Raw genomic sequence first — 71,124 nt, 5'->3', positions numbered from 1 at the left:
ATTCAGGATCGGGGTATTAATCAGGTATAAACAGAAGTAGGGTGTATTTTGGTCTTCTTAAATCGACAACAATGATGTATTATGTTTCACTTTAGTTTTTATACAGTTTGTTGGTTATAGAAGCTTAATATTGTTTTTTATTACTAGCTCTTCACAGGATTCCTACATGAGTTCGAAAATTTGAATTTTTGGATTTATATCTTTATGTCCTCCAGGTCTATATAATAGGCGGGGATGGAACCCAAAAGGGGGCATCTGCGATTTTTGAGGTAATTATAATTGAGAAAATGTAGTCTTCAATGTTCTATTACTATGTACCACTATTATTCGAGAGAAATGCTGCAGATAGACAGTAATTTGCTGCACTTTTCCAACGTGGGACGCATTAGGTTGACTTCTCTAGAAAACTTTGCAAATTGTAATGACAGAAATGATAGCCATTTAATTTCATTTAATTCCAGGACTTCTTATCTTCCTTCATGCAGGAAATTAAAAGGCGTGGACTCAAAGTTGCAGTTATTGGAATCCCTAAGACTATTGATAATGACATTGCAGTACATCTCTTGCCTGTATCTGCAAACTTTTTTTTATTTTGTTTTTTTTTCTCTCTTGTATGGTCTGACTGTTTATCAACTCTCACAAGCATGCCATCTTCTCACCATTTCTTTTGAATTAGGTTATCGACAAGTCCTTTGGATTTGATACAGCTGTGGAAGAGGCTCAACGAGCCATTAATGCTGCACATGTTGAGGCTGAAAGTGCTGAGAATGGTGTTGGGGTTGTGAAGCTAATGGGTCGCTATAGTGGTAAGTTTTATTTCTCAATTTAACACCTCCTATGGTTCTAAACTTTTGGTGGAAGATTGAAGTTAGGAGTGGAGGAATTAATTATTCTTGAACTTTGTGTTTCACATAGCACTAATACTCATAGACTCGTCCAAGTTGTTTGCGAATTTCACCTCGAGCAACTTTCAGAAGCTTCAGCATATTTGGGTTGACTGGCTTGCTTCTTAATTGCTTGCATGCTGGGATATCCTTTCGAGTATTAATTTAAACAATATGATAATTAAGGTTGTACCGAAATGTATTGAAACCAACGTGGTAGTTAAGATCGTATCATACAATATTGAGGTGCAAACGGGGTGTGCGTTATATTCGCACGAGACCATTACATGATAGTTTAGAGTCATCACATACTATATGTAGATATTTTAAGGATTTAACTATTTAAGTAAGGGAAGTGATATATCCGCCCCTTTTCGTTACTTGGGACACCCAGCTGCAGTGTATCTATGACTGCAAAGGGGCTGTTGTACTTCGCGTGGGAAGGATTCAACGGATTTGATTGCCAACGTACACTGCATCCAGGTGCCCCAAGTAATGAAAGGGCCAGATATATCACTTCCTTTAAGTAATTGTATTATTGAGACAACATTGTAGTTATGATTCTACTAGTCCGTAATAGAAGACAACATGATAGTTTATGGTCATATCAAATCATATGCAGTGCAAAAACTTCTAAGTAAATTGGAATAGATAACAAGACAATGTAACATGGCATATGCCCTAGCATAGATAACAGGAAGTGTAGACAAAGAAATAATTGAAAAAAAAAATATTATGAATAAAATGTTCGAACATAGATAACATGATTTTGTAGTGGTATATGTAATAGATGAATACTTAAGTGGGGGAAAATAGTTGGATCTGCAGATGATAGGTTGGGACAACTTGGCCAATACAAGGTATTGTATAAGGGGGGTAATGTGTGAGTTTTGCATGGTGTTGTGATGGTTGAATGCCGTTAGTGATTGTTGGATGTTTTGGCTGTTATGAGAGGCGGTGTGGGGGGAGCAAGATTTTGTTGTGTGATTAATTTGGTCTTGGAGTTGGTTGTGAGATGTGTTAACTATGTTTTTCTGTAAAATGTGATTGCTTGAGGTGAGATAAAGTTGTATGTTCTCTTCTGTGAATGTTGGTATTGGCCATGTTAAGGGTTCGAGGAAGGACTCGAAGGATTTTGTGAAGAAGTCATAGGTTGCGATGTTGAAATTGGAGAAGTGAAAATTTGAATTGGTCCAGTTGTTTATGGTTGCGACATACCTTGAATGTTAATTGCATGTCTAATAAAAAATCTATTGAAAAATGCGTTATACTTTGCAAATCAGATAGTATAGGTGTGAGTGAAACTAATATGTTTAGGAGGGTTTCGTTAAAGGAAGACCTCCAATGAGCTAAGAAAGATCGGAATAAATGGAGTAGAGAAATTCTATGAGATGATGGAGTGGTCTGGGTAGGTTGTGCCTAAGAAGATCGAGAAGCAATGGGAGCTGTAATTGTAAATGATGGGGGGAAGGTGAAGGTATTGTAGTTGAATAAGGAGAGGGGAGGAGGTGGGTGGGTTGTAACATTATGAATGAAAATTTTCCTATATGCATACGTGGTCGAGGGTTGGATTTGAATGTGTGTAGGTGCAAGAGGGGTTTAATCTATTAGTAGTTTATTTTTAGTAATTAATTCTTGTATTAAATATTTAAAAGCAAGACAATTAGCTATGAGTTGATTCGTAGGGTTGCAACTCGGATGAGGTAGGCCGGGTTTTCCAGAATCGCACCCTACTCAAGAAACTATTTCGGTTCTGCTCCCATGGAGTTTTTTTATGGGAAAACCTGAGATTCTTTAACCGGACCCTACCCGAGATAGTTTCTTTGGTTGGGTTGGGTCAATGTTTTTATTTTATTTTTCACTTGTACTCATTTTACCTTGATAATATATGATATGAATCATGTTCCATTAAGTGATAGTGCATGCAAGGATTCAACTATAGGTTTCGGGTTTGGAAATGCTTCTCCTATGAAGAGATCTTTGATACAACTAACAATTTTCACTTTGGAGTTCGAAGGAATGGAGGAGGTTGAAGAAGGGAGAAGTGGAAGGGCGTTGATTGTCGGGTGCCTTGGGTAAGAGAGGAGGCTTAGGGTTTTATCTTTTAGTTTAATGAAGAAGTGAATTTTTTATATATTATGAAGCTTGAATCATGTCCGGTTAGGTTTCGAGTTTTTTTTCCTGTAAACCCAACCTCACACAAGATTGGGTCAGGTTTTTCATCCTAGAAACTGATCCAACCCAAGACCCATGATTTCTAAACTTGGTCGAGGTTATTTTTGGGTCAGGTTCATACAGGTTAGTGATAAGATGTTTGATGGAAATTAGCAATATTGATTGTTTGATAGTTTTTATATTTAGGTGCATTAGACTTGATTTTTGGATGTTGGATCATGTTTGGGGATATAAAATTGAAATAGGTTGGTGTAGTAGACATTGAGTGGCCTAAGAAGTTGTTTTTCGGTTGGCAATTTTGGGTTTGTGTAGGTTATTTTGGTCTATGTTTTAAATTGCATGTGCATGACGATGAGTTTTAAGAGGGATAGATGTTGGGTTGAAAAGGAAATGCCTTATTAAACACAAAGACTTATTGAATTGCAATACCATGTTGGATGACTTTATCGAAAGAATTGAGAGAAGGAATAGATATATAAAAGCTCATCTCAGGTATAAGGAATGACTCAGGATGGTTGCTTGGTACTTGGTTTGGTAGTGTTCTTTACCTAACATAGAATTTAATGAAGGTTTCCTCGTGTCTTTGTTTCATGTTTAGGAGGTCATCAATTTTGATTCTAGTATCTATGTTGTATTGCCATTCAAAAAAAAGTATCTATGTTGTATGCAACGTGGACAAAAGAAGTGATAGAACGTCCAGAGAGGTGTACAAACAAGGTGAAAAGTGAGGTCATTAAAATTTGAAAAAGTTGTACGAGTGCGTCTCTATGTTGAATAGTCATACATTTGCTTATAAATAATTTTAAGTGGTGGAGAGGGTTTTTGGTGCCATCATATAAAGTGAATTAAGGGATTATAAAGTTTGGTGGAAATTCCACCGATGTTATAGATTGAGGGCAGGGATGGCAACAAAGGAGATTTTATATGATGAGTGGGCGTGCACGTACACTTGCGGGGCATCCACCGTTGATATTTGATCCAACAGCAGCCCACTTTTTCAACTTTTTAAGAGGCTGCTGTTGGATCAAATATCAAGGGTGGATGCCCTGCAAAAGTGTATGTGCATGCCCACTCATCATTTAAATTCTCGGAACAAAGTTCATGAATTGTTATAAATTGAATGACATTGGTTTTATTTGCAAGTTGTTTTTGACATTTCTTTAATGTGTCATTGTATTAATGAGTGTAATGCAATCTCATGTATCCAAATTTATTAATAATAATGAGAGAATTTGTGTGAGAATGACTGTAAACAAGTGTCTTTCAAGGATTAGGGTATGAACCAGTTAGAAAAGAAAAGAAAGGTATCTGTAATTTGTGATTAAATGGAATGATAATAAAAAATAGAGAATAAGGAGTGTGGGGAGCTCGAGCGTGTCAATTGAAAACAACAGAAAATAATGTAAAATAGTATTCTGTGTGCCAGTAATATAATATTTTGTGTGCCACAAATGTAGTTAATTTAATTGAATATTTTCACAAATATCTAAGCTAATCAAAACTAATGAAGAGATAAAAAAAAGTTTTTAGATTAACATTAAAATTTGAACTAATAAATTAATTGATTAATTAAATAAAAGGGACTGTATGGAATATAATTTATGATTTCTAGGTTAATATGGTATAGAATAAAATAGTGCGCAATGGTGGTAGTTAAATGAAGTGAATGTTTCTAAGACATATGTCTATCAACCAAATTTGATCTAGATATTTATAAATGATTAAAAATGAATATAATCATTTAATAAATAATATATGAAACAATGATCAAAAGAAAAATTCGAACTATATTTTTATAAATGATTAAAAATGAATATAATAATTGAATAACTAATATATGAAACCATGATCAAAAGAAAATATATGGACTGATATCTGCATACCATATTTTGTTAATGATACTACAAACTTGGTTTTACACTTTTTAAATTAGCTTTTAATGGCTATTACAATACTCAAGATGCTAATAACATCAAATCAGAAAAGTGTAAATCAACGTGAGTAGTGTCATTATCAAAATATGGTAGTATGGACTATGGATATCATCTACCTATGTTTTGAATAAATTCTATCAATTTCTAATTTAAACATGAATCTAATGAATAAAAGAACTAAACCATAAAATAATAAGAGAGCAGGTTAGATCTTTTCTAATCCTTGTGATTTGTCAGTCTAATCATTGATGGCTGATTTGTCGCAAATCTGGTGAGCTGGTGTGGGCCGCGGTAGCCCTATGTGAAGGTTGTGTGAATGTCAACGGTGCAACTCGTTGCACTGGTGTGTAAGATCAAGGGACGAAAATGGAAATGATTTAAGAAAATGGAGTCTTGTAGGTAGTTTGTGGTGATACTTGAATTTTGTGTAGAGAGACTATCATGGAGAGAATGCTTATGAAGGGAATACTTTATGAAGCTAGAGAAACTACAATTTTTGTGAGGATTTCTTGAAAAAAATGCTTCCCCTTTGACATTTTTGTAGTCGAGAGAGGAGAAAGTTGATATCTTCTACGTAGTCTTTCTATAGAGAGAGAGAGAGAGAGAGAGAGAGAGAGAGAGCACTATCCCATGAGGTTGTATATGGGATCTCGTCAGAGAGGGAATGGGGATTTGACTTTGAGGGAGAGGGGATCTTTATGGCAGAAAACATCATGTGAGGATCTTGAGAGAGAGAGAGAGAGAGAGAGAGAGAGAGAGAGCCTTTTATGAATATTATTAGGGGAAAAAAGTCTTTTTTTTAAAGTCAAATTTGGCTTATAAATTTTCAGTGTTTACAATATTCTAATAAGATTTACTGGTGCAGGGTTCATTGCGATGTATGCTACTCTTGCCAGCCGAGATGTGGTATGCACCATTGCCCACTTTCCTGGAATATCTTGGTGTATATCATTTTCATTTGAAATATTGTAGTTGAAAAACTTCAGCTAATTGTGAAGTGTTGACTCAATATGCTGATAAATTTATTATGTGATCCTTAGGACTGTTGCTTGATTCCTGAGACACCTTTTTATCTGGAAGGGGAGGGTGGACTTTTTGAATACATCGAAAAACGAATTAAAGAGGATGGGCACATGGTTATTGTTTTGGCTGAAGGGGCAGGACAGGAGCTTATGGCCGAAAGCATACGGTCAATGGACCAGCAAGATGCTTCAGGAAACAAGGCACTTCTTGATGTTGGACTATGGCTGTCTCAGAAGATACAGGTAAATTCTGAATCCAAATTATTTGAATCAATTTCTCAAGGGTCTATTTGTTTATATCTAAGTCGTCGCAAATATCATTCTCGGTAATTTTTCGGCAAGGGAAAATTTCGGAATACATTATTTTTATTTTTTCCGATTTATATCGGAAAAAAACAATAAAAATAAATTTATTTAAAATATAAAATATTTAATTTATGATATATTTTATATTTTTAAATTTATGTTATATTTAACTCAAATCTTTTTAATAAACAGCCACTTTCTGGTTTTGTGTAGGATCATTTCACAGGAAAGCGCAAGATGGTGTTAACTCTCAAATATATTGGTCTGTATTGTATCTATTGGTGTACTTTCTTTCTATTGGAGAATTGAGCTAAAATTAAGTTGACTTATCTGACCTATATTAACTGGTATATTGCAGATCCTACATACATGATTCGTGCTATTCCAAGCAATGCTTCTGACAACGTGTACTGCACGCTCCTTGCTCATAGTGCTATTCATGGTGCAATGGCAGGATTCACAGGCTTCACTGTGGGGCCTGTTAATGGAAGGCATGCTTATATACCCTTCTATGTAAGTTCCATGACCTTAAAAAAAAAATTTCTTTTTCGTATCTTATCTCTAAGGAGCCATAGGTAGGGGTACTGTTTAATAATTGGTACCTCGGATTTCGCCCCCAATCCCAGCTGCGCTTGCCAGCTTACCCACCAACAAATGGAACTGAAAAACACTCTATTCCTGCTGCTAATCTTTCCAAGGTACCACGTGACTCATAGGTTTTTCAACATTATGGATCCCCAGTTTGTTTGCGGTTCTTAAAAAATTGATTAAATATTACAATGAGCTTTGAATTTATGATAGATTCTCAGCACCAACCATGATTTTGTTGACAAATGTAGACCTAATGCCTATGATTTAGCCGACACGGAAATTTTAGCAGACGCGTGTCAGACACATATCAACACTCCTATTGATACTTACTGCTAGGATTATTAGACTTAATGTGGGCACGTCCAGACGTTATTATACCATGTCAACCGAAATACTATTTATTATCGAATATAGTGTTTACCTCTTTTATCATCAACTCTTATTTTACCTCATCTGTAATTAATATTTGTTATTATCGCCTCTCCTAAAAACTAAACAAACACTTCTTACAATATTATATTCATATATCCTGTTGGGTGCAGACTAGGGTTGCCTTGTCGTACACCTCATATCTGTGTACACTCGACTCATGAATCTGTGTCCATGATCATAACCTAATACTGTTTCTAGAAAGAGTGGTTCAGTCATTGTAAATGGTATTCTGTTTATTAAAAAGATTAAGGGTGCTTTCCATCAATTAGTAGAGAGAGAGAGTGAGAGAGATGCACAATTTTAAGGGTGTCTATACTTTATACTAGCCCTCTTTCTCAACATCATTAGCAGTATTCACATGCTGAATTTTACACTTTTGGTGTATAAAGCATCTCTATTCTCGAGCCCAATTTCATCTGAATTTAAATTTCGGCCGAAATTATCAGATTTACACCGAAACTGAAATTGCCACCGAAATTTCATTTTCAGCTTAGGCGGAGACCGAAACCGAAATTTCAAACCTTGCTCGAGCCATGCCCATCTATCCCAAATTCCCAACAGCCCAAACAACATGTTGGCCATAGCGTAGAAATTGCACCAACTGTTAAACAAATATAATTTTCTTGGACTAGAGCCCTACATTTTTGTTTGGGATTTGGGAACATAAATGAATGCAATTTTTTTCTTAGCTGGTAGTGTAAAATTCACTTGCTGTTTTGCTCATATGATGTACTCTTTTTTTCACAATTGGTGTGCAGCGTATAACGGAGACACAGAACAAGGTAGTGATAACGGACAGGATGTGGGCGAGGCTTCTGGCGTCGACTCACCAACCAAGCTTCCTCAACTACAAACAGGCCATGAAAGACATTAAGACCGATGGAGCGCCCACACAGTTATTGAGTGACGAGTATGGCAATGATAGCAAAAAAGAAGAGGTTCAAAAGGTGTAATGATAGATGTTCTTTGTTTATTCCTGCTGTTATTTTCCATTTTTTCAGTAGCTTTCACTTACATCCGATTTTGAAGTATTTTTAATATAAATGAGTGATTATTGCTTGCCTCAGTTACTGTGGTTTATCCTGTCAACAGAAAATTTGAAGAACACCATGAGAAGCCATTCATCAAGAATCAAATTCACATGATCTGGGCCAAATGCGCCTTAGTAGATGTTATAGCCTTCACGTCAGAACATCTAGCTAGTGTTTATTTTATTTTTTTCAAACAAAGCACCCCCTGTAGTATGTCCTATTCTTTAAAAAAACTGATTTTCTAAAAAAAAATTCAATTGATTGAAAGTTAGAAACACAAATTGATGGATTGGGCTTCCGATTTTTTTGTTGGATATACGAGCTTTTTCTGGATTTGTATACACTCTTGGTTAGCTCAAAGATCATACAGAATGCAGATCCAGTTGGTTCTGGTGCTGGAAAGTGAAAAGAATTCGTGGAAATAGACAGTTCTCAGCCTAAGAGTATTTTAGGGATTGTGTTATTCACAGCAGGTTTTCCTTTGGATTCTGGTTTAAGATTTGATTTTCTGCCTCATTAAAAGGAAAATGTATGTAATCCCTTAAATTGGATTACAATCAGTATTTCCACTAGTTGCAAAAATAGGCAGGCTGAAAATGCCTCCGAGACTTTAATGCACCAAAACTCCTAGCTAAAAATGTTAGATGGATGGTCCAAGTGCAGGTCTGATGGGCAAAATCATTTATGGTTGAAGCATATGCTATAACTCAATATGTTATCCTCACCGGATTGGGAAGAATTTACTCTCGAATTCAACATATCCTCTACGTACCTTTCCCATTAATGGTACAGAAGCCAAGTCTAGTGACCACCTTGGATTTCGCTAAATAACTACTTCAAACAGATTGAATCCTGTTTATCAATTAATGGAGTGGTTAAATATAAACTCAACCTACAGTAATGACTAGGGCTGCAACTCGAGCCGGCTTTTACCCGACCCGAAAATAGCCTGGGTTGGGTTCAGGTTTCATGGGTTTCGGGTCGAGCCGGTTCAGCATTCAAAAGCCCGCATGAATCTCGGGTCGGGCCGGGGGGGTCGAGCTGGGTTTGAAGGAGCCCGACCCGACCCGAGTTACATAAGTTATAGTATGTACATTTTTTTCTATTGTTAGTTAAAAGTTAAAAGTGAAAACCCACGCACCCACTGTTATTGTATGTGAGTGTAATTTCTGCTTCTATGAGTTGAGTTGATTGAAGTGTTTGATTCAGCATTGTTTGATTCAAGTGTAATGTGAGTGTAATTTCTGCTTCTATGAGTTGAGTTGCCTTGCCAAACAAGAATTTTCCTTAAAAAATTGCGTCAGCGTGAAAAAACCTGACCCAACCCGAGATTTATCATGGGTAGGGCCGGGTTTGGGAATCGTGAGTTTTCCGGAAAAAAAACCCGACCCGAGATATTTCTCGGGTTGGGTTTGGTTCTCCAAAACCCGACCCGCCCGACCCGAGTTGCAGCCCTAGTAATGACTGACCCCATTACTTCAGGGTGCTTTTGACCAAACTAAACATTACCCAGACTCATGTACCCCATCTATCTAGGTACAGTTACCACTGTTGTAGGATACTGCCATACCCAATTTCTTCTATATTCCCCATTCTAGAGGGTTATGATATTATGATTTTTTCCAGGAAAGTTTGCAAAATGTGATTCGGCAAAAAAGGATGGAATTTTTTTTGGGTTATTAAGGTATTTTCATTAAAAAAATACGTTCAAGAAATTGTCATTTATAAAATGGGAATTGCTAGGGTCCATCGCAAAAGGCATTTCGCGTCTGGTATGCCGCACATCAGACCAGCCACCTCGTGAATGGAGACAAAAGCTGTTTATGATATTATGCTATTTTATCAGGAAAGTTAGCAGAATGTGATTCGGCAAAAAAGGATGGAATTTTTTTGGGTTAATAAGGTATTTTCATTAAAAAAATATACGTTTAAGAAATTGTCATTTATAAAATGGGAATTGCTAGCGTCCATTGCAAAAGGCATTTCGCGTCTGGTCTGCCGCACATCAGACCAGCCACCTCGTGAATGGAGACAAAAGCTGTTGTCTCCATTCATGAGGTGGCTGGTCTGACATGCGACAAACCAGCCGCGAAATGCGATGGACCCCTAGCAAATCCCTTATAAAAAAAATATAGTGGGGTAAAGTTGGAGTACCTTCCTTCCCACCTAGGTATCGCACCTTAACTTTTGTAACATTTTTGTACCTTTCTTTTAAATTGCTTGCACAACATTGATTGGCTTTTCTGGCACCAGTTTTTGAGTTGAGCACCTTTCGTAACATTATTTTTTCTGTCTTACATGATTTCACAATAAAGATATCAACTGTTGTTACACACTTGCAAATTACAGACAGAATGAATGCCATGCAAACATAATACTACCTTGTGCAGGTGAAGAGACAGAGAGATACAAATATCTTCAAGCAAGTGCACAACTTGCATACAAGTTATTATTACCGTAATTTCACAAATACTACATGATTCACTCATTCACAATTGTATACCTCACGATTCTCAACCGTCCATTGGCCGAATAGTACATTTCGCCGCTCACATTTGATCAGTAAATCATACAAGAACAACATGAATCTAACTACTATTGGAAAACACCATCAAGGTGAAATCACCACCCAATGCATTAGTCCTAAAATCAGCCAACACATCGAAACTCTCCTAAATGCTGATATTCAAGTGATCCTCTATTAGGTGGATGATGAACAAACAACAAATTCTGTCCCCAATCATGCCGCTTTATAGATACCTGAGGGGTCTGCGTTCTGAACAATCCACGGATGCTCAAGAACCTTGTGTAGTGGGAGACGTTTTGAAGAATCTTTTACCAGCATCTGTGCAAACAAGAAAATTATTTTCTGACCCTACAGTACTTCATCACGGTCATTTTCAACTCAGTTGATATTACAAACGATGGAGAAAAATAATGTAAGGATGAACCTGACTAATGAGGTCTTTTGCAGAAGATGAAACAATTGGTTTGGGAGGAAACTTTAGATCGACTTTTACTATCCTGCATGGTATGAAACAATCTAAAGTTGGTCAAAAATCAATAAATATTAGATCTTAGGTACAGTGAAAAAATTCTAACATTTATTATTGGCCCTCTTCAAATATATTTTTTTAATAACTAGAGAATTAGGTCTGCAAATTTGATGTATCTGTGACTTTACAGGCATCAAACATATGCTTTGAATTCACTAATATCTCACTGCCCCTGGTTTTCTTCATTTTGAAGAGACTAACAGATATGACACTTCACAAATCACTTAGGACCCGTTTGGATACCTTCCCCCATTTTGTATTTGGATTTGGAATTGAGTTTTGACTACAAATTGAATAGATCCGGCAGCTCATGTAGAGGGAGACGACAGAGAGGGAAGGGGGTACTCTTCCTAGTGGAGGGAAACAACAGAGAGGGAAGGGGGTACTCTTCCTAGTGGAGGGGAGAGGTTGAGGAGCAAAGAGGGTGAAGGAAAGGTGGAGGAGCAAAGAGGGTGAAGGAAACTGTCAGATCTGTGGATTTCCAATTTCTTATTTCCACAGCAAATTTAGAAATCTGATTTTTTCACTGTCAGATCTGTGGATTTCCAATTTCTTATTTCCACAGCAAATTTAGAAATCTGATTTTTTCACTGTCAGCTGCTGAATTAGAAATCCAAGAATTTAATCCGATCCAAATTACAATGCAAAAAGGGATGCAAATGTGAGAAATCCAAATCAAAATCTTCTCGGCATCTAAACGGCCCCCCCCTTAAGGAATTGCTGAGTAGCTGTATTTTGGATTGAAAAGCAGAATAGCCTGGGTTTTTTTTGTAGGAAAAATGAAAGTTGTTGGGTGGGAACTTGACATGAGATATTTTGATGCAGAAGAAACAATTGGTTCAGACAGGAACTTCAGATCAACTTTTCATATCAATGAACAAATCTTAAGTAGTTCAAAAATAACAAATAATCAAGCTTCAGTACACAGAAATACAGTTTTATTAGCCCTGGTCAAATATCAATTGCAGGAATTAGATCTACATATATGAACATAAAGTATCTGTGACTCTACAAATGCTTGCAAATTCACTAAAATTTCAGTGCCCGGGGTTTTCTGCATTTCGAAGAAACAAACGGACAAGGCACCGATAGTTTCTGCATTTCGAAGAAACTAACGGACAAGGCACCTCATCATAAACAAAGAAGGAATTTTCTGAGTAGCTGTATTTTATCAGATTATATATTCTCTAATCACCATTTTTTGAACCTAAAGACACGTATATTTCCTGAAAACTAAGAAACATTATTTCTCCTCCTAGACATTAGCACCAATTTCATTTACAACAACAAAAGCAAATGGGCTTCTGCCTCCAAACAAGCAAGCAGAAGAGCTGAATATTATTCCCCAAATCAAAGCACAAACCCAATATGAAATCCTTGCATACTATTCAGCAGAAGAGCTGAATAGTATTCCCCAAATCAAAGCACAAACCCAATACGAAATCCTTGCATACCTTCTATATGTATCTGAGTGCTCCTTTGCTTCGAATGGCGGCAACCCATAAAGAAACTCATAGCACAACACACCCAAGCTCCATATGTCAACACCAGCATCGTGTTCTACACTCTCCACTGTAAGGCCACAAACATAGAAAGAGCATCCAGGTTTTAAATGGATCAAATCATTATCTTATGCCAAACTGTTAAATGAATTTAACATACCCATCTCTGGTGGAAGGTAATCCAAAGTACCACACATGGTTTTCCTACGGCTGAATGTGTGCACTGACCACCCAAAATCTGCAATTTTCACTTCACCCTGTTGAGAAAAAAATCCAATTACATAAGCAATTGAATTCAATTAACTAATAGAAGAAAAAGATACATGAAATCAGGCATACCTGCATACTGATAAGAAGGTTCTCGGGTTTGATGTCTCGATGTATGACATGTTTGCCATGACAGTATATTAAGGCCCGCGATAAGGAAGCAATGTACTGCATGATCATGCACAGAGAGCCATATTATATTATATATGTGCATGAATGTAAAAAAAGTGTAGACCAAATGTAAATTGTTCCGTGTGGAGAGAACTACAATTGATACAAACTTTATCATTTTCTTATTTTCTGCACTAAAAATTCTTAGAAAATATAGGTGATAGAAGGTCACATGAACAGAATAATGTCATATCAACTTATAATATGGCTCATATATTTTCTGTGTAAAATGTAAAATAGGAAAAATAATGTGCCGCCATAAATACATAAAGTTACCATAATACATAAAGTCGAGAGTACTCACAGTCGCCGCACGCCTTTCACTGAAATATTTGCATTTCTGTAATTCCTTGTAAAGTTCTCCTTTTGCTGCATATTCCAATATTAAGTAAACTCGAGCCTGAAATTTAAAAAAGGACAAAGAGGAAATCTGGGTCACTAAGTTATACTATTGTTTTCTTGCCTTGAGACCCGACTACAAATATCGAAAGACTGAGAGGACGTTTGAACCTGATCATAGAAGTATCCATAGAGCCGTATTATATTTGGATGCCGGAGATGACATTGTATCTCAACTTCTCTACGTATTTGATGTTCTACCTGAGACTGTTTCAGCTGGCTTTTGAAGAGAACTTTTAATGCTATGATTTGGTTGCTCTATTTCAGGGAAAATGGAGAAATTATTGGTCATTAATATGACTAATTCACGTGAAAATTAAATAACTCTTCAATACATGAAGGACACATTTAGACAAACTAATATTGGGAAAAGAGCCCAAGAGACATATTTCTTATAAAGCCCTGGGGTTTACAAGAATAGAGATTTCAATCTATCTCTCTATGCATGAAGGCCTTGGGGCACTTCAAACAATTATTGAATTCTGAGGAGAAATGATTTTTAAAGATTGATTGGGCAATAATTTACAAAATAATTATAGCAGAAATCCCATTTTTATTCCCTAAAGGCTAAACTATATTATTAATTTGCAATTTTTCATTTTTGTAATTTTCAGAACATGATATCAAAAGACTAATTTTTACTATCATATCTCACTTGCAGACCATGATGGTGCATGCATAAAAAATCTCAATGTACAGAGCCATATGTCTATAACTTTACAGAGTGTAAGAAAATTAGTATCAAACTTATCCATTGATTTTCTTTCCATATTGAGATCACTTGTTTTAAAATAAATTGCTGACTCTAACTCTAGGCATATCCAGGCTAAGGTTTAAGTAGAAGTTTCCATTGCAAGTATGGGATAATGCAATCCATGGAAATCTAAATCTATTATGTAGCAGGCTAAGGTTTAAGTAGAAGTTTCCATTGCAAGTATGGGATAATGCAATCCATGGAAATCTAAATCTATTATGTAGGTGTGTGTAGTGACATTAACATTGAGATAAATAACAGACAAATGATCTAACTTGCAGAGTATGATGATTCCCACAAAAATTCATCATGAAAACAGCCTTACAGAACTTAACTTTTTGTTAGTCAAGTAAAGATTCCATATGATATGCCTGGTAAATTCCCTCCTCCTAAAGACTAAATTGGTGAATGTAATTTGTAAGTGAAGCAAAAAACCCCAAATTAAAACCATCTAACAAAAAGTTATTCAAACAAGATATTAATAAACACAAACCATATACAAAAACCATACATATTTCTGCAGCTCAAAACCCTCACATGGAATTTTGATGAAACCAAAACACAAAGCACAAACCCAAATGGGAGAAGATCCAAACCTCTAAAATTGGGAGTAATAGCATGTGAAAACCATAGATCCATCTATCGTCGGATACTCAATTAATAAAACAAACAAACAACATATAAAGAAGGAAAGTCAATGCAATAGAAACCAAATGGCACTACCTTCTTTTCTCTGGCCAAATAAACATGTCCAAATTTTCCTCTACCAAGAGGCTTGCCAATGTCAAAATCATTAAGAGTCCACCTTCTTTCCATCGCCCCCAATGAAGCCTGCAGAAAATAAATAAAAATCAGGAAAACCTATGAAGCATTCAACCTTAACAGCCTTTTAAAACCCACCATACAATAAGAAAATTAAAACCCTAGATTATTTCAAAAGAACCATAAGAACCCTACAAATCCATCATAAAAAAGTCCTATCAAAACTTAATTAAGAAATCCATGACTCAATGAGAAACCCTAGCTAAAACCCTAGATTCTTGCAAAAGAACCATAATGATCCTACAATCCTTCATCAAAAAGTCCTATAAAAGAAACCTACAATTTGAACAATCAGAAACCCATGACTCAATGGGGAAACCCTAGCTTTAATTATTCTGTTATTGATGAACCCTGCAAGAAAATTAAAACCCTAGATTCTTGCAAAAGAACCATAAGAACCCTAAAATCCCTCATAAAAAAGACCTATCAAAGAAACCTATATTTTGAACAATCAGAAACCCATGACTCAATGGGAAACCCTAGCTTTAATCATTCTGTTATTGATGAACCCTGCAAGAAAATCAAAACCCTAGATTCTTGCAAAAGAACCATAAGAACCCTAAAATCCCTCATAAAAAATCCCTATCAAAGAAACCTAAATTTTGAACAATCAGAAACCCATGACTCAATGGGAAACCCTAGCTTTAATCATTCTGTTATTGATGAACCCTGAAAGAAAATCAAAACCCTAGATTCTTGCAAAATAACCATGAGAACCCTAAAATCCCTCATCAAAAAGACCTATCAAAGAAGCCTACATTTTGAACAATCAGAAACCCATGACTTAATGAGAAACCCTAGCTTCAATCATTCTGTTCTTGATGAACCCTGCAAGAAAAGTCTGAAAAGAACCCACAATTCTAACACCCATATGGTAATAGAAGAAACCCTAGATTATTCCAAACATTCAACGATATATATCTAAAAATGGAAAACACAAACAATTCATAGGCAAAAAAAAAGGAAAAAAAAAAACTAAAAATTTCAAACCAAAATTCTATTAAGAAAACCAAGAAATTACCTTTTCTTCTTCTGGATTTCCTGCAGCGATCGCCATGAGAGAGAGAGAGAGAGACACAGAGAGAGAGATGAAAATCTGGTTTAAAGATCTTTTACTAACGGTCGGATTTTGTACGGAGTCCACGTGGTCCAATTAAAAAGCTTGAAGTTGCCACGTAGGATTAGTGAGGAAAATAGTATAGATTTTGAATTCCTTGTGGGAGCGGGGGAACGTGCAAAGTTCGCGGACATGAACATGTGCCGCAGACAGCCGTAGCGCATTTTACGTGCATTCATTTGAGGAAAATATATATTCGACCCCTTTTCTTCCCCAGCCCACCTCCTCTAGAGGGGGGATGATTTTTTCACCCCCTGTAGGATTATGCGCCCCCCTTGTAAAGTGAATTGTGGCAGACTTTAACACTTTTAATGTCAAATCACGTTCAAGGGGATATATTCGAAACTTTGTTTACTTGTGACAGCCCCCGCTAGTGTAAAAACAATCTTTTGATTTATGGGCCACTAGGAATCCAAGGCACCTGCAAATAAATTAAATTAGTAACTTGTGAAAGTATAAAAGATTAAATAACACCTCTCCAACAGCTTAAGCTTGTGGAGTAACTGATTGTTTCACATGGTATCAGAGCGTAAAGTTCTTGAGTTCAAACCTCATTGATGTCAAAAATCCACATGCAATGGTTAATGGTTAACCAAAAAATGGGGCCACATGTGCCACGTGTAGCCCAACCCAAAGCCACTCGTGAGGGGGAGTGTTAAAGTATAAAAGATAAATAACGCCTTCTCCAACCACTTAAGCTTCTGGAGTAACTGGTTGTTTCACACAACTATGCTGTAGTGTGGGTGCTACATTGAATTACAGTGACTTCAAACCCTATTGAGGAATTCCTCCTATCCTAATTATAATGAGAATCATATTTGTTTTCTTATTCTCTCTAAAAGAGAAATAATCATGGGTTAATGGATATCTTAAAGCAAAGTCCGACATAGCAGACTTCCTAGGTAGGTACAAAAAGGCTGATACCCTTTAATCACTGAATTTCTATTCTAACTCAAGTACTCAGCTAACAATAAGCCGTATCTCATATAGAAACACTCATTTCATATATGATGCCGTATCCTATATTACATAATCTTCTAAATCTAATTAATCTAACTAATCTTAATTTAGATTTATTGAGTGGGACACATTCAAGATTGTGGACAATGAGGCGATCGGTTTCAAAACACAAAAACTCGTCGAAGGCAATTAGGTAAACTTTGTATCGGCATGAACAAATAAATGTAAATGACTCTTTTAATTATATTGAAAGCAATTTGAATTGAAATTTGGGTTATCTTTTAATTAATTTTACTTAATATAATAATTTATTGATTATTATATATCAACAATTCTCTGCCCGCTGGAGCAAATTCCTAGCTCGGTCCCTGGTGTAGTGGGTCCCACCTTTGATCGATCCAACTGTTAAGATTGCATGATGAGTATGATTTTTGGGCCACTAGGAATCCAAGGCACCTGCAAATCATGTATAGGATCATTTCTTCATTGGGAATTGATATTTCCATCAACTTTCCCCTCACATTCTTCTCCTTTTGTCATTTCTAAAAGGGCGATGATAATCCCCCCTCCCCTCAACATTAGGAAAAGACAAAAAAGAGTAAAGATGCTGTAGCTTTATGGGAAAGACAAACAAAAGGGTGATGCGTGTGGAAATATTGGAAGGCCTTTTTTTCTAATCAAGAGAAATCATATGAAGGGTCAGGTAAACAGGTCAATGAGGTACGATAGAAGTACTACCCTTGATATTTGATTCAATAGCTGCTCACTTTTTGGTGTGAGCAGCTGTTGGATCATAAATCAAGGATGGGATGATGGGTACGTGTTTATATGGCCTTTCATCATATAATTGAATACGAACTCGGTTGGGTCCTATTTGGTAGAACTCACATATCCTACTTTCTGTTCGAGCGTCCTGTGTCATATTACAGTGTTACATAATTAATAGGGATTTAATTTTGCGGAAATCCATTTCACGGCTTACTTTTGCTGGAGAGAATAGTCACCTTATATAAATTAAATGAATAAGACAAAATCTGCTTAAAAGGAGCCTGTGTGGCTGTTCTCTCCCGCAAAAATGAGCTGTGAAATGACTTTATGTGAAATTGCTGAGCAAATCGCTAATTAACATAAACCATATACAAAGTTAGAACACTGCTAGGAAAACGGGATTCCGTTTTGGACAAAAAAAGGGGCATCAATCATTAGAGCCACGTCCACTAAAAGACAATTGGAGCGAGCTCAAATCCCGTAAAAGCAATAAATACACATCGAAAAGTTATTTCAGTCCCGTTTTTATTCTCCAAATGGAATAACTTTCAGTCCCGTTTTTATTCTCCAAATGGAATCCTGTTTTCAAAGTGTTTTCCATAAAGTTACATCTTGTTCGGCAACCATTCTCATCTCATTCCTAGAAACGGGCGGAAAACGGGATAAAGAGAATCTTTAGAAACGGATCAGAGTCGCTTCCTAAAATCCCATTATTCCACATGTTTTTAACGTGTTTTCCATAGTCCATATGATGATCCAAACCATTGTCTTGGTCCACAGCGTTAGTTAATAGGTTGTGCCCGCAAAATCATTTCCATAGGATCTATGGAGTTTTCCGTAATGTGCAGTCCCTCTATACATCGGAGGCGTAGAATCGTCAAATGGAAAAGATTTTTCGGGCATAACATATTTTCGTTGTGGCCAAAGAGATGAATGGTTTGGATCATCCTATGAAGTGGGCCATATAGTATTTTTTTTCAAAAATATTGTACTATACGGAATATGCAATATTAGACTCTCATCCTTATTAATTGAGACTACTCGTGTTAGACACTCCAAGGGGACCAAGGTTATTTGTCTACATCCCTCCAATTTAGACCCATTTTCGTTATTGGATTTTGACAACTGATTTTTAGTCCAAAAACAAATAACCAGATTCAGAATTAAACGCAAATTTTGAGTCCAATAATCTGTTTTGGGCTCAAAATCAATTCCCAAAATTCAAAACGAATAGCTCTCAGTTCCTTGAGAGGCCAACCCCTTTCACATGTCTTCCACGGGCATAAAATGAAGCTGCAGAACCTCATCTTCTCGACATTCTTACCCGTCACGCACTTCAACACCATGACCTGTCACCCCTAGACACGTTTCAATCTCTCCTCACCCTTTCTCTTTTATAAATAAACCCCTTCCCCTCCTTCCTCTCTCTATCTCTTGCACACTTACACTCCCTATACCTCCCATTCAACTCCATTACAACCTCAGTTCATCAATGGCAGAACAGCAAAAGACACCCACCCAGAAACTACCGGATTCCACTCCCAACTCCCGGCAGGCAGTTAAGTTCGTGACAGCGGCCACGATCGGGGGCTTACTCCTCGTCCTCTCATGTCTCACACTCACCGGGACGGTAATGTGAAATTACTCTAAAAGCTTAAGGTGTAAGAGTTAGTGTTGTTTAATCACTTAATACTTCAACACTACGCCTTGCCTGTTGCCCTTCTTTTGAGTTGGCCATACGTGGAAAGTTTTACAATTAAGGAGTTGTTGGGTTTCGAACCCAGACTTCGGTGAGGCTGTAACTCTTATACGATGTGAAACAACTAATGACTCCAAAAGCTTAAGCTGTTGGAGTTGGTGTTATTTAATCATTTATTAATACTTCAACACTTGTATGGCCCGGCCCCTTTTTTAGGTGGGCCATACAAGTGGTTTTTTTACCTTTAAGGAGTTATATACCCAGTACCTGCCGTGAGGCAATTGCTCTGATATCATGTGCAATTGATCCGTAGACTCAGCGGGGTTTTGAACCCAGTACTTGCCGTGAGGCAATTACTCTGATATCACGTGCAATTGATCCATAGACCTAGTACCGGTGTCCACTGAGAAACTGTTCAGAAACGGAAGAAAGGGCGCGGGTAAAGTGAGGAAAGATGCAATAAACAGTCAAGTGAAATCCAATCCAAGAAATAATTTTATCTATGGACCCAATATCCCTTTCTCTTTCAAATATTTGGAATTTGGGTTCTTCTACTTATTTATTATTTATTTACTTATTTATTTTCTTTGATTGCTAGTAAATAACGATATTTTCTGAGCATTTGATAAAAAGAGATTCATTCTCTTCATAAAAATTAGGAGGTAGATCACTAGATAGTAATTTTTATGAAGTAACTTCGGTTCGAACAAGAGGAGCGCACCACGCTAATGTGCCTTGGATGATCCACAAATCTTAAACTTGAGTTGATGTTATTTAATCATTATTACTTCAACAGGTAATATCTCTGGTGATGGCGACCCCATTACTTGTGCTTTTCAGCCCTATTTTGATACCGGCCGGGATTGTGATATTCCTGGCGGTGACGGGGTTTTTGTTCTCCGGCGGGTTTGGGATAGCGGCGGTGTCGGCATTGTCTTGGATATATGAATATGTGTCTGGAAAGCACCCACCGGGGTCGGACCAGTTGGATTATGCGAGGATGAGGTTGGCTAACAAGGCGAGGGATGTCAAAGATAGGGCTTATAGTCAGTACGCAGCACAGAACAAGCCTCAGTCGCAGCCCCAGCAGCAGGATGTCACTCAGAGCAGCTCATGAAGAGAAGGAAGGATTGTGTGGACTCAGAAGTTGAAGCTTATTGACGGGTTATCTTAGATTTGAAGTCCTGCATTTGGGTTTTAAGTTCTTTTTCTGTCTTCGTGTGTTTTCTTAGTAGTTTTTGCTGTTTGGGTTCTCAATGTTGAATCAGCTAGTGTAATGGTTTATGTTGTAGTTGGGTTACTTTGTGTTTGTGTGTGTGTGTGTTTTATCGTAGTTTTGTTGTTTGGGTCTCTGTTGTAACTTTCTTCCTTCTTCATGAATGGTTGATCTCTCTCTGTTCTATGCTAATTGAAGGCAAAAATAATTCTACCCACCCTCCTTAGCACTTGCACCCTTCTTGTTTGTCTTTTCTTGTCGGGGGCAATCACCTCGTGTGGCAATCCTGGTTCGTCCATCTCGAAATCCAACCCCCGCATGATGATCTTGATCCTTTCATCCTGTAGATCACCACCTAAGCCACCTTTGATTTGATGATCATCTCTCATTAGATACACCTGATAAAAAAAAAAAACTCCATTTCAAAGGTGAAAGGTAAAAAACCCTGAAAAGCCCACGATCAAAAGAGTCTATGAGCTCTATGACTTCATGGTCCCGGTAGCTGGACAACAAATCGAGGCTTGGGATTATTTGATCAGCATGGTTCATCTTGTTGGGACCCACCAGATCGAAAGTGCATTATTGTGCCTGTTTCATTAAGTTGAGGCTTGTATAATTCTATAATGAGTTACCCTTCTTTTGAGAAACCGCCATTGGAGGGCTCTCACACTAGTTTAATCCTACAGTCAACATTTAATATACGTCAAATTATCTTATAACATTAACAGATAGTGGGTCGAGCTTTTAGCTCAGTTGGTTAAGGCTTTGTTCTCCAACCTCTTAGCTCAGTGGTTCAATCCAGCTTAACTACCAAAAAATAAAATGTCCCACTTCTGTTGGCTATACTCTAGATGATCCAGAACTCGCAAAACAATTTTCACGGCTACCATTAAAGTTGGCATTCATTTAAAGATAATTTCCTAAGTAATACGCGTGGATTTGCCACAGGGAATGGTTTTTATCTGGTCATGGTCTGATTGGTCTATCCAAAGAGAGCCCGAGGATATAGGACTTGATGGAAATGCAAAATAAATGAAGAATCTTAAGGCACACCAGAAATTTACATGGTTCTGCAAATGTGCTCATGTCCGAGGAGGAAAACTATCGAGGAACGAAGATTACATAGTAGCGCCTATATACAACCAAGACCTCATATAATATCTCAACCCCAATGGGGTTGGGGTTGGCAGACTTCACAGACAGTGTCCCGTAGGGCCCGTAAACATGGGATGGAATTCGGACATAAATATAGCCAATAGCTCCTTTGGCTTGAATTCTATCAAGTCACATACGATGCTCTTTGTACATCTTCTCTGCTACACTCATAGGGTATCCAAATCAACTGTGCACCACATTGTTCAAGCTCAAGCAATGTTTCACTACTGGAGCATGTTGGGGGTTCCACGTGAAAGCAAATATCCCACATCAGAAATGTGAATGGGATTAAAAGGGCTTGGGCACCCTCCCCTTAACGGCTAGTTTTTTAGGGTGACTTCTACCCGTGTCCCAACTAGTGGTATCAGAGTTGGGAGTGGTAATCCCGAATTAGCCTCCGAAGATGGAAATATCCCTCGTCAAGAAATACACTGGAAGAATACAATGATCCATGACATTGACACGCTTGTTCTACAAATCATATGCCTGGCTTTTTGCGAAGTATAATTGCACCATGTCTATCACAATATATATCCTATCATGTGCCAAGGTCACCAACTAGTCGATTCAATCCTATAGATTTATTCCGTCCAATATGCCCTTATTAGGAACGCAAGAAAATCATTTTTGACTAGAATTTTTTTTTTCTTCTGCTGAAATTTGGTAAAGGAATAAAAAATTAATATATTTTTTTAATTCCACCGAAATTCCAGAAATTTCACCAATTTCGACCGAAATTGGTACATTTCGGCAATTTCAGATTTCGGCCGCTTCGGTTTCGGTGTTGACCAAAATCCGAAATTTCGGATTTCGGTCGAAATTTAAAACCAGAAATACCCAACATAGTCAGAAACTATAAAAACCCAATACAAAGTTTCTGTCAAACATCAAACCAATATCGGATGGTCCTTTTAGACACCTAAGTATCATCGCCTGCCAAATGTTTTGATCTTGCAGACAGGATCTCTCTCTGTTCAGCATTTCTATTATTTATTGAAAATCACAATAACATAAGCATCTTTCCCAAGTATTCAAATCACAACATTGTGATTATGACACACTACATATATTAGAGCACAAATATGAAGCTCAGAAATACCCAAAACCCCATAACAATTTGGATCGAGTAAAATAAATTGAATAAAAAAATCATTTGAAGCTCCCAAACTGATATTGGCTTGGGTTTGAAAAGCTCCCATTTCCCGCCATTCCCGTTGTAGTTGATGTTGACGTAAAAGCAGATTTACCCATCCCCATGGCCATCCCCATGTATGCTGGAGTTGAGTGCCCTTTGTCGTCTGACATATCAGTAAGTCCGCCCACAATTCCAATGTCTGCCATAGATGTCTTCTTGGCTGTAGACAAATCAGGAGATCAATGTCAATGGAATTAGTGAATAGCAGAAATAACCAACTTTGATATGTCCAGATCTTCCTGGATTTGGGGATGGTTGATTGGAATGCCAATCCCTGCAAGAAGTTGAAAGTACAGGCAACATAGTTTCCTCTGTTTTGGTAGCCGTTACACCGATCGAGCTTGAGTAATTCAAATAGGAGATGCGGGAGAACATATATCACTAATTTCAATATGATGATAAGAATGAAAACTTGGATTGGTTATTCATCGAGTTTCAGATTGAACTATTTTGTCAGTCGGTTATGTACAATTTCATTTCAAAAAATAAAATATAACTGTTTATAGTGATATTGGTTGATGCGGGAGGGTTGATTGAATACTCAAGGCACCCTCAGCTTCTGAAGGAATCCAATGTATCCGATTTTATCAATAAAATTGGCACTATTCAATGTGTATATGCAAAAAGAAAAAGGGGGGGGTGGTCGGGGAGGGGTCGGGGGTAATACAGTTACACGCACTCAACTTTCTGACACATTCAACGATAACCCTGTAGTTTCAAACTCATCAACTACACCCCCTAACTTTTCAATGTGTATAAGGAAGACCCCCTCAGCTGACTCCTACTACTGATGGCACTATGATGCTTATCCGTACGCTTATGTGGCAAAGTATGACTCCTACTATTGTTGGCACTATGATGCTTCTGCCCACTTCGAATCAAATCTGGGAGCATACCGTGCCACTCTATTCTGGGGTAGACAACTTTACACGCATATGTGCCACATATTCCGAATGGATCCGTTTTCGCCGTGGTGATATGTCTTTGCCTGCGCATTACAGCCAGTTTGTCTCCTCTGGCAGCAGCTCGATCTGTTTATACCTCACTTCTGACATCACGGTTCTCACCAGACAGCGCGACCAGCTTCGAGTCGTTCACTACCTTGACAGTCTGGGCCCCGAGTTTGTTCATCTTCGTCGGCAGATTATTGGTTTTGGCACTACTCCCTCTCTCACAAGGTTTACTCTCGTGCCCAACAGTGTCTTCTGAGCGACTTCCCCTATGATCTCCATTGATAATTCAATTCTGGCTGCTTCTGATAGTGCTCCTCAGTCTAGTCGTGGTGGTGGTTCATTTGGCCGTGATTGGGGCAGTGGCGGTCGTGGCCGTGTTGGTGGTGGTTGTGGCCTACCATATTGCGCTCATTGTCAGAGAGAGGGCCATCATGTTAATACATGCTATATGCTTCATCCCGAGCTCCGTCGGGCACGCTTGGCACACCTTAGTACTGGTAGCTCTTCCAATGTTTTGCCTTCCTCCTCCACAGATACTATGCCGCCTGCTGATACATACACTTCATCAAGGACGGATTATGAGGAATTTTAGTGCCTTCGCGTCAGTGCTCGCCCTCTGACTGCAGGTGTTGCACAGCCAGGTAGTTCACCCACTACTCTTCTCTCTAGTTCTGGCTCCGGGATTATTGATTCCGGGGCCTCGAACCACATGACTGGTAACTCTTCTCAACTTCGTTCCTTTAGACCCTTTCATTCTAGGTCTCATTCTATAACCCTTGCCAATGGGTCCACCACTCCCATCTCTGGAGTTGGTACTATGTCTCGTCATCCTAGTCTTCCCTTATCCTCAGTCTGGTGTCCCTAAATCTCCTCTCAGTTTACTTTCAGTTAGTCAGCTTACTAAAAGTATCAAATGCTCTGTCTCATTTTATTCTTCATACTGTTTATTTAAGGATCTCTTGACTGAGAGGACGATTGGCTCGGAACGTGAGGTGGATGGGCTCTATCTCCAGGACTGTCGCCGCATTGCATAGTTCTATCCGTCCATATCAGTGGCAATGTCGTCTTGGCTACCCTTCACTTCAACGCCTTTAGCAAACACCCTTTGTTTCCAATCTGTATGTCGATTGCGCAAATCTCTCTACGGACTAGAGCAATCTCTGCGAGCGTGGTTTGGGAGATTCAGTGAGGCTGTCATGTGATTTGGTATGAAACAATGAGCCGTAGATCATTCAGTTTTCAGTCATTAGTTTGTAGGCGGTTGCATATTTTTTATAGTATATGTGAACGACATTATCATCACTTGTAGTAATTCAGAGGGTATACAGAAGTTGAAAATGTTCTTGCAGAAAGAATTCTCCGCCAAGGATTTGGGTCGCCTCAGGTACTTTCTTGGGATAAAGGTGGTATATTCATCTAGAGGTCTCTCTATCACAGAGGAAGTATGTATTGGATTTATTAGAGGAGACGAGAAATCTTGGAGCGAAACCTGCTTCTGTACCCATGGACTTGAATGTGAAACTCAGACCAGAAGAGGGTGACTTGTTGGATGACCCTGACAAATATAGGAGGCTGGTAGGCAAGCTCATATATCTCAGTGACCCGGCCAGACATTTCATATGATGTAAGAGTGGTTAGTCAGTATATGAGCTCACCTCACACTTCTCACTGGGCTATAATAGTCCAAATCTTTAAGTAATTAAAGGGTGCTCCAGGGAGAGGTCTGTTGTTTACAAGGACTGGGCATACAAAGATTGAAGGTTACTCTGATCCAGATTGGGTTGGATCTCCAGCAGATAGGAGATCACTACCGAGTATTGTACCTTTGTAGGAGGTAACCTAGTGTCATGGCGTAGGAAGAAACAAGACGTCATAGCAAAGTCCAGTACTGAAGCTGAGTACAGGGCCATGGCTCACACAAGAACAGAACTCATTTGGTTGCGCTCTCTTAAGGTGCAACTCGGGTCGGATCAAGACCAACCCAAACCCGACCCGAGCAACCATTTGCTCAACCCGACCCGAGGAACCTTTTTTGCCAGCTCGATGAGGTTCAACCCGACCAGACCCGAGGAACCCTTTTTGCCAACCCGACCCGACCCGAGTTCAACCCGAGATTTTAAGCTTAAAAAATAAAAAAAATTATTAAAAATGTCGGATTCACTCGGGTCGGGTTGCCCAAGCCCTCAACCCAAACCCGACCCGAACTCAACCCGAACCCGAATCCGACCCGAACTCAACCCAACCCGACTTTTTTCCGGGTTGAACCCGTCGGGTTCGAGTTGAGCCCGCCCAAGTTGCACCTCTACGCTCTCTTTTGTCTGAGATTGGAATAGCTCCTTTCTCTCCCCCTCGGTTGTACTATGATAATAAGGCTACAATTCATATTGCTACAAATCCTCTTTTGTGAACAAATGAAGAAAATTGAGGTCGGCCGCCATTTCATCCATCAGAGAATCCAGAAGGGGGAGATATCTACAGTTTTCACTCGATCCACAGATCAGCTAGCTGACATGTTTACAAAATCTTTAAGCAACTCGAAGTTGAGTGATATTTTTAACAAGCTAGGAATGTATGATATATACATTCCAGCTTGAGGGGGAGTGTTAGAATACATGTGTAATGCCTAAGGGCATAGTTATCTTTGTACTTTCTCTCCTTTATATAAATACTCACGTGAGGGGTAGGGGACTCTCCTAAGTCCTTTCTCTCATTCTCTCATTTAACAGAAATCATTAACTACCAGGACTAGAAAGCATTGATCATATTCAAACGAAATGAAATACTAGCCATTCTCAATGAGATGCATAGAGTTGGATAATGAGCAAGAAAATAATCACATAAAAGGAAACTATAGAAATAAGGGAGGATCAACTTACGAGCAGATATATTCAGATCAATCAGTCCACGACTCAATGAATCTGCCCAAATCCCGGACTTGACCTTGAAAGTGCCCTTCTTGGGTGGAGACTTGGATTTTGTTGTAGTGTTGTGGTTCAGGTTTCTGAGGCCTTCATCGCTAGAAACCTCTGTTGGGTTGGTAGACACAGGCTCAGTATGAGAAGTAAAGGCACCAAAGAGATCAGATCCTTCAAAATTGTTTAGAGGTATTGCGGCAAATGGATCCATGGTGTTGGGGTTGGTGGACTCAGATTTAGGTGGCTTGGTTTCAACTGGCAAGGATGGAGTGGGAGCCTCAAAAAAGTCTACTGTTGAATTAAATGCAGCAGTGGAGGTTGGTTGGTGGGCAAAGAGATCAACATTGGCCTGCAAATATGGGGAGAACAAAAATTACTTTGAGAAAACATACAGACCAAAAAGGAGAAATGTCATCCCTAAACTTTAAAAAGACTAAATGCCTTAAGTTTCACCAAAATGCCGTTGAGAGTTTGCAAAAGATTACTTGGAAATAACAAGGCAAAGGTTTACAACATGAAAAAGCATTCAAGTACCAAAAAGGGACTCAACTTGTTATTCAGAAAATGGAAAAAAAATGATAATGGCATTCTGCATTACACAAAAGCTTGAGGTATGTCGTCGAAATACATGTGTAAAACATAAATTACATTAACAAAATAAAAGGTTACGGTTGATAATATGATGACAACAGAGGCAGGCTGCATCCCTGAAGAAAATGAGTAGGAAATTTTCTTCAGAAAATGTGTCCTACCATGTGCGTTTCAACTTTCAAGAACCAAATACGCACTCGAACCTTTTTGCATATGGGCTAAATTTATCAAGTGAACACTTTCAAAAATTTAGTTGAAAAACTCAACCGGCTCAAGTGGACCATTGGCAGGGGAATGCGTCGATTTCATGTGCGAAAGCACATAAACTAAAACTCTGAAAAAATTTAAAAAAAAAAACCCTGTGGGGGTAAGTCCTAAATTGCCACCTTCTTAATCTACACAATATAATCCCAAATTCTTAAGTTCTATATTTAATTGAAAGGATTGTCAAATCAGGGTGATTTTTGGCCAGTGGCTCATCCAGGCATAGTTGTCAACCCGTGACTCGACTCATGACTCAATTTCTTAATTTTATGACTCATGACTCGTAAGAGTTTTTGACAAGAACAGAAATTTAGTTGCAAAATATAGTTGTATATCAAAAGATGAAGCATGTAAAAAACATAACCCAATAGCACAAAGATAAAGCACTAACTATATGCTTATAACTTGCATGCACAAAAATAATTAAGTTCTGGTTGGAACTTAATCATGGGGGAAACCCTTCCTTGCTTTAGATTTGTATCCACCCATGATATATGGTATGGTTGGAAGGAGATTTGTGGTGGTTCAGACCAAGAACCCAAGATTGTCCAAGACTGGGAGCCTCCCGCACATGATTTTTTGAAGCTAAACTTTGACGGGTCTAGCATGAGGAACCATTAGTCTTGCAGAATTTGGAGAGTCTTGAGGGATGAATTTGGAGCTATGAAATGGGCTTTTGCAGGTCTCATTGGCCCATACGCTAATGAAGCTGAAGTGCGTGCTATCTACTAAGGAATAAGGTATCTTGAGAATGAAGATTTGAATAAGGTGGTGGTAGGAGATTTCAAAATACAAAAACACAATACCTATGGGGGTAAGTCCTAAGTTGCCACCTTCTTAAATCTACAAAATATAATTCTAAATTCTTAAGTTCTATATTAATTGAAAGGATTGTCAAATCAGGGTGACTTTTGGCCAGTGGCTCATCTAGGCATAGTTGTCAACCCGTGACTTGATTTCTTAATTTTATAACTCCACTCAACTCGACTCGTGACTCGTAAGAGTTTTTGACAGGAATTTAGTTGAAAAATATAGTTGTATATCAAAAGATGAAGCATGTAAAAAATATAACCTAATAGCACAAAGATAAAGGACTAAGCCAAAAATATAAATAACTATATGCTTGTAACTTGCATTCACAAAGATAATTAAGTTCTGGTTGGAACTTAATCATGGGGGAAACCCTTCCTTGCTTTAGATTTGTCTCCATCCAAGATATATGAGTATGGTTGGAAGGAGATTTGTGGTGGTTCAGGCGAAGAACCCAAGATTGTCAAAGAATGGGAGCCTCCCGCAAATGGTTTTTTGAAGCTTAACTTTGACGGGTCTAGCATGGGGAACTCTGGTCCTGCCAGAATTGGGGAAGTCTTGAGGGATGAATTTGGAGCTATGAAATGGGCTTTTGCAGGTCCCATTGGCCCAAACGCTAATGAAGCTGAAGTGCGTGCTATCTACCAAGGAATAAGGTATCTTGAGAATGAAGATGTGAATAAGGTGGTGGTAGAAGGAGACTCGCTTAATGTGATAAGGTGGCTTAGTGGCTCGTATTCCTTCCCTTGAAGATTTGTCTCTTTCTTCGATGAGATCCAAGATAGAGTGGGGGATGCATCGATTTCTTTCCATCATGTTGGGTGGTCAGCTCATGGTGTGGCGGACAATTTAGCTAGATATGGTATCTCTAGGAAGAGAGTTGAGCTATTTGACTTCGTTCCTCCTTTACACTTGCCGTGGGACTTGTTCTTGTCTTTCTTTTTCTTTTTCTGTCTCTTTATTTGTATAGACCTCCTCAGTCTTTTTTTTCATTTAATGCAATTGCCTACCATTCAAAAAATAATAATTAAGTTCTAAGTTCCTACTTCCAAGTTTTCAACCATCAAATCAAGAAAGCCCTGGCCCAACGACTCGACTTGACTCATAAGACTCTTAGTTTTTTTACTCGACTCGCAGCAACTCGTAAGAGTCACCAGGCAACTCATAAGAGTCTTCAACAGAGGCGAGTCACCCATGCGACTAGACTCAAAAGCCCAGCGAAGCAACTCGACTTGACTCGAGAATTGACTCGTACGACTTGTAAGAATTTGACAACTATGCATCCAGGTAGCCCCTCGTACTGCCTAGTTTTCCATTACTATAAATGTTTCATGTACAGTGGTGATTATCCATTGACAACCTCATTTTCCTATTAAATAAATGGTGGGTGAAACTGTAAGTCCAGGGAGAACTGTGTCACTTTCTTGCTAGGTCGTTAAATCTATCCACAAGACCAGTGGAAAGGGAAATTGTTTCCGCATTACAGTGGCTTTATTTGTTTTTATTTTATCTGGAAAAAATAAGTAATGTGGCTTGGTTAGTGTCCCTGGACAACCGAAGTTTGTAGAAAATTCAAACCCCACCATAATGCGGCATGTGTAACGATTTTGGAAAAAATACTCGCTGATCAGATGATCCTGGCAGTCCCTAGAGCTGATATAGAAAATCAAACTTAATCTTGCATAAAAAAGGCACAACAATTATCTTTTATAATAGTCAAGAAATGGAACTTAGATTATACACTTTAAGATATAAATGATAAAAAAATGACCTGAGTATGAGAGCTGCCCTCTGCTTCTACATGGAGTGCGGCTGATACAAAAGTAGCATCCGCAAACAAATCAGCCTCAGGTGAAACATTGTTCTCAGTGGTAGTTTTCTCTGTAGAAAGAAGCGTTGGTGCATCCATGAGGTCACCAATTAAGCTTTCACCAAATAAATCCACTTGCTTAGATCCTGCAGTCGCTAATCCTGTCAAATCAATTCAACCAAGTATAAGTCAAGAAAAAGACGTGTTAAAATGATCATATTGATAATGGTGTTTTTGAGTCATGTTCAGTAGATATCAACTCAACTTAACTCAGCGAAGCCTTTGTCCCAAACTAGTTGGGGTCGGATACATGCAATAAAATTTGTACCACCATAATTCAATATCAAGGTGAAAGAAGGATTGTTTATACCATAATTCAATATGAAGGTCAAAGAAGGATTGTTTATAGTATACCAAAATTCTAAAACTCAGTGAGCAACTTGGAAGTTGGATCTTGTCCGACTCAACATGGTTTGGTCCTAGACTCCTAGAGCATTCAGATTTCAGAGTACTTCCAAGTCTAACAAACAACTTTGGTTGGTTTTTATAAATCAGAAAGTTCTCCATTGACTTAAGCTGAGATGAGAGTCCAACTTCCAAGTCTCCGAGTTCTTGCACATTTGGGTCAAGTATTGGTGCTGATTAAAGAATGCCAAGTTATATTAAGAGGAATCTTTCCTTTGGCATTGTTATATTTGCCATATGTATTTTTCCGTTTACTCCACATGCTTATTTTCCCAGATATCCAACTTACCAAGGGCAATTTTGTCAATTTGTAATATTAAAAATAAAGGATGAAAAGAGGGACATACATTTCAATTCTCTCTATATTTATGTTTTATGCCTTTTAATGTGGTATTTAAGTGTGATCTCTAAAACCTTAATTTTATTCCCTTTTTCATTCTCTTTTGATTCCAATCACAACTCAACTCAAGAGTGAAAGGAATGATGATTGAAGAAATGAAAGGGCCTTCATGACAACATCAAACCTACAGTTGTTCAACACAAGAGTAGACTTTGATTATAGTTACCCAAAACTTCCTAGTTGGATGGTAAGCTCGCTTCCGAAGCTAAGTTCTTCTTGCCTCCCAAATTTAGGGGAAGCATGCTTCCTTGATGCTTCCCACGTGTTTCCTCTTAATTAAGAGTGTGCTTCCTATTCAGGTGATCATTTCTTCCTAAAAGAACATTTTCTACATTTGATAAGTTGAATGAGCATATTTATAAAAGTGCATGTTACATTTCAAATGAAAATTACGTAGATCTTTTTCCAAAAAATTTAACATTAAATAAACATGAATACAACATGTGAAACTGTAAATTGAAAAAACTTGAAATTCCAATTAGTCACAAATTCTTCTTTTTCTACTTGTAATTCTTACTTATATCAACCCTTCCTCCCTAACGTAGAACAAACATACTCTTACTATGTAATTTTTGTTCGCGTCTAATGAGGCGTCTGACATGCTTCATGTTGATTTTCAATAACGCTTCCACATATTTTCTCTTTACTTTCTTAGCACTTTTCTCTACCCGCATTTTCTCTTTCCTAAACCCCTCTAGCTTTTGGCATCCTTCTTGCACTCGCTTCCCACTCTGGAAACTATTTTGATAGCTGTGAATAACAAGTATTTGTTGCATTTTTTTGGTAGTATTGAATAATACAAAAAATGGAAATCCCAGTTTCTCGTGAGATTGAAAAATCTATTCTTTTGGAGTACTTTTGTCGTAAAGGATAAATTAATGATGATTTTTAATGAAGAATTCATGGGAAGGATTCTTGATCTTCCACGCATCACAACCTCCATGGTGCCAATATTTAGACATCTGTATGTTATTTGTTGATGGTTTTAAATCAAGATTAGAGGTTGTTTTTGTATTAACTGTGATGTTTAGTGCTGCTTATTCATCAAAGTGACTTAGAGGTTGTTTTTGTATTAAATGTGATGTTTAGTGTTGCTTATTCATCAGAGTGATTTTCCGTTGGACTGTTTTTCTCTTCTTTTTATATTTGAAGAACATCCCTCCTGATATTGAAAGTTCAACTTAGTAACAACAATTTTGGTGTGTTCAGAGTTGTTACTTGATATACTTTCTTTTTCATTTGAAGAGGCACTGTTGTTGACTGTATCAAAATATTTCTTTTTGTATGATCAAAGAAACAGAGAACTGACCTCGTTGAAAAATTCTGGTATTTAAATAAAGAGGAATCATAAAATCAAGGATGCACTTGCATTTAGTCAACGGCGTCCCAATGGATCCACATCATATGCAGTAACCAAGGCAACCAGTTTCCCGGTGTTTGATTTATATAAAGAAAAGGGAGCTAATATTCCCGCCCCCTGAATTTTATTATGGTCGCCCACACACACAAGCGCACACACACACCCTACGCTCTTTCCTTCCCATCCGTCATCCCCCTCTTCTCATTCATCATCTCCCTGTTCTCTTCATTTGTTGCGGAGATTGAAGGGGAAAATCCTATAGAAAATTTGGAACTAAAAAACAGAAATTGGAAGGAGAAAGCCATTTGCTTTCCTCTCCTCTTTTGAATCCAAGGTAAAAAATTCCTGCTCCCCGTTCTAAAAGCAGACAATTTCATGAAAACTTTAATTTAGAAAGAGAACCCATGATTCTCTTGTGAAAACCCACAATTATCAATTAGAGAATTTTGATCTGCAATACGATCATGGTTGATTCTCTTACGTACTTACACATGTACGTACGGGTAAGCTGGGATTAGGCGGACCCCTACCGGTGTATTGAAATTAAAGGATAGAACATTTGAAATTACAAAACGCAAGCCCAATCCTTAGAAGTTAGAACATTATCTAAAGGAGAGGGAGGAACAAACAAGGCAGGGATAACTCCAGAATACAAACACCAAACATAGATTGAGAATCAAACCAGGCAAATTAGAAGCTAAAATAAGCGAACTACCAGGTCGGCTTCCTTGGCCTGATAAGATTAAGACTTGTTGAGAGTATCTCCGATAGGGAGTACCGGGATGCTTCTTTCGAACCCCCCGCCGTGGCACTATGTTGGAATTGTTATGATCCGTCATGGCATATTTGTCTTTTTCTATTTCGATCTCACTGGAAGAGTCTGAAGCATTGCTAGTTTCCTCAGAAATAGTTTTCCCTTTTTCCTGAGAGCTTGAATCTTCAACGACTGAGCCATATTCATGGCTGGATTGACAATCACTCAGTGTCTTCCTCATTTTCTTGACTGTCCAGCATTGAAAACCTGTCTGCTTCTACTTCAATTGTTTTGTCTATTTCAGAGCTCCCTACATTTTTGAACTGGGCACCATTCTTGGTTGGGGGCTTTCGCCTGTGTCTTTTGGGAGAGGTGGCAGTTCTTTGTCCTGTGGCAGTAGTCTTAGCAAATGCTACATGATTGGGGTGTCCAGTCGTATTTGACCCGCTGTGAATGGGTTCCTGTTTGGGTGTTGATCTGAATGAAAACAGGAAGGGTTTTCCCCGCATTAACTTCGACACACACGCGGGCATAATTGAGCCTCAAGGATTCAGCCATTTGGGATTCCATGTAAAGAGGGAGTCCTATGTGGCTTGCTATCAAGCTAGGACCCTGATGAGTGCAAAATTTCAGGTGGAGCCCTTGAAAACGAACCCAGATTGGGATGGACGTTAACTTCAATCGTTCCAAGGAGAACTCTGGGGTGCATCTTTGGAGGATCAAGGCTCTTCCTCCATAATTGTGGTTTGATGCTTCCTAAACCTGGATGCGGTCTTCTAGATTTGTAAACGAGAATAAAAGAAAGCTGTTTTGTAGAGCAAATAGCTGGAGATCTACTCCTGGCTTCTATTTCCTTGAAAGGTAATCTCTAAGAGCCATAAAATATGGTCTTTGCCCAAGGAAGTACACAATGAGGCAGTTAGCCCATTTGCCTTCGGCCTCTCTGAATTCTTCTTCTTCAAAGCTTATTGTTAGGCTGTCTTCCTTTTCATTTATCGGGGTAATGAAGTCCAGCTTTGAGGAGGGGGGAAATTCTTGAGGTCTTCATGAGGTCCTGCTTGCTGTTCTTTGTGAAAATAATGATGCTGTGCATACTGTGTATACCTCCTCATTCAAACAACATGAGAACTGATTCTAAATTGTTTCTAACTACAAACTAATCCTAATTCCAACATCCCACTCCATTTCAGAAAAAAAAATTCAAACCTCCCTACTTCAACTTAAACATCCTCAATTCAAAAGAGAAACTCTAGAAGCTTCAAACAGACTCATCTTTTTTCCAAAACACACTCTCTAAAACGCATAAAAATATTCCATAAATTTTAAATAAAACCACAATCATAAAAATTTCTTCCTTCTATGGTCATCCTTCTTTTTTTGGTTTCAAGGACTCATGTTTGCGCTGCACTATATTTTCTGTGAAGTTTGCCAATCTAAATAGAAAAAGTAAAAGATAAAGGAAAAGGGGTCAGAAGGGGTACACGAGCCCCAAGGAATCTATACTACATAGTAGCAACATGGAATTCCAGGTAATACTAATATCAGCCATTACCACAAGAAAATGATATAGGCTATCAATTGGAAAACCTTGGAGATTTGGACTCCCTGCATCAAATTCGACAAATTCTAATTGAAAAACTAAAAAGAAAACATAACATGTAAGGGCCAGAAATAGGCACCTGATGGTAGCAGCTAGCAATTGATATTAGTCACTTCCATAAGGAAGCAAATGAAATTCACAATTGATTCGAAAATCACCAGTAAGTCCAGCTCAATCATTGGTGGCTTCTTTGACTTGCAGTCTGCTTTTTTGTTTGGCAAAGCAGCAGTTGTCACTTGATAGTTACCCTTTGGAGGAAGAGGCAGAAGCCTGCAAAGTGATACTCTAAAGTCAAAATGCTCACCTTTGAAAGGTGACAGATGTGGTGTCGGTGTAAGTGCTACAACCACCCCATTTGGCTGCCTGGGAAATGCTCGGTACATGCATTCCCAAGAATCCATCAACTCATGCAACCTCACATGGGAATGATAATCCCCATTTTGTACTATTTCCACTGAGTCATCCACCTTTTGATTAGTTTTTCCTTTTTAATTTTCTAATTTTCATTTATGTTGTGAAAAATCTGTTTCCTCTTCCCAGATTGAAATTTTTCACCTCTTAATATATTCCTCATCTTTCAAAAATGATTGACTAGGCAGATAATTACAAAGACAACAGTTCTGTAAGCAGGCAATAATACCAACATATTGATGCTCGCTCTGCTTCAATTCTGCTCTTACGCAATAAACATAAAGATTTTTCATTTGCCTTACTTAAACATTTTAGTGAAGATAACTCTGAAATGATATAACTGAATAATCAAGTTGAAAGTATTACTGCTTTTGCTTTTAACAAATGTATAATGAGGTTCTTACTAGCTGCATCACATGTGCTGATAATAAAATATAACTACAGAAAAGAATATATAAACAGAGACTGAAATTTTTTTCTTAGACAGATAAATTAAACAACCGGGTTCCACTATATACAAAGACAGAACACTCACCAGTGGTAGAAGATCCCCGTGGGTCGAAGTCATCAAAATCATCATCAACAGGTGCACTCGAGCTTTGGGAAGAAGTGAGAGGACCATAGTTATCATCAGAATGGGACAGCTTTGTTGATGCCCTTGAGGTACCAGATGGCGATGAATTCCTAATGCAGAAACAGCATACTGGCTTAAGAACAACATAAAAGAATTCCTTCATCACATTGGCCCCTAAAATACAAAGGATAAGTACACATTGGACCATATATCCTAAAATCACATGTCGCCAAACTTATGCCGCGTGCTAATAGCTTAGGCTAATTTGAAAATGTTCCATGTCCATCTTCATCTCTCCCACTCAAGCTCGCAACGACTTAGCCACTCAGCCACAAGCACATAATAGGTGACACTCTTAATCAGTCTCGATAGGTTCTGCTGCAACTTCCCATTGTTCTATATTACATACAATTAGTTATATTTGTAGATATTTACTGTGTTAAGACAAAAAATAACAGCCCAAATTCCAGATTATATCCAAACAGACAAAACCAACATGCTAGCAAGTACACATACCTGCCATATAGTGCAGGTCCCTTCTTCGAGTCATTCCCTTCATTGGCAAGGCCTCCTCGTGATTGTGACCTATCATGACTACCAAAGGCATCTTTTTCACCGTGATTCCAGTCACTTTCGTCCCCATATCGGTCTCTGTTTTTATAACCATCTTTGAATGATTCACCACTGTAACTGTCATTATGTTGGAAGCTACTGCTTCCATATGAAGCTGAACTTGACTTGTAAGTTATTCCAGTTGAGGACAGTCCAAAATACCTAGAAACAATGGAAAATGTATAGTTCATTCATTGTTTTCAACCCACATAAACATCTCCAGAGAAGTTAGGTATAAGATATTATATTATATTTCAATATGGGATCCATGCACTCACTTATCGCGATTTGCAGCAGCTTTATTTCTGACCTCTTGTATTTTATCCTTATTGTTCAAAAGGGCTAAAATGGTTTCAACCTTCTTCCTCACGTTGATTCCCATATCCTTTCCATTAGGCTCAACATATTCAAAACCTGCGATTGACTTTACAAATGCAGAGCAAATCAAGAAAAATCATTTTGCCAGAAAATGCTGAATTTATAAAAGTAAAATGCAATATTAGGCAAATATAAGAGAAGCCTCACAGAGATTTGGAACGTATGTTCCATGATATCATCAACAGCACGTTCAGATCCGTTTCCCACCAAATACTCTATAACAGTCAATGCCTGAGAGAGGAAGACATTTCGCAAGAATTAAAAACAGAAGATACTCAACTCAACTCAAGTAAGCCTTTGTCCCAAACTAGTTGATAAAGGATAGAAAATGAAAATGTCTAAGACAACATAGAAGCTTCAAAGTAGATCATTTAACTTAATAAAGATGAATAGCATGGAAAGTGTTGAACAGAATAGCGTCACCTTATAGACATGGCGCCAGTTTCGACCTGTATCAGTCAATCTTGTCCAGAGCACATTCATAACCATCTGGCATTCAGTGCTACATAGAAAATTACAATATCCCAAATTTGTTAAAAGAAAAGGGAAAATGTTCCAGAACAAAACATATAGCAACAAGATGGATCACAAGATAGAACTCAAAGCACAGAAGTTAAGAGTTACAATTTTTTGGTGGCCTGTGCAATCTCAGATAAGGCAGAGCCATGAGGACCCCAAGGTTCATTACTTGTTGCATCGAGAACCTGTGATGCAAAATGTGAGTCAGATAAAGGCCAAATGCAGATTACAAATAGAACAAAGTTACAAAGTGAAACACCAATAAAATTCATTTCCACGGAACTCAGCTTATTTTGCAAGTATATGGAAGTTATAAAACCACACCACGTCACTCATCTTATGCAACATCTAATGTAGACTCTTATAATTTATAGATACTGGAGAGTCTGGAGTTTTATTGATAACTAGGGAAAAGAGTGATGTTTAGATATCATAACAAGAATACAAGTAGTGCAAAAAGAGGTCAGACATGCCTAAGAATTGGCATGCAATTCTGCTTTAAAAAATGATCCTAGACTGAAGAGTGTTTAAATAAAATAAAACAAGGACACTTCTACAGTGCTAAGAGATCGCATCCAAACCAGTGATGAGTGATTCTGATGTCCAAAATCTCAGTCGAGTATTTTATCTCTTTCACTGTTTATGCTTTGAATGTCTATCTACATAAAGTATGACAGAGATACCAATAAACCCAAGTAAGAAGGACCAAGTGTATCACATGGGAAGCTCTACAAAACATTCCCTTCTTGAGAATAACACACTTGCAGGTCACCAGTGGACATCTTCAAAAGAAATAATACAGTTGGAGATCACCAATGGACATTTTCGGGTTGAAAAGGTTGGAGTGTCACCACAGATGAACAATCTCTGATGGAGCATCATGAAGAAGAAATGATATCACTGACAATTGAAAGAAGGTATTACAAATGATACAATACAGAAACCAATTCAGGGATGAAGCGGTGTGAACAAATGATGAGCTGAAGTAGTCGTAACAACATAACATTTTGAGGTCTCATTAACATTCTGAAGTACCATAAATTAAAACCAACCTCTTTTACAAGTGTAAGAAGTCCTGAAACTACACCTGAGAAATGACAGTCATGTAACACTACTGTCAACACTTCTCATTATAGATAGTGAACTCTTAATTGAATTTTTTTTTTAATGGTAGCCAATTTTATTGCAATCAAAGAGGACCGAGATGGTCGATACACAGAAAAGCAACAACAGAGCAAACTAAGGCTAAACACAACAAAAAAGGAAAAATCAAGGCGGAAGAGAATCAAACAATGCCAAAGCTTCTTTTTGAAACTCCTTCTCTAGCTAGACTATCTGCCACCACATTGGCGGATCGACGAATATGCTGAAAAACCATAGAAGAAGCCCCCACCCAATCTTGCATTTCATCAAAGAATCAATCAAATCTCCAAGGGTGTTTTTGCGAACCATTGAGCCACTGGATGACCATGTAGAACACAAATGAACTCTTAATTGATAACCATGGAGAATAATAGATATCATGAGCAGAACACAAGTTCTACAAAACAAGGTAGCGAAATGCCATGGAATTCACATGTAATACTGATTTATTTTTATTTATTGGAAAAATGGTCCTAAAGTTAAGAGTGTGTATCTAAAACTCTAAATACATAAAAGAGAGGATTTTCTACCAAGCCAAACATAAGAGACCACATTCAACCGGAAATGTGATCTTGATCTCCAAATTCTCAGTTGAATATTTAACCCCTCCACTGTTTCACAAACTGGTAATAAACAAATTCAAAGAAGCAAGGGTTAAGCATGGATAACCATCCCTAGAGTTTTCATATGGTGACTGTACAAGCAGATAAAAAATACAGTGGGGCCAACGCATTTGGATGATGTAAACCAGTCATTTGTTGGCCCCCTTTGTAGGTAGGCCGTGTCCCAAAAATCTTCTCCATAGGATGATCCTAACCCTCCGAGTGCTAAATGATAATCTGATAAACACTCACAAGGACTGAATGATCCTAGACTCAAGACTCAAAAGTGGATAAATAACAGAAAAGGAATGTTTCTACCAAGCCAAATATAAGAGACCACATTCAACCAGCAATGAGTGATTTTGATCTTCAAAACCTCAGTTGAATATTTAACCTTGATGGTTTTCTAAAGAGGGATTTGTTTCAGAGCCTGGAAAGGAGATAGGATTAATTTTTGGACTGATCTATGGTCAAGGTTTCGGGTTTAAGTTTCGATATGTGCTTTGGTAGTCACGAAAATGGAAACATGTCAATTTCATATGGAATTTCTATGGGAATCCTATAAAATTGCATAAACGTATGAAAACATATGCAAATGATAGACATTTAAGATGATACTTCAAAAAGTGCTACAATAAGCACAAGTACACATTCATTGATCACCATATAAGCAAAAAAATACCCCTAGTGGTTTAACAACATCGAACACCATGTCACATGTGTTATCATGTATGTCTGATAATTCATTACACGCCATTGCACATGTAATTCATATAAATAATTATACATAACACATACAATACATTTCACATGAAATTCATTTTTTTTTAATGGTTCACATACAATTCATATAAATTTAATTATGTAACACAACTGATGAAGTAACTACTAATACACTTATTGTTTTGGTTTCGGCCATGCATTTTGGTTTTGATAAGGGTTTCGGTGGGATGGAAACGGAAATATTTTAAAAGCATGTTTGTCGTGTTTTTAGGAGCCCCTAAAAGAGAGGTTCCCTGACCTCTTCTCTGTGGCAAAAGAGTGTGGGTGTATGGTTAAAGATTCTTTTCACAAAGAAAAAAAAAGGGTTAGGGAGGGTCCATTTCTGCAGGAACGTCTTCAATAGACATTACACAATTTTTCAGTAGGTTTTAGTATTTGGTTTAGAAAGCAAGCAGGTTTTGGGCATTTTCACCCCTGTTGACTCGGTTTTGGCCCTATCAAGTCAATCAAAAACTCCTTTTATTCTTCTGAACTGATAAAAAACTCACCCTGACAATCAATACTCACAACTTGATTTTACCTTGGGAAAGTTTTTGTCCATGTAAGAGTTTTGAAACATTGTTTGAAGTAGTGGAGAGAAAGCGGAAAAAATGGGAATAAGAAAAGTGAAACTTAGTGGTTTATCCTTCTCAGAACCTTGCTCTAACCCAATAATTGCTCCAGTATCTGATCAAACACCCACTCCCATTTTCCTTTAAGCTCGATAATCTATATGGAAGATCATACCTTGTCATGAAAATGAAAGTTCACCAATAGGTGTGGGAAACTAAGTCCTACAAGGCAAGATGATGAGAAAGCAGACACAAAGATTGCATAGTCAAAAGCTAAAGAATACCACTTCTTGTGATAATCTCCTTACTATCTTTGTAATTTGCAACATTTGAGTCTTGTGTTGTAATTGTGCGCTCTAAATTTCTTTTTAATGCACCTCAGTAATGTAGCCAATAAACAAGGTCGTGCTATAAATCTATCCCATTATATCAAATCCGTTGGGTTATGGATGCAGTGTCAAGAAATCAATGAAATACAGACTATAAGCAGAAAAAAAAAAGAACTATTTTCACTCGAGAATTAGTTAGATTCCCGCTATTGTTGGGCATGACTAGTTGCCTACTACCGAACATTTACATGGAAATCAAGTGGGGCCTAAAAGTGATAACAATTTTTCAACAAGGAAATAAAAGAGGTTCCTGAATAAACAAAATCTTGTGGTACCTGCATTCATCTAATCATAAATATATATGGGTGAGTCCATTCAGTCACAAACACATGGAAGCGCCATTGGCAACTTCCAGATTTCATACAGTAAGCTAAATGTAATTATGGAGCAGCATTGTTGATATTTTGGGTCAAACATAGAGAAATTGGATTATTTCTTGACTCAAATGGTTTGCTTGTCAAGTTAAGACCAGGATAAGAGCAGTTTTTGGTATCGGGGAAGTAATCAATATGGGTACTAATCTGCCCCCAGTGGTACTAATCTCCCAAAACTAAAAGAGTTTGAATCATGTCAGACGACTCAATCTATTGTAAGGCGTTGATTTCATTTTTTTTTAGTCTAGTGGTACAAATCTGCCAAACCATGAACCAAATCAGCAACAAAAGCAAAAAACACTAAACCTAAGGTCTTTGACTCCCAAATCCCATGGATGCAACATTTACACATAAATTGGAGTACTAAATTCCAATTGAAATAAGGTAATCAATGAAAAACATCAACTTTAGATCTTACATAATTCCAAATACAATGCAAACGTCTTCTAATCCAGAAAATCAAAATTCCTAAAAGAAAATTTCACAGATCCATACAGATTTTATCATTGATTCAAATGCGTTAACAGATCCCTTACCTTCTGTTCCATTTCAGGAACCTTGAGAACTTTCATATTCACCTCTCTCTTTCTACAAAAAAAAAAAAAAATTAGACTTTTCAGATATTCGATCTATCGTTATAGAATTTCAAGAAAAAAAAATGAAGAAACTCACATTTCTCGTACAGTTTGATCGATAACCTTCATAAAATCCATCGCTGAAACCACCAAGGAGATGAATATTCAACTCTGAGAATGTATTCAAATGCGATTGAAGTCGTAAGAGAGAAGATGAATTCTAGATCTGGAAAGTGCTAGGGTTTTGTAGAGAAAAAAAAATAGAAAGTTGGAGATCTAGACGGAAAAAGGCGAGAGGTTTTTAGAGTATATACCAATCAGGTAAGGAGAATGATATTTTCCACCGTCTGATGGATAAAATCCCCCCCTTTAACGTTATTCGTTAAATTTTAAAGGCAAAGAAAAAAGTTTAGAGGGGGTGAATTTATCATAAAGCAGTGAACCATTCTGACAGAAACCGTTACAGGGGGGGATTTTATCCGTTTTAGGGGGTGAAAATATCATTTTCCATCAGGTAAATCTAGGTTTTCAGATCTTTAGGTCGGGAGATATGCGTAAGATTTAAATGGGGTGAGTCGAGAGTGGAGAAATCTCTTTGACGCTACGTTGGATGCCAGAATTATTTTGGTTCTTAGACTTTTGTGGAACAAAAAACTTCCTGGGAGATTGGTGGGAAAAAAAACTCCCTGGAAGTATCCCGGTAAAATAAAAATCCCATGTTTGGTTGACCGAACTATGGTGGGAAAAAAAATCCCGGTAAAATAAAAATCCTTGTCTGGTTGCTTGAATTGTTGGGAAGAAAAAAGTTCTTCTTTTGGTTATTTTGGTTCCTCAGATTTCGTGCGGGATTATTTTGGTTCCTGGGATTTTTTTTTTCCAGCTTTGGGTTTTGTGCGGGGTTATTTTGGTTTGTAGGATTCTTTTTGCCCACTATATAACTAGCAACCAAACGTGGGTTTCCTGCGGAAATTCCACAAAAGTCCCAAGAACCAAAAAAATTCTGGCATCTATGATTTAAAACTTATCATTGGTTGCCCTAGGTATTTTGGTCTTAAGCATGGTTTAAAATTTTGGTTTCGGTAACCATTTCGGACCCCACCGAAAACCGAAATTTCGGTCCGAAATTCCGAAATTTTGTAACACTTTTTTTTAAAATAAATAATGTCATTAAATTGGAATTTCGGACTGAAATTACCGAAAATTCGGACCGAATGTTGCAAATGTTGCAAGAACTCGGTCCGAAATTTGGTAAATGGCGAAAAATTTAATTTCGGAAAATTTCGATTTCAGTCCCTACCGAAATCCGAAATTAGTCGAAATTTAAAACCATGGTCTTAAGGACGTGGAGTGACGCAGCGGTACATTTTAGTTTTGTGTATATATACCGATGATGATATAAAACTTGGACCTGGTGAGATTTTTTGTAAATATGTGGATATTAGTAACTGGCACCCGATTTTGTTTGTAAGAGAGAACCTCATATTTGTACGATTTAAGTTCATAAATGTACATATATGTGGAACCTTGTTTGTTCTTTTTGAATTATATAATTGCCTATGTAACACACTAACACAAGGGGAGGACACCACAATATCACATGCACACCCACTCCAACTTGACTCAGCTCAATCCGGTTTGTCGCGTGTTCCCATAGCTTATTATATTTATTTATCACGGAATCTAATAGTTAAAATTATTTCATAAATGAATTCATTTTTCAGCTATCCGGCCAACTGATCACATACATAAAAATATATCTATCTTTTAGCAATCCGACCATTGGATCTCACAGTCGTTAGACCCAGGGGTGGAGCCAGGAATTTACACTTGGGGGGCCAACTAATTTACCCTTGCCTGCATCCCTAGTTGGGGGGGAGGGCCCCCCTCATGCTATATGTGCCTCTGCCCCTGGTTAGACCCAAGGTTTTAAATTTCAGTTTCATGCTATATGTGCCTCTGCCCCTGGTTAGACCCAAGGTTTTAAATTTCGGTTTCGTGCCCCCCCTGCCCGGGGAATAAAAATTTCAGCAGAAATCCGGCGAAACAAAGAAAATAATATTTTATTTGATATAAAATTTCAGTAAAATATTAAAATAATTAAAAAGCACAGGTTTTTTTGGTGAAATTACATAAAAAACGAAATTTCGACCGAAATTCCAAAATTTCCATCAAAAGTTCGAAATTTCGGCTGAAATAAAATACCGTTTTGGATAAGTGTGATTTCGGTGTCCGTCGTCTCCACTGAAATCCGAATTTCGCTCCGAAATTTAAAACCATGGTTAGACCTTCAACCACTGCAAAAATTAACAAGTGCATTTTTTTACTTTAGAAATGCCAATCCTAACTCCCAAGTCCCAACATCAACATTTTAAAATCTAAACAATATTCCCGAAAGGTGTCTTCCATTATTATTTTTTGGCGAGACAAAAGAGGGGTTATGCTCTGTTTTCAACCCAATAAAACTTCAAGAAATCTCTACATTTTTTATTAATTTTTATTGAGGAATGATAGAATGAAGGGCGCCCCCATTGGTTGATTTTCGCAAAGTCAACATGTTTTCCACTTTTTTAGGCGCATTTCCACTTTTTTAGGCACATTCCACTTTTTTCAGTGCTTCACTTTGCAAAAATCCACCAATAGAGGCGCCTTGGAGCTGATTTTTGCAAGGTGCTCTTCATTCTAGCATTCCTTCTTTTTATTCTATTATTTGTTTGTTTGTCCTTTGCGGGAGCAATCAAAATGTTTATGTCTGCTTGGATCAAGTTGTTTCATGGGGTAATCTGTTCCGAAGTTCTATGCACATGAGTTTTCTTCAACAAATGCACAAATTTAGCTTAAAGAGAGCTACATAGTAATCACAAATTTACCTTACAGAGAGCTACTAGTCCGTACCTCATCCCACCCATTTGAAGGAGTTCTCTTGAAAAGTTGGAAAGGAACACTTTCTAAAATTCCTTACCTTTTTTATACATGAAAAATATTGCTTGAACTAACCCGATTCAATTTTTACACAGAGGGACCTTCGATTTGTAATGATATTCCTCTGAATTAAGCACGATTTTTTTTTTATAATTTCCTCTGAATTGTGGAAAGAGAAAATTCTGAAGAAGATATGTTTGGAGAATCTGGGAACGTACATCCTTTGTTATGGACTCGGTACGAACGACTTTCTCTGGGGATATGAGGTGCTGTGACAATGTGTCATCTCAACCTTGGTGGGGAAGACCGTAAGAGCTAACGAAGCTAGCAAGGCCCTTTGAGCACAATGTTTTTCTTGCAATCCAAACAGGGCCACTAACAACAGTTTCATTTATTGAGAATTAATGGATTATAGTGTTTTCATTTTCCTTTCTCTTGATTGTGTGTAACATTTAAATGTGAAGAGCTAAGCACAACATTCTCGAATTGAGACAATGAGAGAAATTTGAGCTGCCAAAAGATTAAAGTAAAAGAACACAACTATAAACTAATCTTCAACAAATACAAAAGCACCTTGGCAAAAAAGGCAATGGTGGTGAATACAATGGAAAAGAAAAAGAACAAGAGGGAAGAGATTTTAGGATACTTGAGATCCATAAAAAAGAAAAACAGACAATGAAAGACAGAGAAAACATGCATAAGATACAACAAAGAGAAGAAACCAAGCCATCTTTCTTCTTCTTCTTCTTCTTGTTATATATGTATTGAAATAAGCTTAATGAATGAGATATGTAAGAACCAAAGCAGCCAACATCAGCACATATGCTAGTCCTTGATCAATAGAAACCCCTGCAAAAACCCATAAAATCAGTTCAAATGATTTAAAACCACCCCACGGACTATAAGGCTCAACCAAAAAAACCAACCCCAAAACAAAGATTTACGAACCAACCATCGCTTGTAGGTGAAGGGGCTGGGCTCTGAGCATTAATGGCCGGCAAAAGAAGTACAAAGAGTAGGGCGAAAATCGCCATTACAGAGAAAGAAACTCTCAACAATTCCACTTTCCAACCTTCGCCCTATTTTCTTTTCTTCTGCAAATGGGAATTGGGCTTGCTTAAAATGAGAGATGGTTTGCTTTAAACATCCAGTCTGGGTGCCAACTGTCTGTGAGAGTGTACATATGAAGAGAGGCCGGTGTACGAACGGATGGATTTCTGCCACGTGGAATTATGTTATGGGAGGCACGTCCTTTGCTATTATTGGACTATGAGTACTCCACGTCTCGATATTTTATTGCCCTTTAAAAAATTTCTGTTTCCTTGCTTTTGGCTCTCCCTGTTTTCAAATTCAAAATGGAAATGATACCTGGGCCGACGTGTTTCGATAAACATGCGCTCCACTTGTTTTTCGTGTAGCATTTAAAGGGTTTAAAGAGCTTTTGAGAACCGTAATATCCTCTGACATCCCTTTAAATACCACACGACGAACAAGTGGAGCACATGTTTATCAAATTTCCCCTGATTAAGCCTTTTAATGAGTTTTTATATGGAGTAATACATTCCAGTATTTTTTTTTTCCAAAAATGTACTGTACGGCCTACACCATAGGATGATCCAAACTGCCTATAATCTGTGCAGACAATCAGTTCCAAAGGATGATCCTGGCCCTCTGATCTATAGAGGAACTACATATTTTGAAAAGGGAAATGATAAATATGCCCCTTTTCATCACTTGGGACATCCAGCTACGGTGTATCTATGATTGCAAAGGGGCTAATGTACTTCACATTTGAAGGGGTGAACAAACCTGACTGCTGCGTACAATACAGCTGCGTGTCCCAAGTGATGGAAAGGGACTCATTTATCATTTGCCTTTTGAAAAACCTCTAGATCGGAGGGTTGAGATCATCATATGGAAATGATTTCTAGGGCACAACTTATTTACCTTGTGGCCCGTCAAATGGACGGTTTGGATCATCCTATGGTGTAGGTTGTACATTACTTTTTGAAAAATATTAGAGTATGAATTGTAGGGAAAATGTTTCTTTTGGATTTTTTTAGGAATTTTTTTTTATTTCCATGTTTTAGAGAAAAATAACATGGTTATGGCTTATTTAGAAGGGCATTATTGCTATTTCAAAAAAAAAAATTTAGAAGGGTATTATTCTAAAGAGTAATGCTAGGGAAACCGAGAGTCGGACCTAAAGGGGGACCGAACAAATTAATTCACCCCACAACATGACAAGTGATGTGGGGTATACTTGTTTTGAACACATGGCATGTTCTCATTCAGGTCCCCTGCTAGGTGGTACGTTCTCCATATCGTTTTCCAATTAAAAATTCAAGGTTCCCATAAATTTACCTGCCTCTCTCAATTCACCTTTTTTTCGTGTATGATCAAACAATGGAAAAGCAGAACATTCTTAGAAGATTTTTTTCTTCAAATTTTCATAATATTTCTATAATCCAGCCATGACCAAAAATCGAGTTTCTATGGAACATGATGTTGATAAAAAAACATAAATGAAGAATATTAAATGTTCTAAAAGAAACATATTTTTAATCAAGGTATAGTTCAATAAATTAAGATATGTAACCATGATGAGACCAAAGGCAATGAGCAAAATCTGCAGATGTCAACTAGACTAATGAAACCAATCACCATGAAGTGCCTGTGTAGGATGAGCCAAATTGGTTTAACAAAAAAATTATAACCTGAGTGGTCGTTTCGACACGGAAAAATTTAAATGAATTTTTACAAGTTTTATTTAAATAGGAAAATAATTTTCAGACATGGCCGGTCGACTGGGGATTCATGGGCGACCGCGGATTGGTTTCTGGAAGTATGAACAATTTCCAGAAAGGTGTGGGCGTGCGACCGCGGCCCTATTGATTGCGGTTCTTTAGATCGGAAAAAATAAAATGAACAGAAGCATGTCGGCGGTCGACCGCTACTGTTCGAAAATCTATGAGAAAATGGACATGGCTTTTCACTTCTGCTTTTCATCATTCTTTCATGTCTTTTGCTTCCCAACAGTCATGGATGATTTTCAAACACAAGAGAGACCTTGTGGATGATCCAAAATACTTAAATCACAAAGGGTTGTAATCAAATGATCATTATTCAAACCAATCCAAGAGATGTTTTGAAGTGATGTTTCCCTTAATGAATAGACATATTATACTCTATAAAAAGAGCAGAAATCTGTCTTTTCAATATATAGAATATAGAAGATCAGTTATTGCTGTAGCTTTTCTCTTGCAATCCCCTTCTCTCTTGTTTTACATTTTGGGTTTTCATTAAAACAGTGCACTATAGACTGTTTTCTGCAGAAACAGTTTTAGTGTTATTCTCTAAAGCTTGAAGTTCTTCAAAGGCGTTTTGAGTTTGATTCCGCTTGTGCAAAATGTCATCAAACATTTGTAGGATCTTCCTACAAGGCTTCATTGTATCTTAAAGGCAATTCGCGAATCCCCTTTGCACACTTCTGGTGGGGGCAAAATTTATCTTAAGGAAAGCGATTACGCGCCTTGAAGCAACTCTACAAAAATTCTATCTTCTCAAATTTCCCTCCAACACTAACAAGTGGTTATTCTTATCATTATTCTTAACGAAAATGATACTACAACAAAGTTGGCATTTTTACTAGCGGCCAAAACCTATAGTAAAAGTTTTAAAATCCCATGTAGAGATTATAACGAGAGAAAGTAGCCATAAATCAACCGCTTCACGTGGTGTCAGTATAACCTTTACCAGTGGATGATGTATTTTACGCCACAATAGAAATCATATGATGAAACCCGTACAGGTGTGGCTCTTTGGCTTAAAGTCTTGGGTATGCTCCCCAGAGACGAGAGTTCGAGTCCCCCTAGGCTTACCCGATGCGCGTGGTTTACAGGTGATTGCGCGCATTTGGAGGGAATTAGTCCCACTCTACAAAGTGGGGTGGGGACACCCTATGTCATCAAACAAAAAGAGAAAAAAAGAAATTATATGATGAAAGGGTGTAAAAACACGTACTCATCATCCCATCCTTAATATTTGATCCAAGAGCAGCTTCCCAAAGGTAACTTTTTGAGAACCTGCAGTTGGATCAAATAACAGGGGTGATACTTCCATAGCACCACGTGCTTGTAAGCGCTTTAATCGTATAGTTTCTCTCCTTGCAATTGACAAATACAAAAATAAATATTTTGAAAAAAAAACTTATAGTGTCGGTTTTTCTTTAATTAATGCCATTTTATTAGAATATAATTTAAATTAAAAAAAACCATAGTATGTGGAAGGAGTAAATCTGTAAAATCTTAAGACAATCATAAGCATGAACTCTATAAGTTTGACTCCACAAATCTGAAATCTCCTAGGGGTGCAACTCGGGTTGGCCCAACCCGACCCAAGGAACCCTTTTTTCCAACATGAACCCAACCCTATTTCTAATCCGACGAGGTTCAACCCGACGCAAACCAACCTCATTTTTAAGCTTACAAATGATTTTTTAAGCTTACAAAAAAAATTAATAAAAAATGTCAAGTTTCACTCGGATTGGGTTGCCCAAACCCTCAACTCAAACCTGACCCGAACTCGACCTTAGTTCCACCCGTAAAATCTCCAGACCCCCAAAAGAAAGTGTAAGAGGTACTCCCAAGAGTACGATATGTCATATCCAAGATTAAGATTTGATCTTCCTCATCATCACATTCATGAGACTCTGGAAAAAATAAGAACTCACCCAAAGGAAAGTGTAAGAGGGACTCCCGAGAGTAAGATATGTCATATCCAAGATTAAGATCGATCTTCCACATCATCACATTCATGAGACTCAATCAGGAAAAAATAAGAACTCACCCAAAAGAAAGTGTAAGAGGGACTCCCAAGAGTACGATATGTCATATCCAAGATTAAGATCTGATCTTCCACATCATCACATTCATGAGACTCAATCTCAAAAAAAAATAAGAACTCACCCAAAAGAAAGCGTAAGAGTGATTCCCAAGAGTATGATATGTCATATCTAAGATTAAGATTTGATCTTCCACATCATCATATTCATGAGACTCAATCGGGAAAAAATAAGAACTCATTAGACAGAATTTGAAAAATAGGGATTTGCAAAGGTCTATCGCAAAAGGCATTTCAGAGCTTATCTAGTCGTCAGACCAGCCAGCTCGTGAATCAAGAGTACAGCTTTTATCTCCTTTCACGAGGTGGTCTGACATGCTATAAACCAGCCGTGAAATACCTTTTGCGATGGACACTAGCAATTCCCACTTATTAAAGGATACAAATAAAAACACGGAAGAGGATTTTCAGTTTTCACATTAAGATCACAAAATAAAGTAAAACGAAAAAAAAAACACATAATTTCTACAATCTTGTTCTATACAAATTTGAAGGTCTTTTCATTTTTTACAGAACCCCAAAAATAAAACCCATCAGACTAGATTTTTTTAGTAGCTCTCATCCCCCTTCTGTATCTGCAAAAATCATCAATTTCACCATCTCCACCTTCTTTCTCCTATTCACACCCAGTTAAATAGGGGAACTGATCCATCCAAAAAACAAATATATCAGAACGCTAAATGATATCAGCACAATATTGTTTTAATAATTACACAAACCTAGCTTGTCCTTTCTTTTTAAATGGCTCGTGGAGTCGTGGGAGCTTTGTGAACTAAGTGACCTTTTTTTTTTTTTGGTTTTTAATTTTGCGTAGGTGACTAAGCCGGGATCGAACTTTAGTGACCTTTGAAAGCTCTTTAGATAATAAAAGACAAGTTGAGTTAGTGCAGATATCAGAACATGGTTGTGCTGCTATCACTTCCCGTTACAAATTTCTGTTCCTTTTCATATCCCCACAGAATACTCCTTACTCAGTTTCTCAAATATTTTCGCCCTCAAATCCCTTCCAGACTCCACTCTCTCCATTCCTCCCTCCTCCAAACAACCCCACTCCCAAACTCCGGTCGGAGTCACCGGCAAACTACTGAATACCGGCCGGACTTTCGAACCTCCGGTCGGCGATCCAAACCCACCTACCTCAACTCCCAACGTCATAGATTTCGCCTTCCTAACCTGTAATTTCCTCAACACAACTTCATTCAAAGAATTTTCCACCGGAGACTCACCGGAAATAGTCCGGAGCTGCTCCGGCGTGTGTGCAAAAAAACACACTCTCCGGCGACAATTAATGCCGTCCTTACATGGCTGAGTCCGGTACCGAGTTGGGTGAAGCCAACACTCGAAAACCCCATGAGCCAACTCACACGAGTCACCTCGCTTGCAATTCCCCTTTCGGAAGTCGGGGCAACTCGTGCCGGAATAATTAAACTTCCGGGGATCTCTCCGGCGAGCCTTCTCGCCGGGATGAGAGTATGGGCACTCGGTCCAGTCGTGGGCCCGGCCCCGGCCGCACAGCCCGACCTTGAATTCGTACATCCGAAACTCGTCCGAGGAGAACGAGTCAACCCGTTCATAGCCCAAATCGTCCGAGTCGGGATCGTTTATATTATTGGACCGTAAGTAGCATTGAAAATACGGAGAGTAATCCCCTCCGTTTACGGGAATGGGAAACAGCATCTCAACCGTAGATTCATCAAATAGGTTCCATGGAGGAACGTGAGCCGTTGGATTTGCTTGATTCATTTCTCCCAATATCATTTTTCTCTCCCTTTCTTCTGATATGAAACCTCTGGTCGGACACGCTCTCGAATATAAACGAGGGGGTGTGGGTTAGTTTTAACTAACCCTAGGTTAATTTAACCCTGGTTGGGTTAAAATTAACCCTGATTAGGTTAAAAATCTCGGATTGCTACTCCCACTTGGGTTAAAATATCATAAAACTAACCGCCTTTTAGTTCCTGCGCGTCTGATAGTAACAAAATAAATATAACGATAAAGATGAACATGTGATATTTTGTGTGAAAGGCAAAGGTAGTATACTAGTATAGTATAGTAGTATCTATAAACAGACTGATACTGGCACTACCGTGTTTTAATAATTTCACAAACTATGCGTGTCTCTTCCTTTTTAATTGGCCATTAAGAGCCATTTGGGATCTATAATAACCATTGACAGGTGTTTAAATAATAAAAGATAAAATGAGTTAGTGTAGTGCTAACATCAATACCAGTTGCCTTCTATAATTAGCCATTTTTATAACTGTCTATCATGTTCAATCGACGGTCTATAATCACATGATTAAAAGTCTGCTCTATCTCCTCTCTCTCCACTGGAGTGATAAACCCTAGTGCTCTGTTTGGTTGCTTGTAAATGGCAGGAGAAAATAAGTTAAAGAGAATTAGACAAGAATGGAAGATGGGGAGAATATTAGGAGAGAGATTTGCGAGTAGTGTTTGGTTGCGTGAGGAAATTAGCAGAAGATGTAGGGTGTCATTATCAAAATATAGGTCGAAGAGAGAGAGAAAAGTAAGAGAGAAATAGAATAAGACAAGAATTTCTCTTAATTCCCTCAACAAATTTATCAATTCCCCCAATAAATGGAGATTATTTCATTGGAACACCTCCTCTCTTCTCATTTCCACCCTCTAAGCTTTCCCTCTCAGTCCATCTCTCACAACTCGCCCCACAAATATTCGATGGAATATTTTTTCATGGTCGCCAAACATTCAGGTTAAAATCCTAAGAACTCTTTTTTCGGCTCATTGCTTGGTCTTGATATAGGTAGTAACTACTCGTAAATCTAATTTTGTACATAATTTTAACTATGTAAAAAATAGTGGGCCACTAGGATACTCCGATAAATGCTTTGATTCTTGAAAAGGATCCCACCAAGAAAATGTCAAATGAATCATGCTATAGACACAAGTTATACGATCCAAATGTCCGTACTTCCGTGTGTTTTGGGGCATGTTGATGTTCTTCACTGTTTTTCATTCTCTATTATTTTTAGAGCAAGGGAAAATGATGGAAGAGAAAGACATAAAGCTTTTGTATGATGTTGGGTTAATATTGTCTTCTTCTCTTTGATGGGTTCTTATATGATGGACGATGAAGATCCAAAATTACAAGTGGGGGCCACTTGCGAAATGATACAAACCAATTGTTTCTTGAGCTTTGTCGCGGGTAGTTTTGTAGCAAAATTCATCCCTATTAGACAATTCTAATCGTAGAATCAGTGGCCACTTAATGAACGGTAAGAAAATAAAAAAGCAACGGTCTAGATTCATCGAAAAATCCCCAAAAAATTGGATGCTTATTGTTGGGGAAGTTGCCTTATTTCCCATTCTACTGGGGGTGGCCAACCGGTTCGATTCTCGGTTCCCGGTTCCATGAACCGTAAGAACCGAATTGAACCGTAGTACATAGTAGGACCGAACAGAACTGGACCGAACATAATCGGTTCGGTCCGGTCCGGTTCTCCGGTTCTAATGGCTAATTACTAATTACTAATTATAATTTATAAAAACTTTTAATTAAAGTTATAATATAAGTTACTTTCTTATTATAAGAATAGTATTAATTATTACTTATTAATATTATAAGTAATTTATATTGATAAGTATATGTATAATAGAAATATAAAAAATATTATATATATATATATATATTCAAAAGTTCGGTTCTTCGGTTCCAGAACCGAACCAAGAACATTAGACCCGGAACCGAACCAAATAAGTTCAGTTCTTCATCAGTAGATCCGAACCGGACCCAAAGTATTTTTTAACAGTTCGGTTCCGGTTCGGTTCTGGCCACCCCTACATTCTACGCCTAGGAAGCAAATAGGAAGATGGTTTTTTAGCTTTTCTAAAAGGGAGGTATTTTTTCACCCCCTTGTAGGATTATGCGCCCCATTTTAACGTGATTTGACCCCAAAGAGGGGGGCACCTGAAAAAATCATCTTCCTAAGTGTGGTGTGTAAGTATTAAATAATCCTGTACGGAAAGTTTACACGTGTCATCCTCTCACGAACTGGTTCCACCTTCGCTCCTCGACGGTACACGTGGCAGTGTTGTCCTTTTCGTATTTAGGTAACACAGCAGGCCTAATTTACTGCAAACCGTCAAAGTTTTGACGCTTGAATTTCTCGGGATGCGCGTGAAAGTGACGTTGTAATTTTAGCCCCATTATCCGAAGATGCGTATGGAAAAGGATATTTTTGAGGGTCATTTTCGGAATAGTGTTTGCAAAGTCATTGCTGGGGTTTTTTTTTATCGGGTGTCCACGTTACGGGGATTTTGAGAATCAAGAGGCGGTTTCCTGCGAGAGTGAAAGGAGAGACAGCGACATATACAGATGTATCTAGTTATCTACCCCCATACGTATCGGCCGAAAAAGGCTCCGTATAAAGTATCGGGATGGAGACTTTTGGTTATAGTGGACCCCACATTTATCGGATGATTCTAGCCCTTGATCTCTAAACTCTCGATTAGAACTCTTGATTTTTTATTCTAGAATCTAACGGATGAAATGTCAAGATCATGCTAAATTGTGTACGTGGGCGTGCTTCACATGAGCACCTGGCAAACGGATGAGCCTGGCCGGGTTTCACCCAACCCGTAGGGTGGTACAGGCCGGGTCACAAATGATCCAGAATCTTACGGGTCACTATGTTATGAACCCATACCCAACCCATATGGGCCTCGCGGTTAACCCAATTTTTCTCTTCTTTTTTTTTTGTTGCTGTTTTTATTCCCATGCTATTGGATGATCCAAACAGTCCATGTGATGGGCCATGACGTAAATAGGTTGTGCCCAAAAAAATATTTCCATAGGATGATCCTAACCCTCTGATCTATGGAGGAATTGCATATTTATGGAAACCTCTATAGATCATAGGGCTAGGATCATCCTATGTAAATGATTTTTGGGGCACAACCTATCTACACACAAGGGCGGAGGCACATATAGCATGAGGGCATGCCCCCCCTCCCCCCAACCCCAAGTGTAAATTCCTTACTCCGCCCCTGTCTACACATGCAATACTGAATAAGGCAGTCTCGGTCGCTAAACTGTCGATAGAGGAGGAATTTTATATGCTCAACACATGCTTTTTGAGTCAAAAGAAGTAGGATTCTTCGAATTGAAGAATCGGGGATTGCACTCACAACCTGACTTTGCAACTCCAGCTGAGGCTTCCACATCTACTTGCCTCGGGTGTCTACTGGTAAGGAAGCTTAAGCAATGGTAGAATAGTTAGCTAAAAAGGGGCTAGCATGTCTCTCAGCGTAGTGGAATTTGTATGGAGGGAATCTCTTAAAGTTAGCCGTATGCCTTTGTGGGCGGAGTACGTTGTGTTTCATCACATGGACGATTTTAAATCATCCTATGATGTTGTCCGTACAGTATTTTTTGAAAAATACGGGACTATAAGGGCTTACACCATATAAAATCTCGATCATTTGGGTTTTTAGGAGCACTCGTGGGTTTACCAGCCCGGCCAGTTTTGATGGGCTGGGCCAGGTCACTTATTTAGTGACCTAGACTTGTAAACTTCGAGCAGGCCGAGTGGACCCGCGGGTCTGGTCACGTTTTGCCAGGGCTAATTCTAGCCCTTGAACCGGAAACTCTAGGTTGGAACTGTTGATTTTTTATGCTAGAATCTAACGGATGAAATGTCGAGATCATGCTAAATTGTGTACTTTGGACCCAAAGGGTGTTTCACATGAGCTTCAATATAATCCTAACCCTTCATCTTAAGGAAACCCTTCATCTTAAGGGCCCCATCGTGTGGATATCTCACCTTCTTCTTGGATGTTTACAGAGCGGCTCCCACCTCTTATTGATCTGAACCGTTCATTTGACAGGCTTTGATTTGTCTCCCCCACAGCCCATTAAACATACAAAAATCATCCAATCAAAACATTGAATGAATGAATGGTATACGTTTTTTTTATCATTAAACACTGATGGTAAATTATATGTAAATGATGATGGTTTACATTCAATAACAAAACACAAACACACACACATTATAAAATGCCATAATTTGGTGGCCGATATGATCTTTGTCTGTAGCAAATCATATAAATTGACGGTTTGGATTAATCAAAGGCAAGAAAACCAACAGTCGGATCTTTGTTGATCAGACTGTTGTTGTCTACCACTATAATGATCCAACAGTCGGGTCTTTGTTGATCAGATCTAATATATTCTAACAAAACTCTTGGTTCTACCAGCTAGACAAATTATCTAGGATGCTCCATCAGATTTTCTTGCTATGCCCGAGTTACGATCCTAAATAATTTTGGACGGTAGGATACGGGTTAGGGGTGCAACGAGGAACCCATTTTGCCAACCCGACCCGACCCGATTTCTAACCCTGTTGGACCCAACCCGATTTCCAATTCATGCACATGTTTTTTGTGAGCCCCACTGTTTTTTTTTTGCTCACATTCCTACACAGGCATCCACCATATAAAAACTCTTTGTAACTGAACTGAAGGACAAATTTATGTTAAAATTTAAGCACATTTCTAGCTTCAATGGGAAATGTGTTCACTTGAAAACGGGTTTTACGCACAAATCGGAATTGGAAATCGAGTTTCGGGTCGGGTCGGGTTGCCCGACTCCCCAACCCGACCCAACCCGATTTCCAATTCGGGTTGATTTTTCCCAACCCAACCCAAATTCAGGTTGAACCCGACCCAAGCTGTACCCCTAATACGGGTCCAATGGGATGGTCTCGAATCCAACACTTGTACCCAAATCCAGTCCATTAGTGTTCCGATCATTTGAATCTATTTTGGGTCCATTGAGACCGCTAAGGCCCGTTTGGATTGTTGGAAAAATATTTATGAGGAAAACTTTTGTGGGAAGAAATTTTTTTTTCCACAATTTGAATGGAAATGATGTATTTTAGTGATAGCATTATGAATTAAGGGTCTCTTATAATAAAACTTTAATTGTGTTGGTTCAAGTCAATTTGTTTATATATGTAATCTAACAATAGAAAAGCATGAAATTTTGGAAAAGTTTTTCTTTTCAAAACTTTTCCCGAAAATTCCTGCAATCCAAATAGGGCCCAAGTAGAATTGCTTCTTAGCAATAGGGGTGGACATGGTTCCGGTTCGAACCGAGGAACCGAACCGAACCGGCACATATGGTTCGGTTCGGTTCGGTTCCATAGTTATATGGTTCGGTTCCGGTTCTAATAACCTGGAACCGATGGAAATTCGGTTCGGTTCTGGGTTTGGATCCCGGAACCGAGAACCGAACCAAGAACCGACCCACCTTAAAACCCTTAGTCAGACTGGAAAACAAGTTTTTTAATCTCAGCACTTGCCCAAATATTTTTAATCTCACCAAACAAGCCTTAATATTTTAATGGCAGGAAAGAAGATGTGGGAATCCTTTTTGTTTTTAATATTAACTTGAAAGTTTTTGTAAGTGTAAGAAGAAAGTGAAAGGCTTTTAAAAATAGTAAAATATTATGAGAGTAGTTTGTATAACGCCCCCACAAAGTCATATTCATCATTTCATTAGAGACTTTTGTGCTCTGCTTTTCCCATAATGATGATGACAAGCTGGAAACAAAAAATTATTCTATCTCAAGAAAAGAAAACCAAACATTCAAACAACTATTGTGAAGAAATTCCGTTGATTTGATGAAGATCGGGTAAACCCAGAACCGAACCGAACCGAACCGATTATATATGGTTCTGGTTCGGTTCGGTTCCAAACTTATATGGTTCTGGTTCGGTTCCAATTTCAGGGAACCGATTATATATGGTTCGGTTCTGGGTATACCCCAAAACCGAACCGAACCGAACCATGTCCACCCCTACTTAGCAAAGGTAAAAATTAAAAAGAAAAAGAAGTGCATTCTAATACTCTTTCTTAAGAATAAGAGGTCATGAAATGGAGCTCTCTCAGTTAATATTGGAGCCTTGAAATCCAACAAAGAGCAATTTTATTTTTTTTGGGTGCAAAAGAGTTCCATTTATAGACTAACAAAACTGTACTTTATACTTACCAAACACATCGTGCTTAAAAACACACTGCAGAAAACCAGAAAGTTTGTGAAACACTGTACAGATGCCCTGCCTTGGTGTTCCCTTTTGGAGACACATGCAAACCCTTCCATAAGTATGCGAAGTTGGTTCAAAGGGTTCAATATGTTGGGGACCTTATGCAAGACCTCCAATACCAACCAACAAACTAGGCCAGGGAAGAGGCCAAAGGCCTAATTTGGATCGAAGGCACTGGAAAGACTTCTTGGAGAGATGTCTGGTGAAGATATTTGCAATTTGATCAGAGGAGGGCACATAGCGAGTGATGAGGGTGCTAAGAGGACCTTTTTCACGAACAAAGTGATAATCGATCGGTCCGTTCTGTTGTGCTTCTTGGTTGGTAAAGGAAAAGGAAATGATGCGGCAAATTGAAAGGAAATGGAAAAGAAATGAAAAGGAAAGCTGAGTTATGAGCGTCATGTTGCCGGGAAACTATACAGAAAATAAACAATAAATGAAAATTCATTGTCTTTCAAGAGGAATGGCCTTGTGCAATTCATCTTCTTGGACATCTTTACGTTAATGAGGTATGCAATTCATCTTCTTCGGCATCTTTACGTTAATGTGGTTATCAGCACTCGGTTTTAATGGACAGTGCTGAAGGAAGATGATGAGGGTTTTCGCTTTGGACGACAGGAAGACGATGAGGGTTTCTCTCTCTCTCTCTCTTTTTTTTTTTTTTTGAATGAGAGTTCGACGGATGTGAACCCGATAAAGCAGATTCCAAGGGATTTTAATGCCTTTTCGCTCTTGAGAAAGGGAAAGATGAGCGCGGATTTTGACTTGACATGTTGGATTGCGTGGATTACACGTAGGACCGTGGAATTCCACATTTTGGGCTAAAGAACGACCATTTTACAAGTTTTCCATAGAAAACAGGGTAAATTCCTCTTACTTTCACGCCCAAGTAGCGCAACAGAACAGAGCGTCATGTGAAGGGCGGAAATATTATCAGAAAATAAAATTGGCGGACTAGTAAGGAGAATTCCAATGTCCCGTAAGACAAATGATATCCAAGCGAGCTCGGTGGAATTTGAGGAGAGCGCATGACATTCCACTTCCGTGCTAGAACGTGCTACTGTGACGGAGGCACATAGAGCTTGAGGGGGGCCATGGCCCCCCCCATGACTTGCTAAATTCTTTTATATGGTGCATGGCTATGCATGCATGCCAAGGTAGTTTAGTGGCCATGCCCCCCCCCCCCCAATGACCAATGAAACAAGTGTAAATTAATCCGGCCCCCCAACTGTAAATTCCTGGCTCCGCCCCTGCTACTGTCTGTTGTTTCTTAGCATTCCATGATATACAACTGCCTCCAATGTAGGTACAAAATCTTGTAGTGGAGCGACGGGTTAAACGACAACCGTCCTAATCTGCACCTGAAAAGGCGTACAGAGTGAGGGAATTATGTGACAAGAGACGGATCCCATAGGTGAGAGTACCATGGATATAACGCAAGATCCACTTAACAAGCTTAGAGTGGAACTTGGTAGGTGCTTGCAAGTGTTGACAAACATAGTTGACACTAAAGGAGATATCCGGCCGAATAACGGTTAAGTATTGAACACCACGAACAACAATATGATAGCGGTGAGGATCATCAAGGGTTCATCCTGAGATGGGGTTTGGTCCTTAGACACCATATGTGTGGAAAGATATTTACATTGTTGCATGTTGGCCTTCTCAAGTAGCTCTGATACCATAAAATTAAAAACAAAATTACATGAGGAATAAAGCCGGAATTTCTTGATAGCCAGCTCTGTGTTTCATACAATACATAAATGTTTACATAAGTGTTCAAGTGAATGGAAAGATATCACCGTTACATATTCTTTACACAAGACAGTATGCATAATTAGAAGGAATGATTGTTTACATATTCTTTACATATATAAGAGATTTACATAAGAGAATGAATACAAATAAAAGGAAAGAGATAACCGCTGCATTCCTCTTATTCATGGTAAGAAATACTCAATTAACCTTAATCAGTGAGGCCTTCCATAAGTATGCAAAGTTGGTTCAAACGGTCTAATATGTTGGACCTCATGCAAGACCTCCAATACCGCCCCTCAAACTAAGCCGGAGAAGAGGCCAAAGGCCTAGTTTGGATCGAAGGCATTGGAAAGACTTCTTGGAGAGAGGTTTGGTGAAGATACCTGCAATTTGATTAGAGGAGGGCACATAGCGAGTGATGAGGGTTCCAAGAGCAATCTTTTCATGAACAAAGTGATAATCGATATCTATGTGTTTTGTACAGGCAAGAAAAACAGGATTGACCGCCATGTGAAGTGCAGAAATATTATCAGAAAATAGAATTGGCGGCCGATTAAGAGGAATTCCAATGTCGTGTAAGATAATTGATATCCAAGTGAGTTTGGCGGTTGAGGAGAGCGCACGATATTCCGCTTCCGTGCTACAACATGCTATTGTTTGCTATTTCTTAGCACTCCATGATATACAATTGCCTCCATTGTAGGTACAAAATCCTTTAGTGGAGCGACGTGTTAAACGAAAACTGTCCCAATTTGCATCTGAAAAGGCCTAGAGAGTGAGGGAATTATGTGACAAGAAGCGGATCCCATAGGTGAGAGCACCATGGATATAGCGTGAGATCCGCTTAACAAGCTGAGAGTGAAACTTGGTAGGTGCGTGCAAGTGTTGGCAAACATAGTTGATGCTAAAGGAGATATCTGGCCGAGTAAAGGTTAAGTACTGTAGACCACCAACAACGATACGATAGAGGTGAGGATCATCAAAGGGCTCATCCTGAGATGGGGTTTGGTCCTTAGACACCATAGGAGTGGAAAGATATTTACATTGTTGCATGTTGGCTTGCTCAATTAGCTCTGATACCATAAAAACAAAATTGCAAGAGGAATATGTTGATAGCCAGCTCTATGTTTCATTCAATATATAAACATTTACATAAGTGTACACGTGAATGAATACATATATAAGAGATTTACATGAGAGAATGAATACAAATAAAAGGAAAGAGATGACCGTTGCATTCCTCTCATTGATGGTTAGAAATATTCAATTAACCTTAATCTATGAGGCCTTCCATAAGTATGTAAAGTTGGTTCAAACAGTCTATTACTTGGGACCTCATGCAAGACCTCCAATAAAACACTTCTGAATGATTCCTTTCGGCATACAAGGTGGCTATTCTCCTAAAAAAGTTATCAGGAAAATTGATTTCTACAAAATTGCTTGGCAAGTCCCTAATAGCATTCCTCCTTTAATCTATGTTTCGGATGTGTATTTTAGAAAAACAAGGAGCTAGGTGTTACCAAACCGGATGTTCGCACATTTCACTACGCTATGATCTTATTTAGGATTCAAATTGAAGGCAAACTGGAGGTAGAAGGGGATTCTTCAAACGTCATTTCTTGGGTAAGACAAGAGCATTGGACTATGGAGATTATCTAAGTTATTGGATGAGATTATTTGTATGATTAACAATAGTTTTCTTTCGTTTATTCATGTCCCTCTGAGTGCCTGAGGGACATGAATAAATCTGGGGTATTGAGAAGGGTCCTCTCTCCCTGTTCACGTGTATCTCCCAGTTACCAAAATACCCTTAGATGGCATTGCTTTGAAAATTTAACCATGAAGGGTATTTTAATCACTATGGCCGGAGGTCTTTATTTCCTAAGTATCGTTTTGAAAGTGTTTTCTAACTAATTAGTTGTAACTTGTAAATGGGGTTAATCTAATTGATCCGATCCCTCTGATCCATGATCGCCTCAGATCCGTGATCGGACCCCTTTAGAACCGTCAGATGGTGATCAACGGCTTGCAAAGATCAATGGCCGACACCTTCAAACGATCGGGCCAGATATTATTACCAAATGTTCGATTATCCTAGGAGGGTGCTGTTAACAAAACAGCCCTCCCCTCCAAAGGGTGGCCCGGGGAAGAAAAGGGGGCGAATATATCAAATAAAATCCAACCTTGACTGGATGCCACCTGTGTGGGTTGATCATCCTTTGTTTGACAGATACAATCTTTCCTTAAACCTTGCAAAGTGGTGCTATGTCCACGTAATGATGAGTCAGCTTTTATCGCTTTATTACTACGAAATCTGATTTTCCATTTTCTGACATATTCCTAACATCCTACCACCCTATAAATACTCTTCTAAGACTATCTTCCTTTCAATCAATCCATTTCTAGTTTTGCAGGTGTTTTTTCATCCAGAGAAGGCTAGAATCCCATATTGCATTTGGGTTTTCTTTGTTTTTGTTGGGAAGAAGATGACAGTTGTCATTGAACAACCTCAAGTTGGTAAGTTCTTTCTACATGCAATTTTCTTGAAATGTTCATGTTTATTATCTTTACACTAGAAGGTCATTGTATAATATAATCCATTTGGGTTGTTACCCAACATTTGAAAAGATCAAATGGTCCTAACTATCTTTTCTTCACCCCAATGGATGAAGAAAATTAAAGGAGTCTTGATTGAACTAGGGGTGCAACTCGGGTCGGGTTCGGGTTGAGATGATTTCCCAACCCGGGTTGGAAATCGGGTCGGGTTGAGGGTTTGCGCAGCCCTACCCGAGTGAAACCAGACATTTTTAATCAATTTTTTTGTAAGCTTAAAAACTTGGGTTGGGTCGGGTTTACCCGAGTTGCACCCATTATAACATGCAGTGGTAGTTAGTTGATTCCATACAATTAGGCTTTAATGAGTGTTTATAAAAAAAACACTCTAGATATAAAAGATAGAAAGAGATAAGAATAATAAAGGGGATAATCCTATTCTAATCTACCTACTTGATATAACCTAAATAATCTAATGGTCAGATCGAGATCTGATCTTATTCTCTAACAGTTTTCAGTGTATGATTTTTATACTGAATTATTTATGTGCAGAGATAAATTAAAGTCTTGTTCTTATTTTTTATTTTTTTTGCAGGGCTTGGAGTAGATGATAACAAGATCTTTACCGATCCACATGAACTGGTTTTGGATGGTGGATTTGTGAAGCCAGAAACAAATTCATTTGGCCATACATTTAGGTCATTTTCTTACTAGAAATTCTTGCTAGCAAAACTACTGAAATCTTTATTCATTTTTTTGGGCCTTCCTCTATATAGTATATGATTGGAAGAGAAAATCATTAAATTTTTTGAGGAGAAAATGGGGAAATTTAGGTGTTAATTATTTTTTTGGGGGGGCTTTCTTATTACATAAGTTCTTAAACTGCTAAGATAATAAATCCTCCTTTTGTTAGATTTTTTTTTTTTTTCGGAAAATATTGGATGTTAGATTATATGTTACACATGACATAAGTTACTAAAAACAGGGATTACAATGCTGAAAGTGAAAGAAAGAAGACCGTGGAAGAGTTCTATAGGATGAATCACATTCACCAATCCTATGATTTTGTAAGTCAATTGAAATTATTTCTTGATGATTCTAAGTTTCATATGATTCTTTATTATGATGTGATGATTTGAATGTGTAAACTTAATGTAAGTGTAGGTAAAGAGGATGAGAGAGGATTATGGTAAGTTTAATAGAACAGAAATGAGCATATGGGAATGCTGTGAACTTCTCAATGAGTTTGTGGACGAGAGTGATCCCGACCTCGACGAACCTCAGATCGAACACTTGTTGCAGACAGCTGAAGCAATCAGGAAAGATTATCCTGATGAAGATTGGTTGCACCTTACTGGTCTCATTCATGGTATGGACTCAAATTCAAATTCCACTATCTATTAGCATCTTTTTATGTTTTACATATACATCTGGTGGACATCCTCCAGTTAGCTAGTTTTCCCAAAAAACCTTCAATTATTTGACTATAATGCTTTGAGAAGTTCAAGTTACAATTGCTATTGGTTCAGAACCATGATCCAGTGTAAAGTCTTAGGGGCATTTACTTATGCGGGATTTTTAATCCCGGGCGGACTTTGTGCATTGTGGGTCACTCTAAGTCAAGCAGACTATGGGTAACTGTGAGGACTGTCTGGGACTCTTTACCGGGGACTTTGGAGTGATAAGGTCTTTGAAGTTATGCGTCAGTCATGAATAAATGAGGGACTTTAAATTAAGTTCTAGAAAGTTTTACATTATAATTTTCATAAGCACCCCGGGAAGTTTGTGGGTCCAAAATAAACAAATATTGTGGGGCTAACGATGACCTATTCTAGGATTTCTTTATTTCTAATTTTTCTACTTTCTCTTTTTCCTTGGCTCTGTTCACTTGTTTTCCCGGGAAAGGAAAATAGAAGGTTTTTCGGGAATCGGACGTGGCATGAGGAAAAGAAATCCAGGGAAACTGTGCAGGAAAAGATTTACCGCACCTGTTCACTTGCGCAGGAACTGTGTAGGAAAAGGTTTCCTGAGCAACTGCTTGCCCACTTTTTTCACTAGTTTTTCTGGGAAAACAAATCCGACCAAAATAAAGGGAAAAGGAATCTCACACGTGCGAGAAAATACTCATTTCCACATCATTTTTCCCAATTTCCATGTCAGATGTGACATTTTTTATCTAGGCTCCTTCAAAATCCCGTGAAGACAAGTGAACATGCGAATTTTAGCTTTCTCGGGACAAAAGGGGGTGTTTTCCTGGGATTTGGTCTCCCGGGAACGCAAGTGAATAGAGCCTTAGATAAGGGTATTTTGGATATTTCCATTAGAGAAGGGCATTTTGTTGATTTTCATTGATTTGGGAAGGAGTTGAAGTTCTACCCGTTTGAGAAGGTTTCTCTGGTGGGCATTTTAATTAACAAGAGTGAGATTTTGGGGGAGTCTGTATGCTAAATCCCAAACCTCCAAACTAATTTGGGTTTTCAGATTGGAAGCCAAAAGTCGGGACTAATGGGTTACTCCTCAAGTCTCCTGGAGTTCTCCAAAGTCCTTTGGGACTAACCTCCCGTTATAGTACGAAGTTATTAGAATTCATTGAATGTTTGATTGGAGGGTTGCCACAGGCATGGAGAGCATATTACAATTTTCCAACCAAGATTACATGATTTTTCAAGATCAATTTGCACTGTAAAGTTGGTGTAAGCAATTATGTTATACCAATTCTTCTAACTAAATACTCATTTGGCACTAATAATTTTGATAATTGTTGTAGTAACCATGAATGAATATCCTTTTCTTTTATGGGTTCAGATCTTGGGAAGGTTCTCCTTCATCCCAGCTTTGGAGCTCTTCCTCAGTGGGCTGTTGTGGGTGAGAATCATGTCTACTAATTACATTACTTTATAAAACAGAGTTCTAATCTTCACATCCATCTTTTTCATTTTGGCTTTTCATACTACTCATAGAGACCATTTACAGGTGACACATTTCCTGTTGGATGTGCTTTCGATGAATCAAATGTTCATCACCAGGTATTATCAAGAATTACACAAGTTTAACAGTGCTCAAATGTGGTTTTAAACAACCAACTAACTTGGGCTGGCCTTAACCTGGTTTGCATTGTTACAGTATTTCAAGGAAAACCCAGACTACCATAATTCTACTTACAACACCAAGTTTGGGGTTTACTCTGAAGGATGTGGGCTCAACAATGTCTTGATGTCTTGGGGGCATGATGACTATATGTGCATGGTATTTCCTTCACAGCCTTCTACTTCCTCATGTCTTTTAATGTTAATAGGTTTAGCTATTTAACTTTCTTTAATTGTTCAACTCACTTTCTCTTTCTCTCTAATTTCTCTTGCAACATTCCTCAATTAAAATTTATTGAATATCTTTATCATCAATAAAAATGATCTAAATCTAGTCCTAACTTACCTTTAGGTCACTAAGGAAAACAAGACAACTCTACCTTCTGCCGCTTTGTTTATCATTCGATACCATTCCTTTTATCGTAAGTACTAACCTTGTTTCTTCCTCTAGAATTCTAAGTATTAACTCTAAAGAGAGTCTAAGCTGCAAGGTTTGTCTCATGTCATCTTGTAGCTTTACACAAGTCAGGAGCATATAAACACTTGATGAGTGAGGAGGATGTGGAGAATCTGAAATGGCTTCACATATTCAAGTAAGATCATCTTTTCTCACTTGATTCAGACTACTAAATCTAACCCAGAACTGCATTCTCATTGCCTTTAGATTTGAATTTTAGAAGATCCTTCATATAATGGATTAACAAATGACACACTCAAAAATGGCTAGAACATATTATTGACCATTTTTTAAAATTTTATGTGCAGCAAATATGACCTCTACAGTAAGAGCAAAGTTCGAATTGATGTCGAAAAAGTGAAGCCTTACTACTTGTCTCTCATTGAAAAGGTGAATATATGTTTCAGTATTCCTTATCTGGTTTATTTTTTTAAAAAAAATTCTATGCTCTTAGAAGAATTTTGATGCAGTACTTTCCTTCAAAGTTGAGATGGTGAAGTTGGAGCCCTCAACCATGATCAAGAAACAAGTCATCGCAATGGTCAGCTTCGATTGGTTGATGTCCGAGCTGATATTAGTTCGGAGTTTTTATCCATTTACAATCCTCCAAATTTATAAATGATTACTATATTCTGGATAGCGACTGGTGTAAAGCAGAAATTTTAGAAGTATAATAAGAGAGGATTTGGAATTCCTGAATTATTTTGCTCAATTCAATGCTTAAAAATTATCTTTTCCATAGTTCTGTGGAGCTCAATATCTCATTCCTCTTCAATTTAGAATATTTTCCTTCAAACTGCCATGGGTACTATATAGAAACATGCTGGAAACTTTAGAGGAATCCTCCAATCAAGCATTCGAAGGAATTGGAGATGGGGAACCTCTCTTTCTAGAAAATGCTCAGTTATTTTGGTTAAGAATGTGCAATTTTCATTTTGTTTCTGAATCAGTGATTAGCTGAAAGTATAAGTGAAAGGAAAAATTAAATCCATATATATAGATTTCATTATCAGGGAATATCATTATTAGGGAATCCATATATAGAGATTTCATTATAGAGATTAGGGAATCCATATCTAGAGATTTCATTATTAGGGAATCCATATATTAGGGAATCCAAAATTAAATCCATATATAGAGATTTCATTAATAGGGAATATTATTTCCAAAAGTATGATCTAGAGAAGGCAGTTATCAATCCATGTATAGAGATGTCTTCTGGCAAGTGGTTGTTTTGAAAGATCAAAGCCAATTCTTAAAGTAATTTCAAAGCATTGACCATATGACTCATTTATATTAAGTGTAAATATACTTAAATGTCTTCAGGAAGGACCTATACTGGTTTCATCAGAAGTGAATGTTAAGCTATTTGACCATATGAAACTGTCTTTTTTTTTTGTTATTTTCCTGGTTGCCATGGTTAGGTGCCCAAGTGAGACTTGGAAGCAGCAGTAAGGTATTGCTCTTGCAAAGAAGACGCACCACTTTAAAAGGAGTGGGTCCTTTGTCTTGATAGAATTTTGCAATAAGTCTTGGGCCATTTCCAATGTGGAGATCCCAGATTATCATTCTTTGACTCAAGTTTTGTGTTTGATCGTATGTGGTTTAACTGTTTATGGGCCTTGCCTAACGTGTTTCATCGGTTTTGTCGCTTTTGGCGTTTTGGTTAGGTACCTAATATTTGGTATATTTGGTATCAGAGATTAACGCCATGTCTAGTGTACAAGTCATGTCATGGAAGGGGTGACCTGTGAAAAAGGACTACTTGGAGCAACCAGAATGAAAAGTCATCACATAGTGGGCCAATGTACGAAAGGGGCGACCCTTGAAAAGGTATATTGGAACCAGAGTGAGAGTCCTATAGAGTGAGAGTGTGAAGGAATGTTATTGAACCAGAGTGAGAGTGTAATGGGCACGTGACGTCTGTTCATTGCCATCTTTTCTCTCAGTCTGCTTCTTGGTACTTCTCTGAAAATCAAAAGCAAGCCAAGAAAGTAGAAAAGTCTGGCTGCCAAAACAGATAAAATAGTAAAACAAGTAATCCATGATCAACTCTGTAGACCCAAGACAATTCAAAATAAAAAATAAAAAAAACTATGGAAACCCAAAACAAATTTGAAGTTCTCAATGTAGAAGATGATCTTAGAGAGTGCTGAGTGCTAGGTCTATCGAGATCCGTATATATGGAGGAGAATTTGACAATGATTGGTAAGGGGATTTTGTCAATGTTTAGTTTCTCTCTTGAATGTTTAAATCGGTTTGAAGGACAAGCAATCGAATGAGCTGTTATAAATAATAGTAGATAAAGGTATTCTATAAACCAGGAGAAATCTGTTTAAGTGGAAGAAATCTGTTTAAGTGGGGGACTAAAAAGTTGTCATTTGATATGCTAGAGAAAATCATCCTGTGATTTACAAGTTTATATGGCAGACTTATGGTCCACAAACATGCACGCATTAACCATTCATGCTTCTACAGTTCTTAAACATTATATTCTCAACACTAGGGGACCGTTTGGATACGTGGATTTTAGAATCCGGGATTTCTTCAAAATTGTAGCTGAGAGACAAGAGAAGAAGCGGACCGGCTATCGTTTTTTGCTTCTCACCCTTCTTTCCGCAAGCAAGAGAGCGGGAGATCGTCCCATATTTCCAGGTTTTAGAAATCTCAGGATGCGGATTTAGTTTGAAAATAGTATAAAAGAGGGTTCATGATCAAGCTGCTAGATGTCCTGACAGCGTTGCTTGGATTTTAAGTGAGAAATGTTGGGTATATAATATAACCCATGTATGTTCTAATATAAGTACAAGAAGATAATGGACCGGTGTAGTGGGCCTACATGGGCTAGAGTTCATTAACCGGTCATTAACCCTAGTGTATCTCTATATATAAGGGCTGAAGGCAACAAACTTGGTATTCCAAACTAGATACCTTGGATGTAATGCTTTAAGCAACCTCTTGCTTGACATAATTCCTCTAACAAGAAATCCAGGTTTTAGAAATCTCTCCTCCATGCTAAGATTTCTGAAACCTAGAAACATGGGACGAGCTCCTACTCTCTTGCTGTCGGAAAGAAGGGTGAGAAATCAGAAAACGACGGCTGGTCTCTTTCTTCTCTCGTCTCCCGTCTATAATTGTGAGGAAATACAAGATTCTAAAATCCGTGTATCCAAACAGCCCTTAAAAGTCCATTTTTCCCCTTTGAAATTCAGCCCGGACCTATTTGATTTAATCATGAATATCAATCGAGCATAGCAGAAATAGTGAACCTAATGTTGTCCATAATTTCAAGTTTGTTTAATATCTAGGCCTGAACCATTGTGACCAGCTGAGTATGCTAGTGACCTTGGATCTGTGAAATTATATGGTCTCCGCCCACACCGTGATAGGCCTACAACCTCTTAAAAAGTTGATTATTGTTAGATCAAGGGCTACGGGCAGCAACAGACGCCCTATAAAATCTCCCATATAAAAATTAGGAAATGATATCCTTGTCCCCTTTTCTTCCCTAGGCCATACCCTTGTAGTGAAAAAAAAAAAGTAGTCATATAAATACACTAGAAAGTGCTGGCTCGGAAGAAATCGGGGTGAAAATAACACTTCCTTAAAAAACCCCATTAAATCCAATAGGAGTTCAAAGGGGCATTAATTAAGACACTTTATGCTCTGTTTGGATGCCGAGTTTTTTTTTTTCCTGGGATTTATGTGGGTAAAGGTAGGAGACAAAAGAGGGGACAAGCATTAATTAGAGAAAGATATTATGATGAGTGGAGAGAGAGGGTAGAGAGAGAAAGAGAGAACACCCTTTTCAAGACAAGATTTTGCTGATGTCAACAAGAAAAAGCTGATGTGACCACTAAACCTTTACCCACATAAATTCTGGGAACAAAAAAAACCCAGCAACCAAACAGAGCAATATGGTATTCTTAGATCAAAGGGACATTAATTAAGGCACATTATGTTATTCTTAGATCAAAGAGACATTAATTAAGGTGAGATTTTATAAGTTGTGGAGGCTTGAAATCCAGAAATTTTCAAAATGTGTAGTGGTCCCCACTTTATAGAATGATCCAAACCGTTCATTTATTGGACCACAATGTCAATAAGTTTTACCCCCTAAATCATCTCCTAACCCTCCGATCTGTAGGGCCCACAACATTATAGCAATCTCTACAGATCAGATCGGAGGATTAGGATCATCCTATGGAGATGATTTATGGGGTAAATCCTATTTACATTGTGGCCCAAAAAATGAACGGTCTGGATCATCCTATGAAGTGGGCCCCAATGTACATCTTATAAAGGGTTCTGCTAGGGACCATCGCATAAGGCAGTTTGCAGATTGGCTGTTGCATGAGAGTGGCTGCTCTCTTCAACCGTCCTAGCAAATCCCTCACGGGCACACACAACATATAAAATCTCAATTGAGGCACTTTAATTTAGGGGAAATGTTATATTTTGATATTTACACAGACCAAGCTGTTTTTTCTTCTTTAGTTGGTTGGTGATAGCTTTTTGGGAAATGTAATAACAATAAAAGACAAGATGGGTTAGCGAACATATCAAAATATCAAAATATGGTTGTGCTCATATGAATTCCCTTGGGGCCCGTTTGGATACCTCCCATTTTGTATTTGGATTTGAAATTGAGTTTTGAATACAAACTAAATAGATCCAGCAGCTCATGAAGAGGGAGACAGAGAGGGAAGGGGGTACTTCCTAGTGGAGGGGAGAGGTTGAGGAGCAAAGAGGGTGAAGGAAACTACCACATCTGTGGATTTTCAATTTCTTATTTCCACAGCAAATTTAGAAATTTGATTTTTTTTTTTTACTGTCAGTTGCTGAATTAGAAATCCAAGAATTTGATCCGATCCTAATTAGAATGCAAAAAGGGCCGCAAATGTGAGAAATCCAAATCAAAATCTTCTCGGCATCCAAGGGACCGATTGGATACCTCATGTTTTTTGTATTTTGATTTGGATTTGAGTTTTGGATACAAAATACATCAATCATCCTCATGCTCATGTTGTAAGAGGGAGGGTGGGACGTCCCGCTGCTGTTGCTGCAGCAAG

General features: G+C 38.1%; 5 protein-coding genes, 1 long non-coding RNA gene and 1 pseudogene across 8 annotated transcripts in view; 3 read left to right on the top strand and 4 right to left on the bottom strand.

Annotated features, from left to right (window-relative positions):
• Window positions 1-8,673, top strand: part of LOC143845946 (ATP-dependent 6-phosphofructokinase 6-like) — a 12,145-nt gene extending 3,472 nt beyond the window's left edge. Inside the window, exons 6-15 of the mRNA XM_077354345.1 lie at window positions 1-24; window positions 216-269; window positions 486-554; window positions 677-806; window positions 5,859-5,899; window positions 6,034-6,258; window positions 6,535-6,583; window positions 6,680-6,834; window positions 8,103-8,291; window positions 8,437-8,673. The exon at window positions 1-24 is cut by the window's left edge and continues 135 nt beyond it. Coding sequence (XP_077210460.1) covers window positions 1-24; window positions 216-269; window positions 486-554; window positions 677-806; window positions 5,859-5,899; window positions 6,034-6,258; window positions 6,535-6,583; window positions 6,680-6,834; window positions 8,103-8,291; window positions 8,437-8,445 — 945 coding nt within the window. The 3' untranslated portion in view covers window positions 8,446-8,673. The remainder of the gene's footprint in view (window positions 25-215; window positions 270-485; window positions 555-676; window positions 807-5,858; window positions 5,900-6,033; window positions 6,259-6,534; window positions 6,584-6,679; window positions 6,835-8,102; window positions 8,292-8,436) is intronic.
• Window positions 8,674-10,724: 2,051 nt separating this feature from the next.
• LOC143845385 (serine/threonine-protein kinase Aurora-2) lies at window positions 10,725-16,583 on the bottom strand. 2 transcript variants are annotated; one of them, XM_077353701.1, is made up of 9 exons: window positions 16,368-16,578; window positions 15,248-15,355; window positions 13,882-14,028; window positions 13,676-13,771; window positions 13,273-13,368; window positions 13,094-13,190; window positions 12,886-13,003; window positions 11,327-11,399; window positions 10,725-11,220 (listed from the first exon to the last, which is right to left on the bottom strand). In XM_077353701.1, the coding sequence occupies exons 1-9, from the start codon at window positions 16,401-16,403 to the stop codon at window positions 11,116-11,118; spliced, it is 876 nt and encodes a 291-aa protein (XP_077209816.1). In that variant the 5' UTR covers window positions 16,404-16,578; the 3' UTR covers window positions 10,725-11,115. The 2 variants fall into 2 exon arrangements, with proteins under 2 accessions (XP_077209816.1, XP_077209817.1); XM_077353702.1 differs by lacking the exon at window positions 13,882-14,028 and having other exon boundaries at window positions 16,368-16,583.
• Window positions 16,584-19,611: 3,028 nt separating this feature from the next.
• On the top strand, window positions 19,612-21,242 carry LOC143846359 (oleosin Cor a 13-like). Its single transcript, XM_077354789.1, has 2 exons — window positions 19,612-19,821; window positions 20,687-21,242. The coding sequence occupies exons 1-2, from the start codon at window positions 19,684-19,686 to the stop codon at window positions 21,005-21,007; spliced, it is 459 nt and encodes a 152-aa protein (XP_077210904.1). The 5' UTR covers window positions 19,612-19,683; the 3' UTR covers window positions 21,008-21,242.
• Window positions 21,243-23,228: 1,986 nt separating this feature from the next.
• On the bottom strand, window positions 23,229-42,610 carry LOC143845374 (clathrin interactor EPSIN 1-like). The gene is made up of 11 exons (XM_077353687.1): window positions 42,387-42,610; window positions 42,251-42,302; window positions 37,978-38,057; window positions 37,777-37,855; window positions 37,501-37,584; window positions 37,254-37,399; window positions 36,880-37,137; window positions 36,325-36,473; window positions 30,761-30,960; window positions 27,286-27,673; window positions 23,229-23,616 (listed from the first exon to the last, which is right to left on the bottom strand). Exons 1-11 carry the CDS (start codon window positions 42,425-42,427, stop codon window positions 23,411-23,413), a joined length of 1,683 nt encoding a protein of 560 aa, XP_077209802.1. The 5' UTR covers window positions 42,428-42,610; the 3' UTR covers window positions 23,229-23,410.
• A 3,119-nt stretch (window positions 42,611-45,729) lies between these two features.
• On the bottom strand, window positions 45,730-47,334 carry LOC143845526 (uncharacterized). The gene is made up of 2 exons (XR_013234471.1): window positions 46,161-47,334; window positions 45,730-46,057 (listed from the first exon to the last, which is right to left on the bottom strand). It is a non-coding gene; the product is annotated as an uncharacterized LOC143845526 (long non-coding RNA).
• Window positions 47,335-50,490: 3,156 nt separating this feature from the next.
• LOC143846756 (zinc finger CCCH domain-containing protein 20 pseudogene) lies at window positions 50,491-51,906 on the bottom strand (annotated as a pseudogene).
• Window positions 51,907-62,319: 10,413 nt separating this feature from the next.
• On the top strand, window positions 62,320-66,764 carry LOC143845574 (putative inositol oxygenase). 2 transcript variants are annotated; one of them, XM_077353952.1, is made up of 11 exons: window positions 62,323-62,473; window positions 63,105-63,207; window positions 63,495-63,576; window positions 63,674-63,878; window positions 65,315-65,374; window positions 65,483-65,535; window positions 65,633-65,755; window positions 65,948-66,017; window positions 66,110-66,188; window positions 66,361-66,442; window positions 66,523-66,764. In XM_077353952.1, the coding sequence occupies exons 1-11, from the start codon at window positions 62,443-62,445 to the stop codon at window positions 66,547-66,549; spliced, it is 915 nt and encodes a 304-aa protein (XP_077210067.1). In that variant the 5' UTR covers window positions 62,323-62,442; the 3' UTR covers window positions 66,550-66,764. The 2 variants fall into 2 exon arrangements, with proteins under 2 accessions (XP_077210068.1, XP_077210067.1); XM_077353953.1 differs by lacking the exon at window positions 65,315-65,374 and having other exon boundaries at window positions 62,320-62,473.
• The last annotated feature ends 4,360 nt before the right edge of the window (window positions 66,765-71,124 follow it).

The sequence above is a fragment of the Tasmannia lanceolata genome, unplaced genomic scaffold, assembly GCF_043159265.1.
Source record: "Tasmannia lanceolata isolate RefF3 unplaced genomic scaffold, GAP_Taslan_0.1 ptg000015l, whole genome shotgun sequence".
In the NCBI taxonomy this organism is placed as follows: domain Eukaryota; kingdom Viridiplantae; phylum Streptophyta; class Magnoliopsida; order Canellales; family Winteraceae; genus Tasmannia; species Tasmannia lanceolata.
This window is presented reverse-complemented; position numbering and strand designations above follow the sequence as displayed.

Coding starts and splice junctions, on each gene's coding strand:
- LOC143846359 (XM_077354789.1), top strand. CDS start 19,684: ATGGCAGAACAGCAAAAGACACCCACCCAGAAACTACCGGATTCCACT. Junction 19,822..20,686: donor GTCTCACACTCACCGGGACG/GTAATGTGAAAT, acceptor TTACTTCAACAG/GTAATATCTCTGGTGATGGC.
- LOC143845374 (XM_077353687.1), bottom strand. CDS start 42,427: ATGGATTTTATGAAGGTTATCGATCAAACTGTACGAGAAAT. Junction 38,058..42,250: donor TTCCTGAAATGGAACAGAAG/GTAAGGGATCTG, acceptor TTTGCATCACAG/GTTCTCGATGCAACAAGTAA. Junction 37,138..37,253: donor GCTGCTGCAAATCGCGATAA/GTGAGTGCATGG, acceptor CATTGTTTCTAG/GTATTTTGGACTGTCCTCAA.
- LOC143845574 (XM_077353952.1), top strand. CDS start 62,443: ATGACAGTTGTCATTGAACAACCTCAAGTTG. Junction 65,756..65,947: donor ATGATGACTATATGTGCATG/GTATTTCCTTCA, acceptor ACTTACCTTTAG/GTCACTAAGGAAAACAAGAC. Junction 66,189..66,360: donor AAATGGCTTCACATATTCAA/GTAAGATCATCT, acceptor TTTTATGTGCAG/CAAATATGACCTCTACAGTA.
- LOC143845385 (XM_077353701.1), bottom strand. CDS start 16,403: ATGGCGATCGCTGCAGGAAATCCAGAAGAAGAAAAG. Junction 13,772..13,881: donor ATGGATACTTCTATGATCAG/GTTCAAACGTCC, acceptor TTTAAATTTCAG/GCTCGAGTTTACTTAATATT. Junction 13,191..13,272: donor ACCTTCTTATCAGTATGCAG/GTATGCCTGATT, acceptor TTTTCTCAACAG/GGTGAAGTGAAAATTGCAGA.